At 35.8% G+C, this 72,089-nt stretch overlaps 2 long non-coding RNA genes across 5 annotated transcripts; one reads left to right on the top strand and one right to left on the bottom strand.

Annotated features, from left to right (window-relative positions):
• Nucleotides 1-13,743: 13,743 nt before the first annotated feature.
• LOC141492066 (uncharacterized) lies at nt 13,744-14,766 on the bottom strand. Its single transcript, XR_012469846.1, has 2 exons — nt 14,024-14,766; nt 13,744-13,874 (listed from the first exon to the last, which is right to left on the bottom strand). It is a non-coding gene; the product is annotated as an uncharacterized LOC141492066 (long non-coding RNA).
• Nucleotides 14,767-15,119: 353 nt separating this feature from the next.
• LOC141492064 (uncharacterized) lies at nt 15,120-56,319 on the top strand. 4 transcript variants are annotated; one of them, XR_012469844.1, is made up of 5 exons: nt 15,120-15,483; nt 16,504-16,570; nt 28,295-28,423; nt 29,142-29,336; nt 56,117-56,319. It is a non-coding gene; the product is annotated as an uncharacterized LOC141492064 (long non-coding RNA). The 4 variants fall into 4 exon arrangements; XR_012469843.1 differs by lacking the exons at nt 15,120-15,483; nt 16,504-16,570 and adding an exon at nt 23,222-23,385; XR_012469842.1 differs by lacking the exons at nt 15,120-15,483; nt 16,504-16,570 and adding an exon at nt 23,428-23,827.
• Nucleotides 56,320-72,089: the final 15,770 nt, after the last annotated feature.

Below are 72,089 nucleotides of genomic sequence, written 5' to 3'. Positions count from 1 at the left end.
GATGGCTTGTTGAATTTCTTTTTTCTGAGATAGGGTTGTTTAGGTATTTAATCTCCTCTTCATTTAACCTGGGCAACTTGTATTTTTGTAAATATTCATCTATTTCACTTAGGTTGTCAAATTTATTGGCATAGAGTTGAGCAAAGTAATTCCAAATTATTATTTTAATTTCCTCCTCATTTGGTGGTAAGTTTACCTTTTTCATTTATGATACTAGCAATTTTGTTTTCTTCTTTCTTTTTTTAATCAAATTGACCAGAGGTTTATTAGTTTTATTGGTTTTTCCATAAAACCAGCTCTTGGTTTTATTTATTAGTTCAATAGTTTTCTTGCTTTCGAGTTTTATTAATTTCTCCTTTAATTTTTAGAATTTCTAGTTTGGTATTTAATTAGGGGTTTTTAATTTGTTCTTTCCCTAATTTTTTTTAGTTGCATATTTAGTTCATTGATTTCCTCTTTCTCTAATTTATTCATGCAAGCATTTAAAGATATAATATATCCTCTGCCTTGAGTGAATCCCATAGGTTTTGGTATGTTGTTTCATTATTGTCATTATCTAGGATGAAATAATTCTTTCTATAATTTGTTGTTTGATCCACTCATTTTTTTAAAATGAGGTTATTTAGTTTCCAATTAGTTTTGGTTCTGTATCTCTTTGGTTCAGTATTGCCCATGATTTTTATTGCATTATGATCTGAGAAAGATGTATTCACTATTTATGCCTTTCTGCAGTTGATCATTAGATTTTTATGCCCCAGTACATGGTCAATTTGTGTGTAAGTGCCTTGTACTGCAGGAAAAAAAAGTATGTTCCTTTCTATCCCCATTAAGTTTCTGTTTTGTGCCTTGCCGGCTAACTTATCTGTCCCTCACAACTAATACTTGTCTCAGATGAACAATGAAGAGGAGGGAGACAAAGATGACAAGTTCTCCATTTATTTTACAAAATGCCAGAGCTTAAATATCCTCTTAATCCCTGGTTTACCCGCAATTCACATGGAGTTCTCCAATTAGCAAATCAAACAAATGATAGTGAACTGGGGGTAAAGTTTACTTCCTCAGACTAGTACTTCTCACACAATGATTCTATCACAGGCTTAGGGTTTAACAAAATGCTCCAGGAAGTGCCAAACAGGAGGAACAGAAAAGAAGATACAGAGTTGACCCAGAAAATTAGGCCAAAGGTGAACCTGGGCAAGAGGACTGCTAGGCCATTACCAGTCACACAGTGACCTCTCTGTGACCCTCAACAGTCTCTCACAAATTTCCTCCATAAATCTAACATATCTAGGTTTTCTAACAATCTATTTACCTCCTTAACTTCCTTCTTGTTTATTTTATGGTTAGATTTATCTAAATCTGAGAGTGGGAAGTTGAGGTCTTCTACTAGTAGAGTCTTGCTGCCTATATCTATCTCTTTCAATTTCTCTAAGAATTTGGATGCTATACCATTGGGTGCATACATATTTAGTATTGAAATTACTTTATTGTCTATGGTAACTTTTAGGAGGATATAGTTTCCTTCCTTATCTCTTTCAATGCTATCTATTTTTGCAGCTGCTTTGTCTGAGATAAGGATTGCTACCTCTGCTTTTTTTCATTTCAGCTGAAGCAAAATATATTTTGCTCCAACCTTTTACCTTTACTCTATATGTATCTCTCTGCTTCAAATGAGTTTCTTGTAATCCACTCTGCTATTTGCTTCCATTTTAAGGGAGAGTTTATCCCATTCACATTCAAAGTCATAATTATTAACTCTTTATTGCCCTCCATGCTATCTTCCCTCTGTTTGTATTTTCCTCCTTTCCCCCCTTTATCCATATTCCTCAGTATTTTGTTTCTGAATACCTTCCCCTTCAGTGTGTTTGCCCTCTTATATCAAGCCCCCTCCCCTTTCTTTCCCTTTTCCCCCTTTTCCCCTCCCTTCCCCCTCTTAATTCCCCTTTTTCTTCCCCTTTCCATCCCCCCCTCCCCTTTTAATACTTGAAGGGTAAGATACATTTCTTAACTTAACTGAGTGTTTGTATAAGTTAACTTTAAGCAAAGTCTGATGAGAGAAAGATTCAGGTGGTTCTCAGCTCCTCACTTCTTCCCCTCTATTATAATAAGTCTTTTGTACCTCTTAATGAGATTTACCCCATTCAATCTCCTCCAACCTCCCATCACCTTACTGTCCCCCTTTTTAAGGAGGTATTGTTTTTAATCATTCTATCTGAGTCACAGAAAGGTCATGAATGTCCATCAATTCTGGCTAAGTATATATTCTCTCATAATAGAGTTACAATTCTCAAGAGTTAAGAGAATCTTTCTCCCAGGAGGGGATATAGTCAGTATCATCTTATTGGATAGCAGAGTTTTTTCCCTTTACTTTTTTTTAACCTTTTCATGTGTCTTTTGAGCCTCCTGTTTGATGCCCAAATTTTCTATTAAGCTCTGGTCTTTTCATCAGAAAAAGTTGGAAGTCTCCCATTTCATTAAATGTCCATCTTTCCCCCTGTAATAGAAGGCTCAGCTTTGCTGGATAGTATATTCTTGGCTGCATTCCAAGCTCCTTTGCTCTTTGGAATATCTCATTCCAGGCCCTTTGATCCCTTAATGTTGATGCAGCCAGGTCCAGCATAATCCTTACTGTGGCTCCTTGGTATATATAAATTGTTTATTTCTGGCTACTTGCAGGATTTTCTCTTCATCTGGAAGATAAAGAACTTTATCTAGTTCTGGAATTTGGCCACAACATTCCTTGGTGTTTACATTTTAGGACCTCTTTCCAGAGGGGATCAATGTAATCTTTCAATAAAAATTTTGCCCTTTGGTTCCATGATATCAGGGCAGTCTTTCATCACTAAATCCTGTAATATTAAGTCCAGGATCTATTTCATCTTCAATGTTTTCATGAATTCTCGGGTTGTCCCTTCTTGAATTATTCTCGAGGTCAGTGGTTTTGCTGATGAGGTACTTTATATTTTCTTCTATTTTTTTCAATTTTTTGGTTTTGTTTAACAGACTCTTGCTATCTCATGAGGTTATTAGTTTCCACAGACTTTATTCTTTTTTTTTAGAGAAGAATATTCTTCATTTATCTTTTGTAACTCCTTTTCCAGTTGGTCAATTCTATTTTTGAAAAAGTTTTCCATTTGACCCATTGAGGTTTTGAGAGAATTATTTTCTTTTTGCATTTGTACAATTGTGTTTTCCAGTGATTTGTTAATTCTCTCCCAAATTTTCCAATTGATTTTTAAACTCCTTCCTGATTTTTTCAAGGAATTTTTTTCTGTGCTGGAGACCAGATCATATTCTCCTCAGAGGTGCTAGGTCTCTCTCTGAGTTAGGGTCTTTTCCTTCTAGGAATTTTTCTAAGGACCCTCCTTTTTGCTGACCTTTCTTCATTTTCCTAACCTTATGTTGGCAAGGAGCTGGTTCTAATTGGTACTCCTTTCTCAAGTTTCTTGCTACTCCAATCCATCCACTACTCAACTGCCAAAATGATTTTCCTTAATTACAGGTTCGACCATGTTGTTTTCTCATTCAGTAAGGTCTGGAGACTCCCTGTTGCTTTAGGGAAATATATAAAAAAACACTCTTCTTTCTTATTTTTTCTTCACAACCTGTTTCCAATATGCCTTTCCAGTTACATTGACCATTGCTCTTGTAATGCACAGAGCATCTGGCTCTGCCCTGAGACAGACAAGCTACACATCTAACACTGAGCTTTAGAAACACTTATGTGACTGGCCATTAGGAAGACTGATCCAGAGTGTAGATAGCTGCTGCTGTAGAGCCTCTTTCTCCAAACTTGCTCTATGGTTCAGACAAACTGTTCTTCTCTCTGTTTGTCACAAAACCTCTCTCTATCCTATTTTTTGTGGGTCATAACCACTTTTACTTTTTTTCAGAATTCCTTCTCTGCTCTACCACTGATTTAAAAAAAAACCACCTCTCTCCCCTCAAACATCTTAGAGCCCCTGTTTTGTATCTCTTCTTTTTTCCTCATGCTGTTATTCTTCAGTCACTCCTAGTTGTGACCAACTCTTTTCTGACCTCATGATTTTGTTGGTTTTTTTTTTTTTGATAAAGACACTGAAGTACTTTGCCATTTCCTTCTCCAGATCATTGGAGGCAAACAGGGATAAGTGGTTTGCTCAGGGTAACAGAGGGAACTCAGGAAGATAAGTGCCCAGTACTCTACTCTATCCACTCTGCCATTTACCTGCCTTTTCTCTCATATATCACAGTTATTTATGTCTCCCCTAATGGGTTCTAAGACTCTTGAAGGCAAGGACTATACTTACTTTCATCTTTTTATTCCTGGAACTTATTTTTCCTATAGTACATACTTAATGTTTATTTCTTTAAAATTATTTCTTCACTATGCCCTTGAATACTGCTGAGGAGTTAGAACAAAGCCTGGAAATTTTGGACACTTAAGTGTACTAATACCTTTGTTTGACAACTGTCAATGCTCTGAGAAAAGGTAAAGAGATAAATGGTGACACAGTAAAAGTAATTTTAATAAGCAGAGAGGAAAGAAATCACTAATGGGATGCTTCATAATGTTTAAGCCAAAAAAGTCAAAGGAAGTCAAAAGGCTATATATAAAGTGGTTTTGAAACCCTTGAATCAGAGATCATCTTCACATAAAAGGCCCAAAGATCTTTGGGAAAACTGTCTCACTTTTTTTGACTACTATATTCATATATATATATATGTATATAATATATTATATATATATAATTTATATTTCTAGTCAAGAAATATGGGAAAATCTTCATGACACACTTCTCCCCTATTCACAGTATTGTGGAAGAATGTTGAATTTTATTCAAATAACAAAGAAAATAAAAGAGAAAATCTTTCATAATCAATTTTTAATCTTAATTTTTTCCTAACCTAATTTTCTGAGTTTCATACAACAGCTACCTGGTTATTCTTTGCTGTTAAAGAAGTCTTTATTTATGTATTTTTTGTCTCTTTTGACCACTAGGATACATGACCTCCTAACAGAGGAATAGTCCCCACTTATCCAGTACCTGCCCACAGCACCTCAATTGTTCTCTGGTTACTGCAGTCTAACATGTTATATGGAATAATACAAATCATCTGAGTATTTAGTCCTAGTCCTAGTCCTATCACCAGAGGGAAGGATTGATTCTTTGGTAGTCTCCAAGGCATGACTACCTTAAGGTTAATACCATTATTCTAAGTCAGTTCAAAGGAAAGAAAGGGGATGATAGCCTAGCTCAACTGATTCATTTTGTATGGAATGTTAGAACTCTCCTCTTGCTGTGGCTCTGAAACCATCATGCCATGATCAGGCTATGTTGCAAGGCCTTATTTGTCTTCCCTGGGACTTTCTAACCCCACTGTCAGTCTTTCCAATCCAGTAGCACCCCCAACTCTGGTTCTTTTATCTTTTCTGCACATTTAGTCTCCTCTACGTTTGTGCACAGATTTTTTTTTAATTTTAGAAAGATTTTATTTTGAGTTTTACAATTTCCCCCCCCATCTTGCTTCCCTGTCCCCCCGTCCCCCCCCCGCCCAGGAAGGCAGTTTGGTAGCCTTTACTTCATTTCCATAGTATGCATTGATCTAAATTGAATGTGATGAGAGAGAAATCATATCCTTAATGAAGAAAAATAAGTATAAGAGATAGCAGAATTACATAATAAGATAACTTAAAAAAATTAAAGATAATTGTCATTGATCTTTTTCAAACTCCACAATTCTTTTTCAGGATACAGATGACATTCTCCATTGTAGATGCCCCCAAACTGCCTGATTGTTACCCTGTTGGTATGAGCAAGTATATTAAGGTTGATCATCACCTCCATGTTGCTGTTAGGGTGCACAATGTTCTTCTGGTTCTGCTCATCTTGCTCAGCATCAGTTCATGCAAATCCTTCCAGGCTTCCCTGAATCCCCATCCCTTCTGGTTTCTAATAGCAATATTGTTCCATAATGTACACATACCACAGTTTGTTAAGCCATTCCCCAACTGATGGACATTCCCTCAGTTTCCATTTCTTTGCCACTATAAATAGAGCTGCTATGAACATTTTTTGTATAGGTGATGTTTTTACCCTTCTTCATAATCTTTTCAGGGTATTGCTGGATCAAAGGGTCTGCACAATTTTGTTGCCTTTGGGGCATAATTCCAAATTGCTCTCCAGAAAGTTTGAATAAGTTCACAGCTCTACCAATGGTGTATTAGTGTCCCAGATTTCCCCACATCCCTTCCAACATTGATCATTGTCCTTTCTGGTCCTATTGGCTAGTAGTCTGAGAGGTGTGAGGTGGTACCTCAGAGATGTATTAATTTTTGTGCACAGATTTTTCAGGGAGGATAAGAAGACATTAGTTGCCCTGGTGAGAACATTGTCATCTCTCCCATGTTGGAAATTTTTCCATCCAGATATTTAAATAATTCCCATTAATATTGCTCTTTTAGAATTGATTATCTTTGAAGGTATGAAGGAGAATAAGAGAGTTAGGTGGTATCTCACTGTCAGGGGATATAGTTTTTGTGGGTAGTTTTTCCAATATGTCTTAGTTTATGTTCCTGTTAGAAAGTTTTATCCTAGATTTAAGTTTTTCAATGATCCAAGGACTTTTACACAGAGACTATAAAAGGGATTAATTGACATATATACTTGAATGTTTCTTCTGAGTCATTCCTTCTTTTAGGTGTGACTGTATGAGAAGTCATAGGACCTTGGCACTCAGAGCTCATGCGATCTAACCTACAATCTATTTATCCTCACTTTTCTCACACTACTGCCTTATCTGATAAGCATTTCCTGATTTCTGATTAGGCAGGCTCCTTTGATAGAAGTATATTTTTTTGAAGATGTCTCCAAAACTAGGAATCTGACATCTTACTTATCATTTTTCTCCCCCCCTCCATATGTAATGTAAGGATCTTAGTTAAATAATTTTTGTTATACAATAAATAGAACACATAATGGTTTAGTTTTCAGACATGCTAGTGAGTATATACTCTGCCATAAGTTTTATAAGGAATGAAAATTTCTATGACCTGTTAAGGTCATAGAAATTACCCTTTTGAAAAGGTTTCCCTTTGTATAATCAGAAAAGAATTATTTGCTTTTCACTTGCTGCTTCTCAACTTTTGGCTTTCATCTCTAAAACAAGGGAGATGAAATAAAAGATCTTGTCTCTTTCAAGTCTAAAGCTATGATCATATGACTATAAATGAAAGTGCTTTGTATACTATAAAAATGTAGCATTAGTATTTTGGGCAAGCCAACTCAACTATCTTGGTTTCTGTGGTCCTCCCTATAAAATGAGGGCTTTGAAAAAGAGGGTCTCTAAGCCACAAGAAATGTAATGCTGGCTTAAGTGATATTGCTTGTCTTCTCAGTCCATTATGATCCCAATCTCATACTCTCATTAAATGATCCAAGACTGTGTTTCACTATATTCATCTCAAAGACATAATAGAACATCCTGCCTTGAGTTTATTTCTGTGCTTTGGTTTTTAAGTGCATAAAGCAATAGACTTCAGAATGCTACTTAGCACTCCAATGTGGCTTGCCTAAAGAGCTTTGCCAATAACTAATTGTTGGCAATATGAAGTAATAAAAATAGATGGGATTAATACACCTTTTACTGACAATCCAGAATGCATAGGTTTGGTTTTGTTACACTTAAGGCAGGAGATATCATATTTGATGTAAAATATCAGCCCCACACTAGTCTTCTCTGCTCTACTATAAAGTTGGGGGAGGGGAAGAAAAGTCACTTTCTCACATATCTTGTGTGAGAAAAACTTCAATTTTGGAAGCCATGGATCACACGATCTTTGATCGACTTCATCATTTCTCTTCAAAACTGCGAATACTTTTAAAAATAAAAGCTTTTTCACACAGTTTTCCAAAATGCTAAGATTATATTAGGTTAAGCTGATCATTTGGAGTCTATAAGATTTTCATTGCATAACACTAACCATATTTGTCTTTCTCTTACACCATTCATTGCTATCTCCTTCTATTGCTCCCTTCAGTACTAGGAACCATTCAGTTTTTCTTACAAAGTGAAAGATGAAACTGAAATAAGAGGTAGAGCATATCTAAAGTCTTTGTACCTCTTGTCTCATTTATTTTAGTGAGTCTATCAATAAACATTTATTAAATATTTACTAACCCACTATGTGGCAGACATTAGGTTACTGTCTCAAGATTCAAAGTAATATAAAAACTGATCTCTACTCAGAAGAAATTCACAATTGAATCGGGGAGATAACATACAAAATCAAAATGGATCTTAGAATTACACTGGTGTGGGAATTTCCTTCTGGGAAATATATGGCAACTTATTTATGCTTGCTCATCTAATAGGATGAGGTCCTTCTACAACTTTCCCACAGAGCAACCAATATGCTCAAGGCCATCAGAGCTCATGAACTATCCTATGGTTATCTAAAAACTTCAAAAATGAAAATGGTATTTTTATAATCACCACCTATTCTGATTCTTCCAGTAATTAGGTGTGTGACCTTGGATACATTAGTTTTATCTCTCTAGATCTTTTTCTTCTGTAAAATGCTTGGGATAAATAAACTTTAGTACTTCTTCTAACTCTTAACATTCTGAGTCTATGATTTACAATGTGTCTCTTGGATGAAATCAGTCTATAATGGAATGGAGTAGGATGACCATGCAGGACTTCCTGCCTTTTGGGATTCTTGGGGATGGCAGTACTGACTGACATCACAGAACTTTTGTTTAATGGCTGGCTAGCACATGATTGTAGTTGCATAGAAAATATGAATTTATATATGAGTCCTAGATAATAAGCCATTCTAAGCTTCTCTGCAATTTCTAAATGTGGGCCTAAATTAGCCCCAGTTTTGTAAGGCAAATCAAGTCTTTTAAAGCAATATATGTATATAAAACTCATTTACTTAACAACCAGCTTAACTGCACCTTGAACAACATTGGAGAAGCATTTAGGTTCTGAGCAATAGTTCTGGCATGAAATTTTCCATTTGATTTCAGAAGAATATAATCAATTTCAGTTTTTTAATGACATTTCCTTCTTTTTTTAAGGAAGAAAAGATAAAACTCTTATTCTCTATTTTGTTCTTTAGTACTGCATTTGAAAGTTAAAAGGTTGATTTTATTCTCTCTAGAATATGTGACATTTCCCCCCCATTTCTTTTATTGAGAAAACAAAAGGAAGTAGAAATAGATGACAGCATCCAGATAACAGAGAATTAAAGTTAATTTTCCTGGAGATTTTGTTAAAATAAAGTTTTCATTTTTTACTAGGTTGGAGGAATCTTTAGAAAAACAGCAAGCAGTATGAGAGTAATTTCCTCTGGAAAATAGTGGGTTTTTTTCTTCAGATGATATCATTTAAAAACCATTTCTTTTTTTCTGGAAGTAAAGAATTTCATTCATGCAAAATGGAGGTAGGATAGTGTGTGTGTATTTATCTATGTATAAAAAGCAAATCTACTTTGTAAGGTAAGGGTCATAGGACAGGTCATAGAACGGGGTAGAATCAGAGCTAAAAGAGATTTTACTATTCATTCACAGATGAAGAAACTGAGGCACACAGAATTTAAATGACCTAACCAAAATCAAACAATTAGTGAGGTTGATTCCTGGAATTCAAACCCAGAACTTCTGTCTCCCATTCCAGTGCTCATTGAATGCTTTACTCTTAATGATCTTTCACAAAACAAAGCAAAGTCCTGCTTCTGCTAATTTTTAACACATCTTTAGGCATGATGGATGTTTTTTTTGAGGGGGAAGCATGAATAGATGGTCTTAATATGTCCTCTAAAAACATAAATGGAAAAAATACCAAACACCAACTCTCTAGAAGAAGGAAATGAAAATACCTTTAGTCAAAAAAGCTACCTTAGAAAAGCAGTTTCTAAGCAATGGGTCATTCTTTATTTGAAGTAAAGAAGAACAAAAGAAAAAAACCTGGGGAGAATGAATAGTAAAGGAGAAGGAATCTTTCTGAGAGGTGGATGATTTGTTTTTTCCTTACCTCCTATTTGGGCTAGTTTGTTCAGCTGACCAAATCAAGAGAGAATTGAATCCCTTTGTGTATCATATGGCCTCAAACAGAAGGAATTGTTTCATGAGCCTGGAATCAATTCCAAATTCTAGCCAGGTGTTTGCTGAATGTGTGCTGTTTGCCATAAGACTATGTAGATGGCTCAGTACAATTTTAAGGATGATTCAAGAATCCTCCTAATATTGGATTAAAAGCATCTTTATTCATTCATCTAATCATTCTTATGTACTTGATGGACTTGTGATTTCAGCTGGGGGAGGGGGAAGTCTCCCTTCACTCACATAGACCCTTCCATGACTTAACTTATGTGATTTATGATCTTATTTTCCCACTAATACTCCCATGAAGATCTACACTGTATCCTGGATATATATGTCTTATTCTCTTCAGATCTCAGAAGTATCTATAAATCAATCAGGCTGTCCATTTGTTGTCTCTAAATCCTCAAACCTGACTGGCCTACTTCCCTTTCAGGTCACACATATCCTTGATAAATAAGGTCTTCCAGGCCACTTCTCATTTGCTGATGACATATTGAATCTTGCTTAAACCCATCATGAATCTTTCAGTTGCTCTTTAGGCCCTTGTAAATGGCAATCCTTCTAAGACTGTGATGTTTCATGATTTATAGCCTCATAGCATCTTCAGATATTAGTTGGTGTAAATATCAAATGAGATAATATTTGAAAAGCACTTAATACATAGGAATAGCTATATAAATGTCTATTTTCTTCCCCTTGTTAAAGAGATGAGCAGAGAGCAGGTTGGAACAATTGAAAACACTGTGTAATTTTCCAAATATGATCCAGTATAATTTCTTTCTCTTACTTAAGTCAGGACCTAGTCCATTATTTGTGTTGAATGTTTTCTGGTGGTCTAAGACTTCCCAGTAAGCTGCGTGTAATAATCTGAGGAATGTATAGTTTTGGGTTCTTCTATATGGGTGATTAGACCAATCTCTTTTGCAATTGTGGATTTTACTAAGTATGTAGGCAGTCTTCTAGGGGTTGATATAATTAATATAATATGATATGTAAATAGGAATATATTTGAGACTTCACTATGAGTTTCCCTGGCTCTGCCATGGAGATGTTGCCATGGACAGGAAGGGGGGGACTGTAGTTGGGAGACACCAATGGCAAGTGTTGAATTTCTTCTAGCAAAATAGTGTGCAGTGGTATTATCTCAGTTATGACCAGCAAAGGTTTGGGTCACTGAAGGCAAAAATGTCAGTGATCATGTTGTACCATGGACAAAAGGAACATACATAGGAAATATGCCAGATTCAGAAGGAATGGACTAGCAATGGGGCAGCAATCCCAATCTAGAGTACAGAAAGGCACATTCTAGAACAAAAGAGCCATCCACTATGATTCCATAGAGATTTATGCTTATTTAAAGAATTTTATATCAAATTTGAATCACTTAAGAAGACAAGCATCTCAACATTCTTTTGACTTTTCCTTGATGGTGCTAAATAATGCCTATGGCCAGCTCTCAGACACAACTAGGGTTTTCACAGAAGGAAATAGCCTATGTCTGCCTAATTATGGGTATTATCCTTTTGGGTTTTTTTTACTTCATTTAGGGTTTTGTAATAATTATTTTATTTTCAATACATGGAACAAAACAAGCACTTCTATAACACAGTGCCATAGCTAAGGTAATTGCACATGAAACTGCAAATCTATAATGTATAACTTACTCCCTCCAAATATACAATAAAGTTGCCAGGTAAATTTCTTTTTTTCCCCTTTTTTTCTTCCCTACTTTATCTAGATGACTACCACTAGACACAAATAGATAGATATTTACAAATATATGTGTGTGCATATATATATGTACATATGTATATATGAGTGTATGTATAGTACATACATATAAATTGAATCTATACATACCTTTTTTTTAGGTTTTTTTTTTGCAAGGCAAATGGGGTTAAGTGGCTTGCCCAAGGCCACACAGCTAGGTAATTATTAAGTGTCTGAGACCAGATTTGAACCCAGGTACTCCTGACTCCAGGGCCGATGCTTTATCCACTGTGCCACCTAGCCACCCCACTTTTTTGTTTTGAATTAAAATATTTTTCTTTGAATTTTATCCATAATCTCATCCATGACATTGTTGATAATTTTAGCTAGCAAATATTTCCATGTTTAAAAGTTCACTTGTTAAACTAAAGATATCACTGAACCATGTTATTTTTGAAGTTATTTTATATAGTTGTTTTTATTATTTCACTGTACGTATGGAAGGCTCTGAGAAAAGCCTTCAAGTCTTCATTTTTTTTCTACAGAATCAAATAGGGATAGAACTGTTAACTATAATTTCACTGGTATGTGGATCTCCAAAGTGTTATCAGTGCATGTCAACATCTTTGAAACTCATTGTCTTAGAGAAACACTAAAAGCAGTGTAAAGTTGAATGACTTGCTCATGGTCTCAAAGCATATTAGATGTCAGAAATGGGACCTGAACTTAGATCTTCCTGATTCTGAAGTCAACACTAAGTCCACGATACTACACTGTCAAAGAAAATGTTATTATTATTTATTATTACTACTATTATTATTAAACAGTGGGATATTGAGAGATAATATAGCATTTCTGTAATCAGAACCAGGAAAACACAGGCTCACATTAAGTCAGAAGATCTGTGGTTGAATTCAAGGAATCCTATTCACTAATTATGTTGCCCTGGACAATTCACTTTAATTCTTTGACACCTCAGTTTTATTATTTGTGAAATGAAGGGTTACTAAAGTCCTCAAGTCTAAATCTATGAAGCTATAAATCTAATCTATTCTGGTAATGTGACCCTGACCAAGTCACTTCATTTTGCTATAGGTAATTCTCTAATAGAGAAGGTATCATCCTGTGCTAGTAGAGAGAATTTCCTCATCTGGAAATGTTCTATGCTGATGCCCTTGTCCTTGTCATTTGAATATTATGCTATCCTCAACTATGCCATTTGTGTGAACTGATACAATTGATTAATGAATTCAATCAATCAAACAGTAAATCAATCAATAAACGTTAAGTACTTACTGTATTCCAGACACTATGCTAAATGTTAAGGATACAAAGGAAAAAGGAAAAAAAACCCTTGTAATTTTTTGGATTTTTTTTTGTCTATGAGTACCTTTCTTCTCCTTTCCCACATTTTCATTGAGGATGCCCTTGATGTATTCATAAACCATTCCAATAAAGATTTTATGGAAATAAATAAGTTAGCATATTGGTTCTTAATTGTTCATGTTTTCATTTTTCCTTTTTTAAAAATTAAAAATACCTTTGCTGGTCTTTTTTATTCTCTTGGAATATACCCCTTTTTAAAATATCTGGCAAATTAATTCCTAAGCACTGAAGATGTCAAGTTCCTCTAGCCCTGAAGATTTACCCATTTTATTCATGGGTCCCACAATTAGGTACCTAGGAAGAAGTTCTTGTCCTTTTTTTTTTTTAATGGGTAACATGGATTCCTTTTTCAGTCTAGTGAAGCCTGTGTACCTCTTCTCACAATAATGTTTTTAAATATACAAAGTACAAAGGAAGTCAACAGTATTGAAATGAGATCATCAAAATATATTTTAAAAAACCCAAATTAACTAATGCCTAAGTTATTTGGGGTATTAGAAGCCTTTCCAAATCAAGACTCCAAAACTCATCCAGCCTTACTTATCAGAGGACACAGTTGACAATAAAAAGTTTTAATGAAACATCATAGTAATTAGTAGTAACTTCTTTCATTAACTTTGTGGTCATTTGACCACATTTTGGCAGGAATATTGGTCTTCCATAGAGATCACATGTGTAGACCTAAAACTGTGAAGAAAATATGTGATCAGCACATGTACATGAAAGGAAAAACATGAAGGAAAATTCCTATACCTCTAACTCTTTAAAGTTGCTATTGTCTCATTTGATGATATCATAATACTGCTTCTCATCAAGTCTTGCATCTTAGCCATTACCTGTTAACCTTTAGAGATTCTTCAGTTTTCTTCAGAATCACCCTGTGTAGTATTAGTAAGAGATGCTTTAGTGAATAAATCCCTGGAAAGTCTATATTCAGGAAAGTCTAGAGCTCTTCTCACCAGATCTTTCTTCAACTAGTCACTGGAAAATTCTGTCATTAATCATACGCTTCCCTGAAGCAATGGTTGAGAGCTCTTTCCACCTGTTTTTTGGGCCACCTCCACCTAGTCCTGTGATGCTTCCTACTGGGCTATTTGTCCCAGTGTCCTCCATCTACAGGAATATCTGTGATTTCTAAATGTCTCCCCATAAGAGAAGGCTACAAATATGTTCAGATAATGATTATGAAGCTCTCTTCAGCTTTTGTCAGTCTCCTCAGTCAAAAAATTTAAGCTTAGCCATTTCATCTGGGCTGTACCAAGACTCAAGTCTAGCCAGCTATTTGGATTCTTCTATTTTTCTTCTCTCAGTGATTCTACCAACCTACAAACATCTATAACTCAGGCTAATTGCCTAGATGTATATGTGTCTGAGTTCACATTCGAACTCAGGTTCACAAGAATCCAGGGTCTGTACTCTGTGCACTGTACCACTTAGCTGCCTCCTTGCCTAGATTATGACTCTCCTAATTGGTGGAGATAATGACAATGCTGTATGCCTTCCTGAGGGATAGAATTGGTTCTAGAACTTTGCAGAGGAGAGAACCATCTTTCTCCAGAGAGAGGGAGACAGACAGATAGACAGCCAGAGAGAGAGAGAGAGACAGAGAGACAGAGAAACAGATGAGTATGGAGAGAGAGACCAAGAGACAGAGAGAAAGAAAAAACAGACACAGAGGAAGAGATTTTGAAAGTCAGATTTTGAAAGACAAATTTGAAAAGGAGCTGATGGTCTCAACATGTTTCTGATTTCCATCTGGCCTCCATAGAAATTTTGGGGAATTTCCTTTGCTATGTAATTATTATTATTACTTTTTAGTTTTCAAGGCATTTACGAATTTTATTTTTTCCAATTATATGTAAAGATAGCTTTCAATATTCATTTTTTAAGGTTTTTGAGTTCCATATTTTTCTACCACCCTTACTTCTCTCCCTCTCCCCATGACAGTGAGTAATCTGATATAGGTTATACACATCAAATATATTTCCATTTTAGTCATGTTGTGAGGGAAGAATCAGAACAAAAGTAAAAAAATGAGAATAAAAAATAAAACAAATTTAAAGGTGAAAATAGTATGCTTTGGTCTGCATATAAACTTCATAAATTTTCTTTGGATGGTAATAGTGTAAGAAACATACAAATTATAATAAAATTATAGAATAATGTGAGATAGGAAAGTTCAAAGTGTCTTGATAAAGTGATAGTAATGATCTGAAGAAATTAAGAGCAGAATCATGAAGATGGTGGTACCTGGACTTATCTTTCAAGAAAGAGAATGATTTCAACAGAGATGAAAGTAAGTCTCTTCCAGCCATGGGAAATGTGAATTACAAAGAAGGAGAGAATGACAGTAAGTCAGAGAATAGTTTGATTGGAGTGGAGAGTTTGAAGGATGGGGTGGTGGTGGGGTAACTAGAAATAAAGTTATAAAGGAAAATGATTGCTAACTATATCATGTCAGGCTTCAGTGTCTGAAAGCTTGAATTTCATTCAATAGACAGTAAAGCAATGTAAGAATTTTGAGCAGTGATGTGATGTGATAGTATGAAGAATGAAGGCTGGAGAGATTGAAGACTAGAAGATTGATTATGAGTCTATTATAATTGTCCAGGCATGAGGTAATGAGGTCCTAAACCAGGAGAGTGGCAAAGGGAAAAGAGCAAAAATATGAAGGACATTTTGGGTTTAGAAAGGCCAGAATTTAGCAACTGATTTGTTATGGAGGTAGAGAAAGAGAAAAGACCTAAGACTTGCATGGAAATATGTTCAGCATGATTATACATGCATAACCTATATCAGATCACTTGATGTCATAAGGAGAGAAGAGAGAAAGGAGGGTGATAGAAAATTGTGGAACTCGAAATCTTACAGAAAATGAATATTGAAAAGATCTTTACATGTAATTAGAAAAAATTAAAATAAAAAAAAGACACGAGGCTTGAGTTTGATGTTTCCAAGTTCAAAGAAAAGCAATGTCCTATTTTCCAAATGGAAAGGCTAGGAGGAAGGGGTGGGTTCTGGAAGGAAGATAATGAGTTCCATTTTGGACATATTGAGTTTTAGGGGCCAGTGAGACATCCAGCAGGAGTTGTGCTGCAGACAGTTTGAAATGTGAGACTCTCCTTACAAATCCACAGTTCACAAAGCTCCAAGAAATAGGGGAAAATTTGTCTAAATCAAAGAAAGCAAAGAGAGCTTTTATCAGAACTCATAGAAAAATGCCAGGATTAAATAATGATTATTCTTTTTCCATAGACCCTTACAATCATGTGATCTCAGAATATTTTCCTCTTTTTTTTATTGCATCTCCACACAGTTCTCAAGCAGATCAACCCACCAAACTACCCACCCAGAAGATCACAAGAGAGAAGGGACTTCAAAAGGTCATATTCTTTCATTAAACCCATTTTCAATATAATGAAGTGGAATATTTATACATTTTACCTGCATTATAACTTAGATATTGGACCAGATGAAAAATGTCTTTATGCTGAAGCCTCTCACGTTCTGTAGAGCTCTGATCTCAGGCATAAGAACACAAACAAGCAGCTGTCACCTTGGAATAGGTATCCTTTAGTGACAATAGATTGGATCTGGGTAAAATCATAGTCTAACGCATTCAACTCCCAGTTGCTAGCTGTTACGCTATTACGTGCAATACCAACAATTTCCAAGGACCTATAAATATAATAAGGTACTCCAATTTTATTCAATATTCCTCTAGGCCCTGCTTTTCTTTCTAGGTCAAAAATATTATTCAAATAACCTGAGTACTTTCTACCCATTCAGGAAAGAGAGATGTCACAGAAAAGGTAACCATTTTCTCAACATTGCAACTAACTTTATTAAGAAAAATTTATAATTATATTACTATTTCACAATCTCCTTTCCTCTCATCTTTCAGACAGTTTTTAATGAATTGATCTGGACAATTAAAAAAAATAGTTACCTCCTGGTAGAAAGAGTTTCTAGAATTAGAGGACCTGAATTCAAATTTTGACTATCTCTTTTTCTTTTTGAATCACCTTGGGCTAAGTTAACTTTTTAAAATCTTACTTTTTGCATCTACAAATGAAAGTGTTAGGTGAACTCTTGAGGTCCTTTGCAGCTCTAGATCCATGATCCTATTATTCCTTATGATAAACCTCTCTGATTTGGGGCTGGTCCTCAGAATATAGACACACAAATCTGTCACTCCAGAACTTATGTTCTACTTGCACAACTTTCAAAAACCCAGGGTCACTTCCATATTCTGAGGCATCAGCATAGGAAAAAACAATAACAAAGTCAGACTCCCAACATTTTGGATATGAATTAGGAAAAGACAACTAAATACAGAAGAAAAATACCATGAGATCTTGGCTGAATACAACAAGCTGCATTCTAATTTAACTATGAAAAAATTCAAGATCATATTAGAATATATCAAAGAAGTATGATATACAAGGGAAAGGCAAACACTCTGCATTAGTCAGGACTTCATTATAGCATTGTATTCAATTTTGGTCACTACAGTTAATAAAGGATGCAAATAAATTAGAGAAAGCTCAGAAAACAAAGAATAGATGATGAAAGTTAGAGGGAAAATATGTCATAATAGAAAAGACAAAAGGAAATGGGTGGTTTTAATCAGGGAAAGGAAAGCTAAAGGTTGATTTCATTACTGGAATCAAGAGAATGGGGATGGGGGTGGGGATAAAGATTGCACATCTGGGAAGGACTGAACAAAAAGAAATGAGTTTAAAGTAAGACATATGTTTAGAAATAAGGAGGAATTTCTATCCTTCAACATCTTCACGAACAGACAACCCCTTGACTTGGATACATTTAAACAAAATTCTTTTAACAGTGATCTGGAAAAGATTTTTTTCAATGTCCTTTCCATTTCAGTGTGATTCTATGGCACATTGTCATGTGAAAAATTCATCTGCTCTAGATATAATGAAACCCTAAAACATTCTCTTCAAAATCTAAGTTTTTACCTTTCCTGGAGATTTTATGAAGTACAAATAGTTTTTTTTTTAAATTTCAAACTTGTCATCTGTTTTCTATAAACAGTACTTTCAAAATATTCAGACTAGTTTACTTTTTAATCTTAAAATATATTTTCAGAACTTTGTTTCATTTATTTCATAAGAAAGAAAATTATTACTACATGATCCACTTAAAGTAACTGAGGTATTTAACATTATATAAAGCATTTGATCTCACTTGAGGTCTTTTTTTAAAATTAGTTTATCATTTTATTGAGTAAACAATTATGTTGGATTATTTACAAGGCAATTTAATGCCCTAATAGTATATATTTGTAAGTTAATGTGAGGAAAAGTATAAAGATGTATATTCATTAAAAAAGTAGTGACTATTTCATAATATAATGATTTGCAGAACTATATACCTGTATATATCTTTAATGATTTAATAATATTATAATAATTTGCATGTTGAATTTGCTTTACTGTTGGTGATACTTTATTCCTTAAGGGAACTTTTTATGATTCTCTTGAGTTAGATCTGGTTTTGAATGAGAGAGGAACTGAATCTATTATTTCACTGATGTAAGGAACTCCCAGGCAAAGAATTTCCCTTCTAGTGGTGTGAAGGTAAACTCTTTTATGCAACTTAGAGACTGAAAGTATTGGTTAAAGCAATGAAAGTAGAAGTGATTTGCCCAGGAACTCACAGGAAACATATGTCAGAGGTGGAACGAGAACCTAAGGTCTTCCTGGCTCTAAGACCTGCTCCCTAGTCATAATACCAGTATTGCCTTTCATGGTTTTTTCCTTTTGGTTCATTTTATTCTTAATAATATATGTTGCCAGATTAAGACAACCACTAAAGGTCATTCAAAACAAAATTAAATGTCAACAACTTTGGAAGATTTGTTATCTCTGCAAATTCCAAATGACCAGCATCTCTGATAAGCCTAGGAAATTAAATAATCAACACTCTTGAGGATACTTGGCAAGTTAGTCAGAATGTAAGAACTTGGCTTCAGATGGCTACTTCACTGTTTTTCAGATATTTAGCTCTCAGTAAATATTTGTTTGTTGAAATATTTTAATGTGTTAGATTAAATTCCTACAGGTCAAAGTTTTATTATGCTTCATTTGATTTAATTCACTAAATATCCATTAAGGACCTATTATAATGTGCATGAGCATTTATACTTTGAAGAATCAGCAAATGCTACTTACACATCAGGAATGATTTGTTGTTTGTGGACTGTCTAGACTTTTTTGAAAGAGATATGAAGAAAGCATTAATAATGAAAATTAAATTTAAAAGTGTGTTCTGGGGTGGCTAGGTGCCGCAGTGGATGGAGCACTGGTCTTGGAGTCAGGAGTACCTGGGTTCAAATCTGGCCTCAGACACTTAATAATTACCTAGCTGTGTGGCCTTGGGCAAGCCACTTAACCCCATTGCCTTGAAAAATCTTAAAAAGAAAAAGTGTGTTCTATATATCTTCCCCCCTAGAGAACTAGTTTTAAAATATTTACTACCACACTATTGGTACTAGCCCTCAAGTGGTTTACAGTTTAGTAAGGTGATAAGACTTGTTAATTAATCAGTAAACATTTATTAAGCCTCTACTCTATGAAAGGAACAAATACAAAAAAAGAAAGGCAGTTCTCATAGTTTACAATTGAAATCGGGCTGGGGGGGGGAACAACACAAAAAAGAAGCTAAAAAAATTTTCAGAGAAGTGGAAGGAAAATACTATGTAAAGTCTTAGAGAAAAGAAAGTTGAAAAGCTTTTGCACAAACAAAATCAGCATAGAATTATAAGGAAAATGGTTAAACTGAAAGAATATAGCAACCTTTGTAACACAGATTCTTTCATATCCAAGATATATTAGGAATTCATTGAGATGAATAGGAACAAGAGCCATTTCCCAATTGATTAAATGTCAAAGGAGACAATCAGTTTTTAAAAGAATAAATGCAAGCAATCAACGACCACATGACAAAATTATTGAAATGACTAACAATAAGAGAAATGTTGAGTTCTACCATCTGCCCATCATATGGAAAAGGATGATAAAAGAGAAAATTGACAATTGCTATGAGTGTAGGCACACTAATATAATCTTGGTCAAGGTATGAATTATTCCAATGAAACTGCTGCAAAGCATTGGGTACCAAAAAGGTAATTAAATTGTATATCTATTTTGACCTAGAATACCATTGAAGCAGGGCACAGAACAAGTGCTTTAATCTTTTTTGAGGATTCCCTGTACTCTGGAGGGAGTTCTCCATTCTCTCTATTTGTGAAGTCAAGTTGGACTCTTGATCATCCTCTTTGGGACAGAAAAAGTCTTAGCACTTAGTACTAGTACATAAGCCACAGAAACCTATATCTGGTGAGTATTCTTAGCCACTTCTTGGAGAACTCTCCTACAGTAAAGGTATTAGAGAATACCTGGAGTCAGGTACTAAACCACTCCTCAAGCACCACTCTTGTCCCACCACTAGAAAGGTAGTTGAGATTTCTTCTGACATTGGGTCTCTTCCCTTTTTGCTTTTTTCCCCTTCTGCTTTCTCTCTCTCTCTCTCTGCTAGACCCACATGGTTGGAACAATATGTGGCTAGATTTATCTTGATCTAAGCTTTTCTTTTCTCTTTCTCTGTTTCAACTTGGCTATTCCTTTACCAGCCTGTAACTACCAGTAAGGCCCCCTGCTCCATGTGGCTAGATCTATATTTAATTAAGCTACTTTCCTTCCTTTTTCCTGTTAAACTCTTTAGTCTTTTCTAACATCAACTTCTCTCCTTTAAGTAGTTCACCATCTTAGTACTTCACTAGAGAGTTCAAACTGTGAACTACTTGTGGTCACCTGTGAAGTTTATGTAGTTACCTGAGAACTTTCCATAACTTGTGAGCTTTGTAAGAACCAGTGAATTTAAATCTAAGTCTTTCTCACCCTCCTGAATCAGTTTTGATGACTTTTTCACCCTCCCCCAACATACCCAATCTTTCAACCTCCCTAAAGGGGGTATTTTCCCATCATCATCACTACTAGGCTTATACCCCAAGGAACTTACAGACACAGAGAGAAAGGACCCAAGTTTTTTTTTAATTTTGGTGACATTATTTATTATATTAAAAAACTGGAAACTGAAGGAATTGGCTAAACAAATTATGGTATTTGAATATAATGGAATGTTACTGATTTCCAGAAGTAATGAATGTAATGAACTCGAAAATCCTTGGGAAATCTTGTTATGAACTGATGCAGAATAAAGCAAACAGAAGCAGAGTAACAATAATGAAAAGGAAAATAGCATCTAAAGATTTATTAACTTTGATCAATGCATTGTGCAATTATGACTTCAGCAGACTGACAGTAAAACATGCCTTTTTACCGCTTGACAAAGAAGACATGCATTGAATCAAGTAAACATTTTAAAACAGAGAATTGATGTTCTTGTTTAACTATACTTGTTATAAGGAAGATTTGGGGAGGCAGGATTAGTCATTGGAGTATGACAACTCTGTGAATAAAATGAAAACAGCTTCAATAAAACATTTAAAAGGAAAGAGAATGTTTTCTCTTTGAAGTTGAGAGAATATTTAGAAAGAGGTCATAGTCAACATTTCCAAATGCTGCAGAGAATTCAAAGAGGAAGAAAACTTTAAAAAGACCATGAAATTTGAGGATTCGGAGAGCAGAACAATTTCAGTAGAGTAGTATAGATTCAAATGAGTCTATGAAGGATCTATGAATAGTTGGGATGAGGGGACATAAAAAGTCTAGCTCATAACCTCTAGATGCTAAGAAGATGACATGTCGAGAGGCAGTTAAGTGGTGCAATGGAAAGAGCATTGGCTCTGGAGTGAAAGGACCTGAGTTCAAATCCAGACCTCAGACACTTCATAAGTACCTAGCTATGTGACTTTGGGCAAGTCACTTAATCCCACTGCCTTGCAAAAAAAAAATATGTTGAAGTGAACTAATATGATTTGGGTGACTGGTCCCTCTTATCTTGGAGATTTACACAATGCTGAGATTTCACACTCCTTGATCATGGAAAGAATATAATGCATTCAATTATATGTCCTTAATTCCACTTTTCTTCAGTTATTCTGAACAATTTGATTCCATCCAAAAATGCATTTAATAAGTGGCTGCTACAAGTCAGATACCACATGGGATTCAAAAGCAAGAATGAAACCATTATGCTCTTAGGGAATTTACTTTCTTCTAAGGGAAAGTTACACAAAGAAATAAATAGAAAAATAAACATAATATATCAAGTAATGTTGGTGGAAGGAGTAAACATTAACAAATAAGGGACTCAGAAAAGAGTCTCTAGTCCTATAGGAGTGGCATTTGAACTGAGATTTGAAGGAAAATAGGGGTTTCAAAAGGCAGAGATCAGGATGGAGAGCATTCCAGGTATTAAGAAAGATAATTTGTGTGAAATCAAGGAAATGGAAGATAGGAGATGTGATACTGGGAATAAGTTGCTTCTACAACTAACTAGTACTAGTGAGGGTGAGATATAATTGTTTTATCATACACATCACTCAGTCTTTGTTTTTTAGTAATCTCTAGGGGTACCTCTTGGACCTTTGTATTCATATGCTGCTGGTATAGTGGTATCATGCAAGATTCCCATTCTTGTGACCCAGGTTCAATTTCTGGGTGACATATTCCCTTTTGGGTAGCTAGGTGGTACAGTGGATATAGTATTGGCCTTGCAGTCAGGACAGGAGTTTGAATCCGGCCTTAGACACTTAACACTTACTAGCTGTGTGAGCTTGGGCAAGTCACTTAACCTGAAATACCTTGTATCCAGGGTCATCTGTCATCATCCTGATTCATATCTGACCATTGGACCCAGATTGCTCTGGAGGAAAAAGTGAGACTAGTGACTTAGCATACTACCCCCTCATTCAAATCCAATTCACATGTTTGTCATGGCATCACCTCTCTGATGTCATAGTCCTCTTTGAGAACGAAGGACAAAGCATCATCATCATCATCACCAACAAAACAAGAACAATCTTTGGGCAGAAGTAGTATAATCATGTATAAATATATATTTTCCTGGCATGCTATCTTTGTTCCTGCTTTTTGATCTATAGTTTGAGTTTCTCTGTTTTGATTATTGAGGAGGAATGGTGGCACCTCATTTTCCACTTCTAGATCTTCATTTTATGATTTCTCACTGGCCATGAACTTGCCTGCAGGTTGGATTAATAGTTTTCAGTCTATGCTTACTTGAACTTAGTTGGGATATTCATGGAGAACATGCATCTCTAATATGAGGGCTTGTAAAGCCCTTTTCAGGGCTATTGATTCACCTTGGGGTTTACTGGTCCCTCTCCTCTCAACTGTGGGTCTAAAAAGCTGTAGCATGCACATCAGTTACATCAAGGTAAAATCATCTTGGTAGATGTGCTAAACCAGACTGAGGGTAACTCACAGACATCAAAGCCAGAGCTTGGTCAGCATCAAAGTTGCCATGGTCATCTACTGCATCTTAGACCATCACAGGACTATGGTGTCTCAGGAAGAGATAATGACAGTGAAGACTGTGCAATTCTGCCTCACTTCAATTCATATGTAAGCCAAGATATCACCATGTGATATCACTGGCTCACTTTATAAATAAAGGATGAACTTGGAAGGGTGAGTTTTGTGAAATACATCAGGAATGTTGTCAATTAAGTCAAACAAATCTTTAATGATAGATTTTACCTAATATATACAGATTTATTTTCTGGGGTTATATGAAAATGGAGAAGAGAGACATGCCAATAGGTAAGTGGAAAATTTCTTTGTGGTTGTATTAGTTTTTGTTGGGTACACATGCAAGTGTTCCTAAGAATCATAAAATAGACTTATAACCATAGATCATTTTTGCAAACCTTCTACAATTCCAGCAAAATTAAAAGATATATTTTGGTCCATAACACATAATTTTGAGTAGATATTGATCAAATGGAAGTGGTCTAATCAGTTCATCAAGTTTGGCAATGAAAGAGAGACAGAAAAACAGAGAGAGAGGCAGAGAAACAGAGACAGAGAGAAGAGAATGGCAATTTGATGCTATAGGAAGATTCAAAGATCACTTGCTTAGGAATAATAAAACCTTCTGACCAAAAGGAAAAAAAAAACATGGAGGAGATTATGAAAATGCATAAGAAATAAGGGATGATTAATGAAGCAAGGACAGGGAAAAAATAGGACATGATGAGATCAAGGACGGTGTATCTTCTTCTGAGACAAGATGGAAAGAGATAAAAATAGGTGAAGTGGAAAAGTTTTGGAGAGTGGAGGAGCAGTGTTGAATGAGCTCCAGTTGGATGACCTCAATCTTCTCAGTGAAGTAGGAGGCTAAGTCATTTGGTATAAGTGTCATAGATTTTTAAAAAAAACTGATTTTAAGTGTTTCTCCACATTTGGTAGACCAATTGGCTCATTTCCACAGACATATGGACCATAACATATATCTAAAATTTTACCTAACTAACCATCACACATGTTGATCTGAACTGAAAATTGTATTCCTCTTCTGCCAAAAGATTTGTTAGTAAAAACATGGTCTATGTTCTTGGAGGAAAAAAGCCACTACCCAACTGAGCTTTCCCTATATATCTGTTGAGAGGCAGAATTGTGGAAAGAGTGCTAAAATTAGAGCTGGGAGAGAACTGGTCCTGCAGCCCATCTTTTAAGACTTCTAAGTTCATGACCATAAGTATCTACTTAAATTTTTAGAGCCTCAGTTTTCTCATTTGTAAAATAGAGGTAAGCATACCTTTAATCTCTATTTCTTTTTTCTAAAATGAAAGTCCTTCCTTTTAACAATAATATTCTAGTGGTAGTATGGTATGACTTTATGTCCAAAGAATCACAAATGAATATTGCTCAGAGGACAATAACGAGACATCTGGTGAATGTGAGTAAACTGTAATACATAATGAATAAGGAAATAGGGAGAAGCAGATTCAAGTATACCATCAAAGAAAAGTGTGATTGAAAATGAACATAAGGGCGGCTAGGTGGCGCAGTGGATAAAGCACTGGCCCTGGAGTCAGGAGTACTTGGGTTCAAATCTAGCCTCAGACACTTAATGATTACCTAGCTGTGTGGCCTTGGGCAAGCCACTTAACCCCATTTGTCTTGCAAAAACCTAAGAACAAAAACAAAAACAAAACAAAACAAAAAGAAAATGAACATGGGATGGTCATGCAGCAAGAGCAAGGGATACCCAACAGACAACCCCTTTGCTCTGTGATCATCAAAAGAAAGTAAGGAAGATTTCCATTATATTAGTGGTCTTCCTGTGATGAACTTCTCAAAGGACATGGACAAAAGTTACACAGGAGAGGGAAGATATGAATTAGTTGCAATTTGTATCATGGGAAGAAATATCTACCTTGTTATGATTCCAGATCCATATGAGTATTTATTTCCTAGAGCTGTCATAAAGCTCAGATAAAGTATTTTGTAATCTAAAAGTACCATATCAAGGCATTCCATGTACTCTTTTCACATTAACATTTGTTTATGTTTTTACATTTTAAATTTAATATTTATTTTTAACATTCTTTTCTTTTTTAAATTTTGTTTTAAATTCTTTTCCTCCCTCCCACAATTCTTCCACCCACTGAGAAAAGGCAAATGGAATATCCATTATTTATGTGAAATCATGTAAAACATTTCCATATTAGACATTTCACAAAAAAGAAAAAATTATCCTTCAGATTAGTTCTCTGAAGGTGAATAGCCTTTTTTCATGATAAGCCTTTTGGAATCATTTGACCATTTATTATTTGGGGAAGTTTTTTTTTATAAATTTGTCTCAGTCCTATATATGTATATATGTGTGTGTGTGTATACACACACATACACACACACAGAAGAGATGTGAGACCTATATCAGAGAAACATACTATAAAATTTTTTCATATTACTTCATTATCTTTGGTACCTTTTAGCAAGATATAGTTTCCCTGATTATCTTTTATTTTGTTTGTTTTTTTTGCAGGGCAGTGAGGTTAAATGACTTGCCCAAGGTCACACAGTTAGGTAGTTATTAAGTGTCTGAGGCCAAATTTGAACTCAGTTCCTCCTGTCTCCAGGGCTATCCACTGCACCACCTAGTTGCCCCTTGATTATCTCTTTTAACAAGGTCTAGTTTTGCTTTTGCTTTATTTGCAGTCATGATTGTTACTCCTACCTTTTTTATTTTAGCTAAAATACAATAGATTCTGTCTCAGCTTTTTATTTTAGCTCTGTATTTGTCTTTTTGTTTCAAGTGTATGTATTGTAAATAATATATTGTTGGATTCTGATTTCTAGTTCATTCTTCTGAAAGATCATACTAGTTTGGCTGTATAAATTATTCTTGATTGTAACCATAGCTCTTTTGCCTTCTAGAATATCATATTCCAAGTCCTCCACTCTTTTAACATAGATGTTGCTAAAATTTTATGTGATCCTGGCTGTGTCTCTATGAGATATGAATTGTTTCTTTCTGGATGCTTGTAATATTTTTCCTTGACCTGAGAGCTCTAGAAATGGCTATAAAATTCCTGAGAATTTCATTTTGGGAATCTTTTTCAGGAGGTGATAGTAGGATTCCATCCATATTTTTTTCCCTCTGAATCTAAGTCGTTGGGTCAGTTTTCCTTTATAATTTCTTGAAATAAGTTAGGCTCTTTTTCTGATAGTAGTCTTATAGTTGTTAAATTATCTCTCCTTGATTTATTTTCCAGGTGAGTTGTGTTTCTGATGAGAGATTTCACTTTTCTTCTATTTTTTCTATTTTTTTTGATTTGTTTTATTGTCTCTTAATATCTCATGAATTCATTAGTTTCCACTTGCCTACTTCTAATTTTTAAGCAATTATTTTCTTCCATGAACTTTTGTATCTCTTTTTTTTCCCATTTGGTCAGTTCTGCTTTTTAAGGAATTCTTTTCTTTTTTCTTTTTTTTTTTGTAAGACAATGGGGTTAAGTGACTTGCCCTTGATGAGTCCTCCTGACTCCAGGGCCTGTGCTCTATTCACTGTGTCACCTAGCTGCCCTTAGGAATTGTTCATTCTATTTTTTAAGATTTTTTTCTTCCGTGTTTTTGTACCTTTTTTTAAGGCAAACAATTCTGTTTTCATAATTTTCCTTCATTAGTCTCATTTCCTTCCTAATTATTCTCTATTCCTTTTCTCTTTAACTTCTTGTTGTGTTTGAACCTAATTTGTATTTTTCTTTGCTTACAACTGTTTTCATATTATTGTCTTTTGCATAGTCTTTTCTGTCACCATATTAGCTTTTTTCAGTTCCTTTTGTTGCTGTTGTTGTTTGTTCATTTTCCCAATCTGTTTCTTGACTTTGAACTTTATGTTAATGTTGGTTTCGACTCACCTGGAGGTGAGGAGGCACTGTACCAAGCTTCAGACTTTTTCATGCCCCTATTTCTAGAGGTTTTTCTGGAGTCTGCAAATTTTTGCTTTAAAGGTGGTATGATCTGGGAAGAGGTGTGATCACTGTTCTCCTGGACTGAGCTTTGGTCTTTATCCAGGAAGGGCACCTGGTCCCCTGTAGTCACAAGCTCTATTGCTCCTTTACAACTTAGAACTTGTGACCAGGGCCCCTGCTCCCTTGTGACCCATCACAAATGCTCCTCTCTACCCTAGAACTCTATCAGAACTGTTTATTGTAATTGAATTTCCAGTGAGCCTCAGTTGCACTTAATACTAGCAAAAGGTCTGTTTTTTCTGACCAGTTGTCCAATCCCTTACTGTTTCTGGGTTGAGAGCTTCTGAAACTGCTGTTGCTATCAGGACTGACCCCTGCCTTGCCCTGTCCTATCACTGGCCTCTTTCCAAGTTGTTTTAGGCTGGAAAAATGTCTTAGTCTGATTTTTTGTTGACTTTGCCACACCAAAACTTGATTTGAGTTATTTTAAAATTGTTTGGAAGGCAATGTTGGGAGAGTTCATCTGGGTTACTACCTGTATTCTTCTATCTTGTCTCCTTCTTCCATATTAACATTTATTCATAGGTTTTAAAATATAGATTAGACATAGAATCCTAGGATCTAGTCTAGAAGGGACTTGTAAAGTCATGTAATCCACTCCCCTCTTTTTTTACAGAAGAGGAAACTGTGGTCCAGAGAACTGTTGGCAATCAATACCCAGATGAAAGACTATTCCAAATCACTAAAGATAAAAGAAATGTGAACTAAAACAGTCCTGAGTTTTTACCTCTTGACTATCATATTGGTAAGTGTGACAAAAAAATATCAAAATGGTAAAGTGACTTGGTGCCAAGGTCACAGATATTTTAGTACCAGAGTTGTGGTCTAAGTCTAGATCTTCTAACTTTAGATTCAGTGTTCTTTCTATTGAAAGGACACTTTACAATTCTGGAAAGTCTTTAAGGAGATGGTTGCTAGTTTTATTTCGCAGTTACAAAATAATTTCTAATATGGAACTTCAAGCATTTTATGTTAATTGTTCAATTTGGTAGCCACTCTTAAATAGAAAGGAGGTGAATTTTCTTTTATTTATTTAGAAGAAGCTGGTATGCTGCATTGAGCACATTACATTATCTTCAACACAGGATAATTTTAATTATAATTAGTTGAAAATGCTAAATAAGCCAGAGGGTTAGCAACAGAACCAGAAGTCATATTTCCTAACTCCTAGATTAGTAAACCTTCCATAAATCCAGATAGCCTTCTTGCTGGGTAGGCCAGCCTATGAATCTCTAGTCATTTCTAAGAAAATGTCCCCATTAATAATTTAGGAAAGATAAAACTGCTTTCCTTGCAATCATTGTATCCTCAAATCACTCAAAGCACATGATCTCTTAGGCATATCTGGTTTCTAAGTAGCTGAAGAGTGAAATATGACTGGCCCCTCAGCATTGATTCTGACTCTCCTGCCTCCCATGCTCTTCTTTTTTAGCTAGTGTTTTTTTTTTTTTCTTTTTCACAAGGTATAATCATTCTTCTTCTGAAAGGGCTCAGGAACAGAACTACTTCTTTTTACTCCCGGGAAATCTCCAGTTATTTTGGCATTCTTCTGCCATGGATGAAGACTTGGATGGAGGAGAGAGCTGGCAGAGCTTCTCCATTCCCTGGGGCAATGTCAAGGAGACAGAAGAGGATCAGGAGGGAGAACATATTTGTCAGTAAGTAAGGCCATCAGAGAGGACAACCGGGGTCTTTTTCTCATGATGGTGACAGTCACGTTATCACTCTGTGAAATGAAAGTTCTGAGCAGATACTAAAAATCATTTTCAGGATTGGAAAGGAGAGCTACCTTTGATGGGAAGGGCTGTTGGTCCTTTGCAATGTTTGTGTTGCATGTTTTGTTCCTTAGTATACAAGATGTCCTCAAGTGCACTTTTAGAAAAAAGAAAAACAAAGTTTGATGTTACTCATTGTATATAGTCTGATCATCTGCCAAGAATTATAGTAAAGCTATTTACTTTCTGTCGCAAGAGAAATTGGATGACATATGTGACTAGCTTTAACAAATTTATCTACTAACATTCAAAAGGGTATTTTATATTGGAGCATCTTTTAGAGTAATGAGTTTTGATTTTTAACTCAATCATGTGGTTTTGGCTTTACAGGCTAGTTTATTTTATTCATTTATTAAGGAGATAGAAATTTTTGTTCAATAATATTTCATCAGTTTAACTAAAATCCTTTCCCCTTCTGCTTATTTCTTATCTGGAGAAAGTTCATGTACATCATTATGATGACTAGGGTTCATTTAAATATTTGATAGAGGAAAACCTTTTTTAAGTTACTTTAATTTGCTTATGGGTTTCAGATCGACACCTAAATAGTGATTGTTTGAAATTGGATGTTCCGGACACGTTAGTGACTTGAAAGCTATGGGTCAATTGAATATTCTCAAGGTGATGTCTACATTTCTCTGTTTTTTTACAAGCCACTTTTGTATTTGCTTAACAGATGTCCCTTCAAAAGCTTTTATGGCTATTAAATTTATAAGTTTAGCAATAAGACTATTATATTAATGCCTAGGAATAGGTGAAGCCCCAAAGGTTAAGAGTTAATTTAAAAATTCATAAACCTCATTGACCTTGAATTTTATGACCCCATCTTCCCTTCTGGTTTCCTATAATTGTCTGATTTATTTTATGACAAGATTTGTCTAAACTGCATTGTTGACATTTGAAAACAGAATTGAGATGTTTACTGAAAATATCTTTATCCTGTCATGTGGACTTTTATATTGAAAATTTGAAAATGTTGGCTATCAATTTATGAAACTGATAAAATACTTAAGAAGTGGAAAATATTAGTCTTTGCATTTCCAAAGAGCATTTGTCTTAGTATGAGAGAATTTAATGGATCTGCTAGCTTTTTATTTCCTCTAAATATTTTTTCCTTTTCACATTTCTACTGAGATTCTGAAGATTAAGGTAAGGAAATCTTTGGAATGGGACTAGGTATTCACAAAGATCATCTGCCTTGGGATTAAAACCCAGTAAAGTACTTGAGGGAGAGGATTAATTTCAGCAGACCTTGTTTGACTTATACTCAGTTATATATTCACTAAGAATTTATCCATTTAGGGTTTAAGAAGAATCTAAGTAATGGATGGGAAGCAAAGAGTTCATGTTTTTCTTTTTTCTTTTTCTCTTTTCTTTTTCTTTCAACTAAAACTGTTAAACTAAAATTTGAATGAATTAAAATGTTTGAGGTCAGGTAGGAAAATGTTTGCATTTTATTTTCATTAGGATTGGTGTTTAGGTCCTTTCTTATGATAGAATCATGTTGTTTTTTACCAGAGTAGGTTTATTTAATTAAATACATTGAATTATTTAAAGTAAACTGTTATTTTTAATCTCTTGTTTAATTTTTTTGATGTTTCAAAAGAAATTGTTGCAAATTTACCTGTGGGTCATTTTTTTTAAATGTAAGGAAAAATGTCAGTTTAGAGCATTATGAATTTTGTTTGGGGAATCAAGTAATTAAAGTATTTCTTGTATAAAGATTTTTTCCCTTGTGTTCACTTTATTTTTCTTGCTGTAGAATCTTATCATGGAGCAACATTTAAAACTCTTAACTTTATTTGCCAATCTAACAGTGAGATTCATTGTCTCTATCTTGCCTTTTCATATGCATCCTTGTTATTGTGGAAGATATATTCTAATATAGAAATTCCTAAACCTATAGTGAAGAGGAGCTGCTTGTAATTTCCTAGAATGGAGACTAGTTTATAAAAGGTGAAGGCTTAGGTGGAAATTATATTGAGTAGGGATCATAGATTAAGATCTGAAAGGTCTTTAATTTTGTTTCACAGATGTGAGAAAATGTTCAGAGTCAAGGGACTTGCCCAATGCCATACATGAAGAAGATAAACCCATGCCAGTTATTTGCCATTTCTCATTTGGAGTCTTGGCAAACTATTCAAAGAGGTAGAGGAAGTTTGAATTTAATGCTAGAAAGAACCTTAGAAATTGTGCATACTTCATTTTGCAGAAATAGAAACTGAAACATAGAGGGGAAAAGAATTTGAATAAATTCATATACTAAGTGAAAGAGTAAGGATTTTAATCCACAGCCACTAACCCCCAATCAACTACCCTTTTTAGTATGATAGGTTGATTATTGTGTCAGCAACTACTGTTTATGACATCAACAAATTTGCAATAATGGTTCAAAGTTAGTGACTTTACCTCTAGAAATGATGTAGAAAATTGACTGTAGTAGAAACAAAATCTATAATCTTAAATGCTGTTAAATCTTATTAAATGGGTGGAAGTTCCCTGCTCTGCAGATGTAGACTGACCCTCTGTTGATTGTATCCTGCTTTCCTGGACACTGTTGTTTGTATCTTGTCCCCCATTTTCCTTTTCACTTAACCTTGGCCTAGGTAGAAATGATATGTTGAACTTGGGGTGTCGAGCACCTTGGGGCAGGCAGGACCAGTATATAGCTTGCCATTGGAAGATACCTGGACCAAGGTGTAAGACCACTCCCCAAGCACCACCCTCTGTGGTGTTGAAGGGTGTTTAAAAGATTATCATCGCCTTCAGGGACTTTGCTTCTTCCAGAAGGATGGGGTTTTCTCATGCTCTTCCTTAACTCGTGGAGCACCATGGGTCTTTCACTGTGGCCTGGTTAAGCCAAGCCTGGCTGCCTGTCTCTCTCTCTCTCTCTCTCTCTCTCTCTCTCTCTCTCTCTCTCTCTCTCTCTCTCTCCCCTCTGGTCTCTGTCTCTGTCTCTCCTATTCTCTCTCTTTCTCTCTCTCTCCCTCTCTCGGTCTCTCTCTTATTCACTCTCTCTCTGTCTCTCTGTCTCTGTCTCTCTTATTCTCCCTCTTCCTCTCCCTCTCCCTCCTCCCTTTCTGTGTCTCCGTCTCCGTCTCTCTCTCTCTCTCTCTCTCTCTCTCTCTCTCTCTCTCTGTCTCTTTGTCTCTCCCCCCTCCCCTTGTCTCTGTCCCTCTCTCTCTTTCTTATGCCCCCTCTCTCTCAGACTTCATTTGGCTTGTTCTCAGGCTACTTACTGCTTTTCTTACTAACTTTGGCCTGTGTATTTTATAACAATATTTTGCCATAATAAAATCCTGAGCAGTTTTAACATCCCAGAGAGCTGCAAATTCCTTCATCTTCAGTGGTCTTAAATCTTCTGTCTTCAATCTCTAAATCTTTCTTTAATAATCGGCAACAGTAGCAGGTCTTCCCCCCTTATCCAATTAAAATTAATTAAGATTTTTTTTTCTGCTATTTTGGGCTACACTTAAAATGACAATAACTCTGGTCCTAAAGTACCAAAATTATTGATAAGAGCCGTGAAACAATTTCAGGTCATTTGATATGAATAATTAAAGGAATTTGTAAGCTTTTTGAATTCAGTTTTAGTTAAGATAAACACAGTATTGGGTTCCAATTCCAGCAGAACACCATACCACAAAGGGGAGGAGGCAGGGAAGAATCAATATTGATAGTTCTATGCCAACTCTGCATAAATTCTATTATTTGAACTTCACAGTAGGGTCAGCATTGTAGAATTTGTCTCCATTTTATAGATGAAGAAAGCTTAGAGAGCTTAAGTAATTTGACCAAGGTCAACCATTGTAGGAAAATGGTGTGTTTTGAGAAAAATAATGGATTTGAATCGATGGTTCTAGTTACTGAGAGACACCTTAGAGGCTGAATCTATCTCTACCTTTTTACAGATGAAAAACTTGAGGCTCAGAGAGGTTGTGTATCCAAACTCACACAATCATTGTAGGTATGTAATAGAATAGAAAGACTATTAGATCTGATTCAATTGACCTGAGTTCAAATCCTGAATCTGCTGTTTATGACTTGTATGCCTTTGAGCAAGTCATATGACTTTTAGAGGCCTCAGTTTCCTCATCTGTAAAATGGTGAAATTGGTCTAGATGACCTCTAAGTTACCTTTCAGCTGTAAAGTCATAATTCTAAGTGGTAGCAGAACTGGGGTTTCTTATGAAAGAGCTTCATTGCAAGTAGAATGTTCTTCCCACTGTCCTAGGCATCATCTATGTGGTAAAACTTTTTTTTAAACACACACACACACACACACACACACCCAACTAGAAGTGTTATGAAAACAAGATCAGCCAATACATTAAGAGAAAGAATAATGATTCAAGCAAAGATAGTCATTTAAACTCCAGTCTCTTTAATATTTCACAGGGAATATGGAATTTACCTTCTTGAGGGTGGTCTAGCCCAAATTGGCAATTAGCTATGCTTGTAGAACTCTTAGATGCTATGGAGAATACCAAAGTAACAGAACACTTGGGCCCTGCTTACTTTTTCTTGGAGGAGAGGAAGAACAAATATACAGACCCTTGGCATGTATTGATTTGGCCTTGTGACTGAGGTCAACTTCAAACAAAGTATATGAATGCTAGGAGTATGGACTATTCCTGTAGATGCAAACAAGTAGAATCAGATTTGTTTAGTCTGTGAAAGATTCCTGGAAAAGTTGAGTTTGAAACCAGGTATTATAAAAAAATGGTGGTGCAGTGGACAGAGTACAGGATGACCTGACTTTGTATTTGGCCTCAAACACTTAAAAGTTATGTGACCATGAGCAAGTCATTTAACCCTGTTTGCTTCAGTTTCCTCATCTGTAAATTGAGCTGGAGAAGTTAATGACAAACCACTCTAGTATCTTTGCCAAGAAAACTTCAAATGGGTTCACAGGGTCAGCCATGACTGAAAATGATTGAACAAAAAGTGAAAGAAATAGAGATAGATAGATGGACAGACAAACATTATTAAATGCTATTTGCTAGGCAGTGTGCAAAGCACTGGAAATACAAATGCAAGGAAAAAACACAATTCCTGTCCTCAAGGAGTTTGCATTCTAACTGGGGAAGACAGCGTAAAAAGAATGAGCTGCAAAGCCACAGGGTATAGCATGAAGATGCTTTTAAGTAGGGTTTTTTTTTTTTGATCTTTGGAAAAGCCATTTTACTCTCTAGGTTTTAATTCTCTTGCATGAAAAATAGGGATAATAATCCCCCTCATATTTGTGGTGAGAATAAAATGAGATAACATGTATGTAAACATTTTATACAGCATTAAGTGATATAGAAATATAATATATTATTACTAATTACCTTAAATAAATCTTTTTCAATTCACCATTGGCAAATACTGTTATTTTAGTCTAGATTAATAAAGCACAATCTTAAGGGGAAGCAGTATGTTTGATGGAGCAAGCATTGGAACTGGTGTCAGAGGACCTAGGTTCAAATTTGAGTCTGCCCTTACTTACCTATGCAAACTTGAGAAAATCATTTTCTTTTTTGACAGCTTTTTATTTGCTAGTCTGTAAAATAAAAGAATTGAATAAATGAAACTTAAGGTCTCTTCTAACTCCACAGTGGCTATGACCTTAGACTATTATTTACTCAGCACATGCCAAGGGGGAATGTTTTATGACCAAAAGATCTTACAAAACCAATTAGTATTGGGGGAGTTCTGCCTTTGAGATTATCAATACTGAACCTGACTGAGTTGGATGTCTCTTTTTCTCCATAGCAAATAAGAAGATTCATTGTGTAGCCAAAGTTAGTTGACTTTACATGAAGACAGTTATCTTTTCTATTCAGTTTCCATCACACAGTCTGTCCCCTGCTAACTTCTGTATCTCTATTTCTCTGAAGCTTTTCATTAGAACCAGTGAGAGGTCTTTTCCATGGTCCTAATGAAGCAGGAACCTAGAGAGAGACAATTTAACACCTTGAAGCCCTAGCCATAAGGATAGATGATTTATATGGGGAGACCTTGTTTTGTCTCACTTTAGAGATCTGTGTTCCAAAAAGGCAATGATCAATGGCAAATGGTCTTTCACCAGCTAACTTGATACATACCTAAAGAGACCTTTTTCTGACAGCAATTGTGCCTTGACCTTTTCAAGGCTCACTTTCAGGATTTAAAGATTTTTATCCTGTATTACAGGTAATTGCTGATAGAATTGAATACAATCCTCCCAGTATGCCACATTGAAGGGTTGGGGTTTCCATATTTTAATAGATTTTCCTGGGAAGTGGGGAAAAAAATCAACAATCCACGACCACCCTTATCCAAGTAATTGGAGCTTTCTCACTGGTTAAGTGTCAAGTTTCTGGCCTAGATCCTGCTGGGCTTTTGGGAGTACCTTAACCTTAGCTCTCCTTGAGGGTATGGCTGTTTCCGAGCTATGTGCTTAAGGGCAAGTTTGTATCTTGGGCCAGGAAGTTGGTTGGCTCAAGGAAAAAAAAATGCATTTTATCTTAAAGCAAGGGTTGAGGAAAAATAAGAAGGTGAAAAAGAATGGTTAACCTTTTAATCTTTTGTGAATATTCATTCTTTCTCTTGGTGTTTTTAATCTAAGATAGATTCCTATGTAAGTGTTTAGAAGGACTGGCTTAAAACAAAAACACACACAAAAAAAGGTGTTTGTAAGCAGTGTCTATAATATTGATATTCTGATCAAAAGATAAGGTTTATTATACAAATTCTTTAAAAAGTTGATGATGGCAATGGTGATGCTGGTGATAATGATGATGATAGTAATAAGCAAGGCCATAGAAAATAGCTTAAATACAAATACAGCCATATCATTTGCAAAAAATAAAAATAAACCCCCCAGACATTTTGTCTTTCGTCAAAATAGTCCCTGCCAAAAATATAAAAGAACAATAGTAGATTAGTAAATTGTTCCAGGACAGTTTGTAGTGCAACTATTTTGAATATAAGATAAGATCAAGATTAAGAATTATTATAAACAATTCTATAGTTCTCAAAAATTGACAAAACCTTTTCCCTGAATTCTTTCATTTGATCCTCAGAATAAACCAGAGAAGTCAGCACTACAAGTAATATTATTCCCATTTTATAGATGAGGTAACTATAGCAAAGAGAATTCAAGCAACTTTCTCAGAGTTACATAGCTAGCAAGTATCTGAGATGGAATTCAAAGTCCTCTTGACGTTAAGTCCAGTGTTCTATCCACTCCATTACATGGGTAGAACACTGAACTTAGTAAGAGTAAACATTTTCTTAATTCACACTTTGAATATTGCCCAGTAAGTGCTCTTGTTTGAATTTCACCTCACATATTGACTGGGAAGACTCAAATTGTGAATTAAGAAAATGTTCTCTCTTATTGAGATATATCATAAGAAGTATAAATAAGGTTTTTTAACTATCTTACCCAAACTTGACATATTTGGATTAATTGCATTTTGTGATCAATTTTCATTTTCAGGACCCTCTTTTATCTTTTCTATTTCATTTGAAGCATATGCAGTCTTAAAAAAAATACACTCTAGCACACTGGTGGTTGTGAAGTTAGTCAGTTAAGCATCAGGTTTTCACATGACACCCCCACAACTTTCATCCTCATTACATCTCTGAAATTCTGCCATCTTTATTCCTGTGACAAATCTACTAGGATACACTTGTCAATTTGTGACAAATTAATTTAACAGTATTGTTGCGTACATATGCCATATGAAGTCATGTTGTTAAAGGTTTCTTTTAAAATTTTTTATCTACTGTGAACAGGTCACTGGAGTGTGATTATACTAAGCATCGCTAGACTAAGCTTTCAACTTTAAATGGGTCTGCCTTCTCACCATGCCATAAATATTCCAGATTTATTCCTGTCTCTGAAACTTCATTTATGCTGTTTCCTCATCCCTATTCCTCCTGTACAATGTCTTCCATCTTTCCTTCTTTCTTTTCTTCCTTCTTTTACTATTTTCTTCCCTTCCTCTCTTTATTTCCTTCCCTCCCTTCCTCTCTTCCTTCTTTCCTCTGTTTCTCCTGTTCTCTTCTTTCCTTCCTTTTTTATCCTTCTCATCCTTAAGACTAATCTCAAAGACCTCCATGGTCTTTCCTAAAAAGTTTAGTTCAAATGTATCTTTATGCTAATTGATCTTTCATAGAATTAGTCTATCATTCAATTAAGTTCAATAATTATGTTTTCAGCACCTGTTGTGAGTAGACTTTAGTGCTAAAAGCAGAGGAAGATGCAAAATTTAGACAAGACAAGATCTTGGGCAAATGAAGACTGGAATGAAAGCCATATGTACAAATAATGCCTGACATTTATATAGTGTTTTAAAGTTTATAACTTTCATTTATACACTTTTAAAGTTTGCAAAATATTTTGCATACCATCTTAGTTGATGCTTAAGGCAGCCCTATGAGAACTATGGTTAGTTAATTCAAGTAATTTCCTCACAACAACGTTATGAAGGAAGTGTTAATACAGTCTAGTCCTCACAATCCAGAAAACACTTCACTAAGTTCCCCCCCTTTTATTTTTTTCAATTCATCTTTTCTATAAAGTTGTTTCAATTAGCAACTCTTCTTTTTTGATAGTCACTCTGGCATTCCTTTGATCCTTAATATAGTTGACATAATGGGTAAAGGTACATTTAAAATGCTACTTGTTTCTGAAGATTGGTCATAAAATGATTTTTTAAGTGACTAATGCATTCAAGTTGACTTGTTAATAGTTTCAGAGATGTGTTCTCAAGGAAAATGTTTTCAGTCAGTTTTCTGTTCTCCTTTTCCAGAATCTTGATAGACAGTGGGAAAGATCTGAAATTTAATAGACCTTTAAAAAGACATCATTCATATTTGTAGCCAAATCCTCTAATTTAAAAAAAAGTATCATTCTCTGTTCTAATCAATTTATCTAAACCTTCTCCTTTGTTGGACTATTGCTTAAATAAAACCTTACTTAGGTATCATTTCAGGGGAGAGAATTACTAGGTAAGAACCATCTCTAATATTCTCTTTTCTGAAATTATTATTTGACCTATTTGAAAAACACTACCACTATGAATAATAAAAATAACTAGCATTTCTATAGTGCTTAAGGTCTTCAAAGCACTTTATTTTTTCTCATTCTACTACTACTTGTTTGACCTTGTCAAATTATTTTATCTTTTTGACCATCAATTTCTTCATCTATAAATGAGGAAGACAGAATAGATAATCTTTAAAGTCCCTTTCACCTCTAAATCTTTGATACTGTGTGGAAGTAACCCCTAGTTAGAAAAAAAGGAGGAAAGACTGAGGAGGGAGAGGAAGAAAAGAAGGGAAAGACAGAGGAGGAAACAGTTACTCTAGGAGGAGACTTGTATATGGTACTTACTTCTAGAGACATGATTGTCACAGAAAAGAAAACACAACCAAAACCTGAAAATTTCTGAAAGAAATTGGTCAGATTTTGTGAAAATATAGAGCATTTCTGATTGTTTTAGAATAAAGGTACTCAGCCCTCTTCATCAGACAGTCTTTGAATCTGAGATGTTATAAGAATAACAGTTGGGTTATAGTATTAAATCTCAGTTAATAAACATCACTCAGGAATCAAACACATAGTTCTCAGTGGGACCAAATCAGAGATATTTTTGTTTCTCCTTTCCCTCCAGCTTGAGGAGACACAGGTTAATCCTCTCCAGAGTCCCTTCCCCACACTTTTTGGACAAGGAGGCAGCATATTCTTGCTTCATACTCATTCTTCATCTTCTTCTTTCTCCTTCCTTGAAAGGGATCAGCAGGGATGGAAATGGTCTTTCCATCCCACGCACAGCTGTTGGAAGGAAGCTCTGGCAAGCACCAGCCTTAACTAAAAGAGGAAACCCAGGAGCAGCATCTTTCCCTGCCCTGCTTCTCTTGGTTCACACATGCTTGGAGAAGATACTTCCACATGCTGCCTGATGCATGTGTGTGTCCCAGGCAGTCATAGGAGTGTCTCTTGGATTAGGTTTCATTCTAGCAAGAGCCAAAAGAAGGTTCTTTACAAATGGATCCTGTAACAAAAACTCCAAGTAGGGGTTCCAAGGAACAAAGAGAAGATCACAGTTTTATGGTCACTTGTCTCAAACATCTACCTTAAAGGGAAGGCGAAGCAAACCCATTGAGCTGTTCTCTTGCCCATAGCAATTGGAGATACCCCAAGAGCTATCTGCCTGGCTGGCCATGGATATGTCCAACAGCTGTGTGCCCAGTGTTGTAGGTACAGCTGTTCAGATGGCAGTGCTGTGCAGATCCATCTGTTACATACCCAATGCCAGCTTCCTTATTTCAGGCAAATTGAGCATGGGAGTCATTAGAAAGAAAAGCAATGGTCCAATAAAGTAATATTCAGTGTTTCACTGTCTTCCTTCAATGCCCCCTCCCCTTTACTCTAACCTTTATTTGTGTTAGGGAGCAGTCAAGTCAAAAGAAAAGGAAAGGAAAAAAGAAAAGGAAAAAAAAAAGCTTTGTTCTCAGATTAGCTAGGTGAGTTGGCAGACCCATGATGTGGGGACACATTGTTAATAGGGAGGAAGATATCATGAGAAAGAGTAGGACAATGGAAAGTTCTGGGCAGTAAGGATACCAAGATTCTTTAATTTTGAAGCTTTTATGAGCTTATTGCATGACCAAGGCAAATCATTGTTTTTTTTTAAAATAAAAAGTCAATCAACAGAGATAATGTTTTCACTTTCTCTTCCCTCCCCCCCCCAAAATTGGGGTAAAAAGAAGATCAAAATTATTGTAAAATGTGCATAATCAAGTAAAACAAATTCATTAGATTTTTTTCCCCAAAAACTATATGTCTCATTCTGTACTACATCTCTGCCCTTTCTGTCATGCTTCATTCTAGTTCTTCTAGAATTATAATAGGTCATTCTTGGAAAAAATATTTCAATTCTCTGTGCCTTATTTTCTTCACACAAATGAATTAGAATCATTTATTAATGTGCTAGCACATTAATAGTAAAGATTCAAACACACTAGTATTCAGTCCTATAGGAGCTTATATTATTTTAGGAGGAGATAACATATATTGGGGAATGGTAGCCAAGGAGAGATACTTTGGCTTGTAAAGTTACATGACTAGTAAGTAGAGCTATATAGGATGTATCTGATACATCTTTTCTAGGTGTAAATAGAGGTGATTATAGGTCTAGATACAAAAGGGTGTAGTGGAGTGTATATAGGATCATGGCAGCTGGCAAGAGATAACCCAGAAATAAAATCATTCTAGAGATACCTATAGTTATGGTGTGTGCTTGAGGCAACCATCAATCAAGACATCATGACTTCAGGGAAGGAGTTGTGGGGATGAAATTCAACATTATACTGCATCATTTGATATTTAATATAAATCTATAAAATATCTTTTTCTGACAAGCTTAAAGAAGCTTCTCCTATTCTAGCTGAGGATTGTAATTACTCCCAGGACCCAAGGCATCTACCTGAGCAGGGATCTTTACAATTGTTTAACCTACAAACAAAAACCAGCTGAGCTAGGTCTTCTCCCAGAGACATGTCACTTTGCTTTTTCAATTCCCCTCATCAAAGTTGGGGGGGTGACCTGGTCTACAAAGGAGAAAACTAAGCCAGGGTGATCTTGATTGGAGTAGTTTATTCTAGATAAAGATTGTTAGAGATAGTTTGGCCTCATAACCAGCTTATTTTTCCCAACTGCAACCTCCATGATGATGAAGTAATAGGGAGGAGTTGAGAATTCTTAGCCTACTTCCTCATTAAAATGTCTATCGCCTTGTCTTTGTCGGGGAGGTCCCAAGGATGAACTGACAGGGAGGCAGATTTGAGTTTAAAGAGCTGAGACACTCTGGGTCTTTGAGATCAAAAACCTCAATTTTTTGGTTATTGCTAGACTAACTAATAGATTTAATAATCATACCTGGAATTTTGTCTCTTGGAATTTCATTTGACACAAGTTACATCATAAAGAAGGAACCCTGTAAACCTTCAAGCTTACTATCAGTGTGAACTATGATTAACAGTCTGAAATCTTAATAAAAGGAAGAATGTGGGCAGGTAGGTGGCACAGTGGATAGAGCACTGGCCCTGGAGTCAAGGACCTGAGTTCAGATCCAACTTCAGACACTTAATAATTACCTAGCTGTGTGACCTTGGGCAAGCCACTTAACCTCATTGCCTTGCAAAAAAAAAACCCCAACCCTTAAAATAAAAAAAAAATAAAAGGAAGAATGAACTTATACTGCTAGTAAAAGTCTAAAATATGCTCAGATCAAAGATGACAAACTAATGAAGAATCATGTCAATTAGCTAATTGGTAGAATAAATAAAATCTGGAAATATTTTGTTTAATCCATACAGTTTTTGATTTAGGTCTTTTTTTTCTTTATTTGAATTCATTTCTGTCAGTATACATTAGGCCCTGAGACTAAGTAGAAGACCCTCTTCTACTGTATGAAAGTAGCAGTAACATTAGAGAATTCAAATACATGAAAAATATAGAATTTAAACCCTCAACATCCTAAAGGAAGCCTTACTTATCCTTAATTTATGTTGGACCATGGCTCTATTTGGGATTTTGGTAAGACCTAGGGAACCCTTCTCTGAATAAGCCAAAATATATTATTAAGAAACAGTTATCAAACTATTTTTAAGATCTGCTCTAGATATTTAGATTTATAGCAAAGCATTTATTAAGAATTTACTATCTAGGGGCAGTCAGGTGTCGCAGTAGATATAGCACTGGCCCTGGAGTCAGGAGGACCTGGGTTCAAATCCGACCTCAGACACTTAATAATTACCTAGCTGTGTGACCCTGGGCAAGTCACTTAACCCTGAATGACAATATATTTCCAATGTACCATGCTGCTCATCTTGAGATAATGTCTATAAAGTTCTTAGAATAGTGTTTGCCACTTAGTCAGACAATACTTAATAAATGATTGCTTCCTTCCTTTGTAATTGAAGAAGACCTTAAACCAATACCCAAAATTGTGGGTACCAACACCCAGAAATGTGCATACAATCCAACAGGGTACTGTGGAAAGAAAACTGGAGATGGTGATAGAATGCTTTGGATTCAAATCCCAGCTCTGTCACCTAGAACCTGTGTAACCTTGGACAAGGTCCTCTCTGTAGGCCTCATTTTCCAGTGATAATAACAACAATATATCACATAAAGCATTTATATGCTACTTTCACATTTGTGAAGGGTTTTACGGTTACTGCCTCATTTTAACCTCACAATAACCTTGGGAAATAGGTACTATTACAGATGAGGAAACTAAGGTTGTGGGTAAATGATCTTCCAGGTGCCAGAGACTGAATATGAACTGAAGTCTTCCTGGCTTCAGGTTCAGTTTTCTATCCACTACACTACTTGATAGCTTCATTGATAAAATAATTGGATTGGGTGAGACGCTCTTGATTATAAATCTATGATCCTAAAGAAAACTGAAAATTTATCAGAGAAGCTTGTTCTAAATATTACTTGAGGAAGATGATTCTTTTTGCTATATGAAAGAAGGATCAAAGGTAAAGAGTTTGTTTCAGAAATATAGTTAGTTCAAAGGTGGTCACATTATAATAGACTGGAGCCATAATAATGATGAGGGAGAGGGGGACACAAGGAACATTATATAGATAAAATGGGAAAGGCATGTTGGCATTTGGGGAACCAAGGATAGGGTGAGGAGGGAGGCACAATTAGCTACCTGGCTTCTCACAATCACTGAATGATTTTTTTTATACTTCAGCAATAAAAAAAGGAAGAAAAAAAAAGAATAAATTCATCTGATAGTCAGATTGCATGGCTTATGGATAAACGGAGGGCAGGACCGTGAGGTGGATAGAGCAGCACACCTGGAGTCAGGAGGACTTGAGTTCAAAGCTGTGTGACCTTGGGCAAGTCCCTTTACTCCACTGCCTTGGAAAAAACAAAGAAAAAATAAACAGGTGCAAGACTGGAAGGATGAAATCCTCACCCACTGGTATATCTTATATTGGAGTAGCAAGAAGACAGCTTCTGTATTTTTGTCTTCTATGAGCCTATATCCTCAAGTAATGTGTTTTGTTGTTCCAGAAATTGCTCAGGCATGTAATAGATAGAGTTCTACTTCAGATAAGTTGTTTTTTTCCAGCAGTTGGGTCAATTTTTATGGTTTTGACAGGATACTTTAAATATCCTGAGTTTTTATAACCATTTTTAAAGTCAGCATTCAGGCTTGTACCTAGATTCTTTATCAAGAAGAATTTGTTAGTCTTTTTTCTAATCAAGCTACCCTTTCTTCTCTTGGGAATATATTATCCTTTAAAAAATACTATTTCATGTGATTGCTCAGTTGTGGACTTTCTGAGATTGATTTCTCCATGATTTACCCTATATACCTGCCTAAATACAATTCTTGATTTGTTCAGACTATTGATGATTCGGCAAGTAGCCCCATTAGACACTCCCATTAGTACTCTCTGTGGTATGTTTGATTTTTATTTTGAAAAAAAACTGCAATTCTAACAGTATAATTTAGTTGCATCCTCCTATAGTGTTAATTAGTCTGTATACTGGTCCCAAACAGTATTTTTAAGGAGGTCCCAATAATTTGCTTCTGATCTCTACTTATCTGCCTCTAAAACCATTAATGAGAACAAAAAATGGTTGAAGATGGGATTATCTATAAGGATTAAGCTAATTATAGGGCTCTATGAACCTGAGTAACTAGGACAAAAGGAATTTAAACCAATCTGTGGGTCTGAGTTTAAGAAGATACTAGACCTAAACTATTTATTCGGAACAACATCTGTATCTCCTTGCATTGACCTGGCCTTAACAGTTACAAAATTACACAAAAAAAGACCTTTGTCACATTACTTTCTCTTTGGGGACTGCAGTTTTCCTCATCTGTGAAATGAGGACATCAGACTAGATGATCACCAAGTTTCCTTTCAACTCTTGCTAGGGTAATAAGCTATAGATTAAAGAGTTACCAAGTTTTATTGGTTTAAACTTAACAAATACTTTCTACTGACTCATGAACCCCAATTCAAATAGCAGAGATATTCATTATCACCTATCTGGACTATTGCAATAACCATTGTTATTGTTCTACCCTCAGTTATCTCCATTTTTCAGTCAAATCTTCATATCACTGTCAAACTAATCTTAATGCACAGGCCTTGCCATGTTACTCACAAACTATAGAATGAGAATATACATAAGTCAATTAGTCAACTCTTTCATTTTACACATGTGAAAATTAAAGCAAAGGGAGGTTGAGACTTGTCTAAAATATCACATTTTCAGTAAAGCCAGGATTTGACTCCAGGTCCTCTGATTTTAAAATCAACCTGCCTCAGAATAAAGTTAAAAAAACTTAGCCTAGTGTTTGACATTCCATCATCTAATGTCATTGTGATTTTTCAGGTGTTCTTTCCTTCAGTCAAATGGGACTATGCAACTCTTTGTCCTCCAAAAACACCTTGTACTTTTTTTCCCCCTCCTTTGATGATTTAATTCCTACTGATCCTTAAAGCCTAACTCAAATTTCCCCTCCTCCATGAAGACTTTCTTGATTTTTCCCATTGGTTGGGACCCTTCTTATCACAATATCCTTTGTTTATACCTCTTTTATGCATTCATCATGATTTCCTTAGTAAGGGGATCTTTTACAGAACTCTAATAAAGCAGATCTAGCTACTTACTCAGAGCCTCAAAGCAAAGGAATGATTTGAACTGACTCTGAATCTGGTCCTCTAGTCACTACTAGATACCACAATGTCTCCTATATAACATAGCCACCTACTAAACTCTATTGAATTAATAATAAATTTATGAAACTATGAAATGGGGACCAGCATGCTTTGAAAACTCTGGCATTTTGTTTGTGGTGGTTTTTTCTTTGTTCTAGACAAGGCACCAAAGACATCAGGAGGGTAATATCTTGATGTGCAAATGAACTGGATTTAAGAGAGGCAGGGCTGTGCAAAGTCATCAACTACTCACTCTCCAGAGTCATCTGAGTCCAGAGGTAAGACATAAGCCAGGACAACTGAAGATGGTCCCAGATGTAATGGGAGACCTTGATCTTTTTAAGCTAAGGTCTAAAACCCACAATGGCAGTAGGAAATGGGGCTGCAATCATATTTTAATAAGGTACAGAGGCTACAGAGCCAAATAGCAAAAAAGAACATAGAGAAACACATGGGAAGAGATGTAATGATGGAGAAAGGTAGCATGAGGAAGAAGATGGGAAGGGGTAAAGGCAGAGATCATCATTCATGTAATCATGGACTAGAATTGGGAGCACAGGCAACATGGTCCTGTTGGAGATGAAAGAAGGTTGGGGGAGGGGAGGTTGCAGAATTTGCAATCTTGTTTTATGGGGTTTTGGTGGAGCAGACTAACTCTTATCTGTGCCATATTTGGGGTCCATTCATTAACATATTGAAACTGACTCAAACTTGGCAAAATTATGAAGTCAAACTGTCTACATCATCTCAAAATTATCAGTACTTTTTGGTGTTCTGCTGATGTGTGGAATTTGTCTGTTTTACATATTAAAGGATCAAAAACCTAAATAGCAAAGTCCAGATTTCCTCCCCTGATTCCACTCATATTACCAGAATGTGATTTTTAGTTAACAATTGATAAATTATGCTTTGATCTTTAGGATGGTTTTAGGAGATTTCCAGATTGCTCTTTGAAGTTTTTTTTCCTGCTATTACCCCTTTATACTGTCTACTTATAAACTTACTATATGACTAGGGTGGTGGTGGTGGTGTTGGAGACCCAAATAAGATATAATTTTAACACACCTATGAAGTTAAGGACCTAGACTTTGTCTCACCCTTACCTAATAGAACCATTGTGTTCCCCATACAATTTGTTGAGTTGAATTGAATCTTGCTATTACTCTACCTTAGAGATGAATAATCACTAGAACAGTTAAGAAGCTATTGATGATTTTAATAAGAAGCTAATAAGGCAAGTATATCGAGTGCAAAGCAGGCTTGACTCAAGAGATTATAATAGTTCATTGTTGGTTATATTACTGATACAATTGGTTCCAAGCACCAAGTGTGTGTTTTGCTTGGTCAGAGATATTAGAGCTAGGAACAATGGTTGGAATTTGGAAGATGTTGATTTAGATCTGATTTGAGTGTCAAGTACTAGAGCCCTTTTCATGTAGAGCAGTTTAGAGCTGAAAAGGATATCAAAAGTATTTTTGTGTAGAGTTATAACAACAAATAAAGGATGCAAGATATTACCACTGTCATAAATCAACATTTCAATGCATACAAGGAGTAGGGAAAGAATAGCCTTGGTTTGATAAAAAAAAATTTGAAATGCACATTTAAAAATATTTTCAGAAGGGATTTGAATAGTTTTGGAAAGAAAATGAACTGTGGCATAAATGTAGGGACAAAGCACTTTGTAAAATGAAAATTTTGATGGTTTAGAAGGTCAATTTTTATTAAAAAGCTGGAAAAACTAAAAGGACTTAAATGTATTGGGAACTTGGACTGAAAAACAAAAACAATAACAATAACAAAAGATAAACAAAACTCTTTTAATAAATATGGATAGTCAAGTCAAACAAATGCCTACATTGTCCATGTCCCAAAACTGGAAGTCTCATTCCATATCGTAAATCTATTAAGTATGTGAGGAGGTAGCTAGAATAATTCATCAGTCTTCTGGAATCATAGTTGATCATATGTAGATTAGAGTTCTTAAGTCTTTCAAAATTATTTGTCTTTAAAAAGTTACTATTATTAGAAATTATTCTATTAATTATGTTATTAATTAATTCTATTATGCTATTAATATGTTTTCACATGTTCTTTGAACCATCTCCTTTTTATGGCACAATAGTATCCTATTATATTGCTATCATTTGTACTTCTATTCCTCCAGTTGATGGGTAGCCCTTTTAGTTTCCAGTTCTTTGCCACTACAAAAAGAGCTGTTATTAATATTTTTGTGCACATAGTCCCTTTTGCTCTTTCTTTGATTTCCTCAGAGTATAAACTGAATAGTGTTATTATTGGCCCAGAGATTAGCGACTTTGGGGGCATAGCAACATTCTTTCAAAGTTCTTTGAACAGAAGTTGAAAGTACTTATAAAGTCCACAGAGAAAAGATTTGCTTAGAGAGCAGTGAGGACCAGAAGAGAAGCCAGTAACAGAGAGGTATCTAAGGGTACAGCAGATCTTCCTGAATGGAGCAATAACATTAAAGATTCTCTCTTATGTGCTTCCCACCAGATTCCTGTGTATTCTCACTCTTCTCCCACAATTTTTTTTAGAGTTTTTGCAAGGCAATGGGGTTAAGTGACTTGCCCAAGGTCACACAGCTAGGTAATTATTAAATATCTGAAGTAGGATTTGAACTCAAGTCCTCCTGACTCCAGGGATGGTACTCTTTTCACTGTGCCACCTAGCTGCCTCCTTCCACAAATTTTGAGGGCATTGTTAGTAAATGGAATATGACTGAAGTTTATGTGTGAATTTTAATAGATATTATTCATCACATTTAGGTATTTGTTATTATTAAGTTGTTTCAATTGTGTCCAACTCCTTGTGACCCAATTTGATTTTTCTTGGCAAAGCTACTGAAGTAGTTTGCCATTTCCTTCTCCAGCTCATTTTACTGATGAGGAAACTGAGGCAAACCGAACTAAGTGACTTTCCGGGGTCACATAACTAGTAAATGTCTGAGACCAGATTTGAACTTTGGAAGATGAGTCTTCCTAACTTCACTTCTGCCATTTTATTCACTGTGTTACTTAGCTGCCCTGAATATTTGTCCTTGCTTAATACATGAGTCTTTGTATTTGCTTAATACATGTTATTATTATTATTATTATTTTGTCTTATTGCTACATAAATGATTATGTTCCATATCTAAAGCTCCCATTATTGTGAATAGTTGATTTGTGTAAATAGAAATCATTGATTGGGGCTGAAGGGCTAAAGTAATGAATACATTCCTACCCCAGAGCAATTTCCCCTTAAATGTTGAGAGAATTTGAACTTAATCATGACTGAGTGATCTTTCTTTGGGCTCACAAAACCTACTAGTATAAGAGCAGGCTCTAGTGAGTCAGTATCCAACTATCTAGGTGAGATATGTGAGATCCTAGTGAGGCATTGTTTTGTGGATGATCATTACTCCACTCTTGTAATATAGGTAAAATTTTCCTAACAGTGAGAGTTATCTAAAAGTGGGATGAGCTAATTTAAAAAGTTTCTTCTTCAACCGTGTAGGTATTTGTATAGAGGTGTGGTGCAACTTGTGGGATTGTTATAAAAAGTTGAATTTGGAATAGTCTTTGGGGTCCCATCCAATTCTGAGATTCTCTAAATCTGATGAAAGCTGATTTTCAAATTGTATTTTCAAGGCAGAATGTAGAATTACCCCCACACAAAAATGACCCTGAAGATTGGTCTAGAAGAACACTTATCTTTGATATGAAAATAGAGACAACAGTGTGAAATAGGTTTCAGCATTTAGTGTTCAATAATGTAGTCAATGTATCCTTTTTTCCAGGGACCCAGACTGAATGTTGCTTGGCAACAGTTATTTTAATTGACCAATTTCTGCCAATCAGTCATATCATAATGGAACATCTATTGGAGAGCATGAAGAGAAAGGTTAATTTTTTTGGGAAAAAACCCCCAAACAACCTTAAGGCTGGCATTACATCAAAATCTTAGGGTTGAAAGAGACCTTCCTGGGTAGTTAGAGGGAGAATGTTAGACTTGGAGTCAGGAAGAATTGATTTCATTTACTGCCTTAGACACTTAGTAGTTATGTGACCTTGAAGCAGTACCTGATTCATTTTTTTAAATGTGCATTTCAAATATTTTTTTATCATCCATTCTCAACACTAGCTTCTTCATCTACAAAATGGGAATAATAAAAATTCACTAACTTTTCATGATTATTAAATGAGATAATAAATAGGAAGACCTTTCTAAATGTCAGAGTGATATATAACTGTTAGTTCATCTTATTTATTAGCTGCTGCTGCATTTATTAAATTCAGTAGGATTAGGGATTAAACCTATGATATCATTAGTACAGAGAACTCAGAGATAAGAAAGTTCCCTTTCCTGATGTAGGTTGGCACTTCTGCAAATTGAGCACTTAGACTTACCCAGGGTCACATAACTAGTTTATATTAGGAGAGAGACTTGAACCCATGACTTTAAGACTGGCTCTCTGTCTGTGATACCATACTGCCTCTCATATCAAGTTCAATTCAGATCTAATCCATGAATGTCTTCTGTGTGGTCTGACAATTAATAATTCAACTTCTGCTTGAATTTGTCTAGGAAGAAGGAATTCATTACTTCACTCCATTGAGGGTAGTTTGCATTAGAGGAAGTTCTACCTTAAAGTGAGCTAAAAATCTTCCTCTTATCGTCTTCTACTTTTTGTTCCCGATTCTTGCTTCTGGGGCCAAACAAAACTAAATTAATCAGTCCTGCTTTCACAGAACAGCCCTTGCCATATTTGAGGATAGCCATCATAATCCCCTAAACAAATGTATTTTTGTGTGATCACTTCATTCACAGTACTTTCCCACCTATAAAATTCAGAAGTATTGTTTTTGATTTTTGAAATGGGAAGACTGCACTCTTTTATTCATGTATGAATAAAAAACTTTTACAAATCAGTTTTCTAAACTGTTAGAAACTACATGGTTTATGAAGGAAACTATCTCCAGATAATTTCTTTGAAGTAGCTTCCTGACTAGGATATGTGTCTCTTCTCTCTTTCTCTGTTCTTTCCCTTTCCATCTGAAGTGTTTAGTACAGAGCCATCTCAGACTTTTCTGGAGTTACACCAGCCTGGTCTATTCCTGAAATATAAGCTTTATTCCCCCTGTAGTCAAATAGAAAGGAAGAAGTCCAAATTATTAGTGACTGCAGCAATCTTGCTAGAGATGCACTAAGGTTTCCGAAATCCCTATGTGGAATAGATTTAGTCTTGGCTGCTAATTGCTAGTTGTCATGGAGCAGTTGTCCAAGGGTGACATCTAGAGGTTACTTTAACAGGGTTAATAATGATAATGAGATTTCTGGGTTTAAGGACCTCTTCCTAGCTACATAGCAAATCTCTTGAGGTCATGCTGATTATCCTCTACATCCTCTACAGTAGAAATGTCAAACAAAAAACAGGTACTGCTTTAAGTCCTCCAATATGCAGGAGGAACCAGATTAAAGTTTAGATGGGAAATGGTTAACAAAATATCTAAGAATTCAGAAAAATTTAGATAATGTTAATATGTGGTTTTCTAAGTCCATGTGGGACAACAGAGAGATCCTTTATATTTACCTTTGACTGATATTTACCGTATCACCATAACCTAATATGAGTGAGGCATTGGGGCAGCTAGGTGGCGCAGTAGATAGAGCACCGGCCCTGGAGTCAGGAGTACCTGAGTTCAAATCCGGCCTCAGACACTTAATTACCTACCTGTGTGGCCTTGGGCAAGCCACTTAACCCCACTGTATTGCAAAAAAAAAAAAAAACCAACAACAAAAAAACCTAAAAAATAAAAGAAATCAGGTGGATGGGAGTTTGAATTCAACTGCAGACACTTGACATTTGACAATTACCAGCTGTGTGACCTTGGGCAAGTCATTTAACCCTGATTGCCTAGCATCCAGGACCACCTCCAGTTGTCCTAATTCATATCTGACCACTGGACCTAGATGGCTCTAGAGAAGAAAGTGAGCACAGCATCCTCCTCACTCCACACACCTCCCAATGTCATGGTCTTCTTTGAGAATGAAGGACCCTCATCATCATCATCAATATGAGTAAGGCACTTTGATAGGTGCCTCACAAATGATAGATGTTTCACAAATATTCTCTCATTTGATGTTCACCACAACCCTATAGGGCAGGTGTTATCATTCCCATTGAGGCAAACAGAGATTAAGTGGTTTGATCAGGGTCAGAGAGCTCAGTAGCATCTAAAACCATATTTGAACTCAGGTGTTCTTGATTTCAGGTCTAATGCTTAATTCCATGTACCATCTTGCTGCCCCATCATTTTCTTTTCTCTCCTCATTTTCTTTTAAGTTTACTTTTTTAAGTGTTTCTTTCTTCTTTGTACTATCCTTTTTTAATGTTCTTCAAAGATGAAGTCTTTATTAATGTAATAATATAGAATTCAGTTGTTTTTCAGTCATGTCCCATTCTTCATGACCCCATTTGGAGTTTTCTTGACAAACATATTGATGGTTTGTCATTTCCTTCTCCACTTCACTTTATAGATGAGAAAACAGACAAACACGATTAAGTTACTTCACTAGAGTCTCACAGCTAGATGATGAGACCATATTTTATTCATAAACGTCTTCCTGACTCCAAGCTCAGCACTCTATTCATTGTGCAAATAATAATATAATAAATATAAAAATAAATAATATGTATAAATGTATAGAAAATAGTAAGATATAATATATGATACCTTTTTTTTAGGTTTTTTTTTGCAAGGCAAATGGGGTTAAGTGGCTTGCCCAAGGCCACACAACTAGGTAATTATTAAGTGTCTGAGGCCGGATTTGAACTCAGGTACTCCTGACTCCAGGGCTGGTGCTTTATCCACTGCGCCACCTAGCTGCCCCAATATATGATACCTTAATAGTAATAAATTCTAGGTTCTTAGCATTTTATTTTGCAAAATACTTATAACAACTTTATGAGGTAGGTAGTAAAAGTATTATGCACATTTTCTTTTTTTTTTTTTTGTTTGTTTTGCAAGGCAAAGGGGTTAAGTGACTTGCCCAAGGTCAAAAACTAGGTAATTCTTAAGTGTCTGAGGACAGATTTGAACTCAGGTACTCCTGACTCCAGGGAGGTGCTCTATCCACTGTGCCACCTAGCTGCCCCTAAACTACTTTTCAAAGTAAAATCTTCAAAAATCAGCTTTGCTTATTCCTTCTCATATGTTATAATAATAACAATAGAACTCATTTCTATAGATTAAAAAAAGAACTTTTTCTCACAAAACTCCAGTGAGGGAGATACTTCAAATACTATTTTCTCTGCTTTACAAGTGATAAAATTAGAGGGTTATAGAGATGAAATTATTTCCTTGGAGTCTCTGAGATGACACTCAAACTCAGGTTACCTGACTCTCAAATCCAGAACTCTTTCTCCCTATAGCACATCCTGTTAAAAGGCCATTGGGGATTTTTTTATTTTTTGCAATTGAACCAATGTTGGATCAGAATGCTATGTTGCTATTAAAGTATTTGATAATAGCTCCCATTTACCTAGTTGAAAATGTACTTTTCTATATACAGTTGCTATATACTTTGCTATATACCAAAGTAAAGCTTAAATAAAGCTTCAGTAAGACCTTTGGAACACCCAGTACATCCTCTTACTTGAAATCCATGATTGTGAGGGGTAAGTAGTACAATTTATTACTATCCCCATTTTACTGATAAGGAAACAGTTAAGGGAACCAGAATTCAAACCTAGGTCCAATATGTCCTGCTAGGTAAAGCAAAGAGATTGTTTGCTAGCCCTTTCACTTTTTAACACTTTCATTTCCTTAAGACTAGTTATTGTGGCTGTGCAACAGCTTCAAAAATACTCCAAAATCATTTTTTTCTGTCCAAGCAGATTTGGGAAAGAATACAGGAATGTGGTAAAACATAGCCATAAATTTATGGTTTTTTTATGTGAGGTGAGCAGCAAATGGTGCTACATCTCACATACCCATGTCACCAGCATCCTAATTTTTCACAAGCCCCCGATGATGGAGAAAATGTTGCCTTCTCTTCATTTCAGGATCTCCCAGGTAGGTGACTTGAGCAGGCAATGTTCCAGAATAATTTATTATATTACAGGCAAAAAAGATGAAGGAAATACATCAGGGGAGAATCTTGACACCATATTAATCTTATTTCATACTACAAATGCTGAAACTTAGAAATAATAGTATCTTTTCAACATCAAATTTTACACACACACACACACACACAAACACAAACACAATCCCTCCTCTGTTTTTTTCTCTTTCTTTTTCTTTTTCTCCTAGATGGAACTAGAGGTTGTAATTTAAATGCTGAGGGAAAAAGGGATCTGGTCTGATGAAAAGACCACTAAAATTTGTAATCAGAAGAGCAGATGAAACAATGGATAGAATGTTAAACTTGAAGACCCAACTTAAATCCTGCCTCAGATACTTAGTAGCTGGGTGATGGGGCAATTCATTTAACCCCTATCTGCCAGTATGCCCACAGGTAAAAGATAATAATAACACTTACCTCCTAGGGTTGCTCTGAAGATAAAACGAGACAATAGTTCTTTGTAAATCTTAAAGCACTATAATAGTAGCTATTATTATTACTAGCTCTGCCTCTAGATTCTAACCCTCCCACCCACCCACCCCTGCAAAATTTGGGCAAATTACTTAAATTTCTTCAGTCTCACTTTTTTCATAATAATCAGGGCTAATAATCAGGTGCTAAAATTTTAGTGTGAGCATTTTATACCTCTGAAATGGGAAACGTATAAAGCAAGGCTTGATTTCTTGTTTTGTTGTTTTGATATAGGAATGTGTTAATAATGTAGATTAATTTTGAAAGTATGTGTGCATATTTTTTCCCATAAAGCTCAATTGTCAAAACTTTACCAGCTCATATATACTTATCCCCTACTCATCTGCCCACCCATTGAATGACCAGCTATCATTTATCCAAATTTTACCTGTGACTCAAAAGCTGTAGGATGCTCAGTGGCCACACCCTAGTAAAACCTTCCTGACAGAAGAGCTATTGGATCAGAAATTGTAGCAGGCACTTAGCACTGGTGTCCAAACTTGGGAGAACACAAAGTTAGGTAGGGAAGGTGAAATGGAATCGGCAGAGAGCAGACTGCATTAAAAGGGTGCATTAGGAGTCTACAGATGGAAAGTTGTATTGAGAAAAGATGTTAATAGTCTTCAGGGAAGAGACTGCATTAATAGAGACAAAATGACTAGAACACAGGAGGTAGTAATCTCTCTGTTCTCTACCCTACTCAGAATGGAGTACTATTTTAGGAAGGTCATTGACAAGCTATCAAGCATATAGAGGAAGGTATTCAGAATGTTGAGATGAGCATAAACCAGGAGATAAGTGGAACAAACTGGGCATGTGTAATCTAGAGATGAAAAGTCTTGGGGAGAGACAGAATAAACTTTAGAATCATAAATTGAGATTTGTTAGGAACATCAAGAACCTTTTAAGTTTATGAAGGGTTGTCATATGGAAGAAGAATTAGTTTATTTTGTTTAGACCACCAGAAGGCAGAATTAGGAATAGTACATTAAGGCTGCAGAGAGATATTTTCATGTTTAGGTCTGAGAAAAATCTTTCCAAGATGGGTTGCCATAGAAGTATTGTATCTTCATTGGAATTCTTCAAATGGAGTCCAGATAACCACTTGCTAAGAATATTTTAGAGGGGATCTATTTTCAGGTATCTGTGATGCTAGCTGTCCTTTTAAGATCCTTCTTATTCTCTGATTCTTCCCATTTTCCCCCTTTTCCTGGCTAAGAATTTAAAGGGTGCTTCTTATTCCCTTCCATTGGAAGGTCCTCCACATACTTTCCAGTAAAATAAAGGTGTTAAGGAAAGTGATATAGGAAGGAGGCCAGTCTGAAGGAAAAAGAGTGATGGCATGTGTATGTGCACTTTCAGCAAGGACTTGAATCCCAAACTGGAAATTTGCTAGATGCAGAACTAAATTCTGTTATTTACATGTTTACTAAATTGTTCCCATCAAACACCAAAATATCTCAACAATCTCTTCAAACAAAATCTCAATTTGTAATTCTTTAAACATTTTGAACTGGAACATGACTTTTTTTTTCTTGAACCAAGAAAAGCGTAAGAGGTAGGTAGGGGTAAGTCAGGGGGTGGGACAGGGGTGATTGGAATGGAATTTTGGTGCATGTTTGGTTTATTGAATTTGAGATATGAACTGAAAATAATGGTGCTTTCAGGAGTCATGTGACAAAATCATCCTTATTACTTTATAGTTTTCCTTTTTTACTTTAATAGTGTTATCAGACAATTTACTTTTAGAGGTCCATTATCTAAGCAGAGTCATAAATTGAGACCATACATTCACAGCCAAAATTATCATAGAATTCCGTAATCTCAGACCTTAAACATCATCTAATCTAACCTGAATATTTTACAGACCAAGAAAACCACCACTGGAAAAGTGATTTCTTTAAAGAATGAAATTCAAAGCTAGGAATTCAGGTTTCCTAACTCCTCTTGTAAGGCTCTTTCCACTTCATTTACAGATGAGCCCTTTACTCCTATCACTCTTTTGCAAAAGAAAGTTTTCCAATTGAGTTGGAGGGACTCTTTGTTTTTATGCCCATATTCTGTTCCAGTCACTGCTGGATCTCTTGTGCATTAGCTAGCTGTGAGTTCCACTTCCCTTTCTTTCTTATTTGATTCTGAAATAAACTTCAGGGTTCTGATAGAAATATCATATATATATAGTATTATTGACAAACCTAGGCAGAATTTAAAAGTACTAAGTTTGAGTATGAATTAAGAGATGTTAACTTCAAGATGCTACAGAAGGAAAAACTTTAAAAAGGCTAATATTGAGTGCTTTCTCAATTCTATTTTTTCAGTGAAATAGTTCTGGTTGGACATTTCAATGAAGAACAAACCGACTTTTGCTTCCTTCAATGTCTGCATCAAAGTAAGGAAGATGGGTCTCAAGGTCCAGTTGCACTTTAGGATAAATAATAGAATATTCATTAATTATAGGCAACCAATCAAGAGGAGGTCACCACTGATATTATTGTTACTAAAGAGTGCATCTGATTCTTTATTTCAAAGTCTTTTTTAAGGATCCTATTCTTTTTTTTCAGTATTATAAAGGTGAAGAGTAGTTATAGACCACAAAGAACTAGGGACTTGACTAAGGTTTAAAATCCATTACCAAGAAAGAGTAGTCTAATCCAATACCTGTTATTCACATTGGATTGCTCCTATAATTAGCTAAGAAAGGGTGGCTATTGAGCCCCAGGTCCCATTATTCACCCTTGACTGCATCCTGTAAACAAGTTCAAATTGGTTTCTTGCTCTAATCATTACTGAAATTCAAAACCACAACATGGAGTACTTTGAAGACACTATTGATTACTTCCTCATTAGGGACATCTCTAATGACTAGAGTTATGGCAGAAACCTTAGAGGGAAAAAAATGAGACTTGAATGTAGAAAGAATATGTAAAAGGACATTGGAGTTTAGCTGAGTATAGCATAATTTGTAAATAGATTTGAAGATGGAAATCAAAAGAATTAACTTAAAGCTAATCATCATCATCACGTTTATAGAAAGCTTTAAGGTTTGTAAAGCACTGTACGTATATTTTCTTATTTAATCCTCACAACAGTTCTTTAAGATAGCTGCTATTATTATCTCAGTTTTCAAGATGAGAAACTGAGGCTGAGGGGTTAATTGATTCACTCAGCTTCACAAAAAGTGTTTAAGGCAAGACTAACCCTCATCTTCTGACTCCAAATCCAGAACCCTATTCATTATACCACCTATTTTACATTGTTGTCTGGGAAAACACAATGTGACTTGTGATATTCCCATGGTATATTAGAAGCTTCCAACACACATACACACATGTATGCATGTGTGTATATATATTATATAAAAATAAAAATATACATAAAGATATATAGGTATGTATATGGACTAGATATGAGGGCAACTTGATGGCCCAGTGGGTAGAGCATCAGACCTGGAGTTAGGAAGACTCACCTTAATGATTATAAATCCAACCTCAAACATGATCTTGGGCATCACTTAACCCTGTTCACCTCAGTTTCCTCATCTATAAAAAGAGCCAGGGAAAGAAATGGAAAATCATTCTGGTATTTCCTCCAAGAAACCCTGAATGATGTCATGAAGAGATGGGGACAACCGAAAAGCAATAGAACAGAATGAATGATAGATTAATAAATGCTTTTTGGCTTTATATGATAATTCTAAAAAATAAGAAAGTTGATAATTATAGGGAAAATATTTATGTGTATATGCATACACATATACAATGCATTTATATAATTATCAATTTTATACCTACATATGCATGCATATATGTATACACTCTGTGTGTTTGTATATTATATTTAAATATACATGTATATATGTATAAACTTGTGATTTCATTGTTATTTAGAACTTCCAGTAAAGAAATGGTCTCTACCAATTCAGATCAGCACTGTTATGGATCATAATTATAGAGTTGCCTTGAAGATATCCAAGTCCATTTATAGGCATTATCTCATTTGAGCATCACAACAACCTGTGAAACAGATATAGCAGGCATTATTATCTTCATTTTGCAGTTTGGTATACTACATTTTAGGAAAAACAAACAAGAACAACAAAGAATGATCAGTGGGAGAACATTTAAAAGGAAGGCTACCATATTGGAGGAGTGTTGTGTCATATGTATTCCAGGCTAAGAGCTATGAAGGGTTAACACAGAAATAGTTATGTACTTTAACCAGCAAGATGTACTTCAGAGCTTAGATAAGGGAGTAGCTGCATGCCTGAGCTAAGGAGGTATATTCCCAGGCTCAGATAGATAGCGCATTCTGAGATAATTACCTTCTTCACTTTGTTTATCAAATCACTGTTTGGTTCTCAAAACAGTCTTCTCTCTGTTTAGCAGAACACTGGTTCTCAAAACAATCACCTAAGACATACACAAGGTATGCATGTGAAAAAAATGCTTGCTAAAACACTTATGTAATTGGTTACGTAAATGTAGAGTATAAAAGTATGTATCCTGTGATCAATAAACGAACCAGCTTATGCATCATATTGATGTCGGCCTGGGTTCCCTCCTCCAGACTCAACAGAGGAGGGTCTTGAGTCCAGGTCATGGGAAAATTACTTGAAAGAATTGAGGTTGTTTAGCCTTGAAAAATGAAAGTTCAGGGGGAACATACTGGTGGACTTCAAATGTTTGAAAGGCTGTCATGAACCAAAAACCCACCAAAACCAGTCTTGTTCTGTTTGGTCCCAGAAGGAAGAACTTTGAAGAGCAATTGTTAGTAGTTGTAAAGTGGGGTGTCTAGGTGACTCAGTGAATAGAGCACCCGACCCTGGAGTCAGGAGTTCCTGAGTTCAAATCCGACCTCAGACACTTAATAATTATCTAGCTGTGAGGCCTTGGGCAAGCCACTTTACCCCATTGCCTTGCAAAAACCTAAAAAAAAAAGAAGTTGTAAAGTAACAGTGACATATTTAGTCTTTATATCAGTAAAAACTTCCTAATGGTAATAGTTCAAAAGTAGAATGGACTGATTAAGAAAACAGTAGGCTGTTCCTCACTGTAGGTCTTTTTTTTTTTGCAAGGCAAATGGGGTTAAGTGGTTTGCCCAAGGCCACACAGCTAGATAATTATTAAGTGTCTGAGGTCAGATTTGAACTCAGGTCCTCCTGACTCCAGGGCCAGTGCTCTGTCCACTGCACCATCTAGCCACCCTCTCACTGTAGGTCTTTAAGCAGAAGCTGGCTGAATACTTCTTTAGGTATACTGCTGGGGGTGGGGTGGGGTGGGGTGTGTAGTTTCTTTTTTGGATTTGTTTGGACAAGATGTCCACTCTAGCCCCTTCCAGCTCTAAAATTTTATTATCCTATCAAATTTAGGCTTAGAAAGTTTAAGTGATTTGCCTATAATTGTGGAACTAGTAGTGTTAGAATTTGAATTTGTACCCTGGTATTATCTTCCATATCATTATTTCTAATAGCAAAACAGAATTTCCAGAACAGCATTATTATCCCATGCAACACATTGGAAAAATTACTGTTTTGTTTTTATATGAGTAATTCATCTATCTCATTAAAACTATGTCATAGTTTTTATAGCTACTATTTTTTATTTTATTTTATTTTATTTTTTTAGATTTTTGCTAGGCAATGGGGTTAAGTGGTTTGCCGAAGGCCACACAGCTAGGTAATTATTAAATGTCTGAGGCTGGGTTTGAACTCAGGTAGTCCTACCTCCAGGGCTGGTGCTCTATACACTGTGCCAACCTATAGCTACTATTTTTAGTTCATAAGCATTTATTAAACATCTTCCATATTCTAGGTACCATGCTAAATGATGGGGATACCAAAAAAAGGCAAAAAAAAAGTGGTTACACTCACAGTCTAATAGAAGAGACAACATGCAATAACTATGTTCCAACAAGATCTAGACAGGATTAAATAGAAGTAAACAGAAAGAAGATACTAGTATTAAAGGAAGGTTGGAAAAGGATGCTTATGTAGAGTGGGATTTTAGCTGAGACTGGAAGTCAGGGATTAGGCTTCTGAAGGTCTTAAAGAAGACACAGCTCTAGATTTAGCTTTGTCCCCTGGGCTTGGCAGACTTGTTTCCCTCAGCATCCTTCATGTTATTCAGAGAAAGGAGGAAGGGAAGAGGACAGACAACTATATTGTCTGATTCCAGAAGACATTTATGAAAAACTCCTCATGGCTTGAGACCCACAGACACACTAGAGAAAGCAGCTCCCTCACTTTCTGTCCCCTTTTTCCTCTTAATAGTATTCATGACCATTAAAATGGGATCTTTCTTCCAGAGGACCACCACCCAGCTATTGGATGAGTGTACCGTCTATGTTTTTATCCAAAATGTTGTTTAAAAGATGAAAAAATCCAGGACCAAGTACATAACCCTCTGATCTCTCCATTGGAGACTATCTGGCATGTTGTTGTCAAACCATTGACAATGATTTTTTCACTTGACCATCCAGCTAGATCTGAATCTATGGATTGTGACAATGAACCTGTCAAAAAGGAGATGCTGGCATGACTTGTTCTAAGTGAAATCAGGCTGAGTGACTTTTTGTCAATGTTCTTCCCCTTTTAAGTTATTCACCAATCATCTCCTTAATGTGCCATTGTAGAGTTTCTTTAGATTTAAATTAATAATCAAGATGTTCATCCTAAAAAAAAAAAGAAACTTTTAGGACAAATTTAATTACAGACTTAGCCATGGCACCTAACTGGCTGCAGAAACACAACTAGCAATTTTTGAGTCTTGATTAGGTGACATGAAGCAGATCAATACTAGTTGGGATACTGCTACCAACGCCGGAACTTTGTTTTAAAATCAACTAATTATTCTTCCTAATCAGGTGTTGAGTTGTTTACGTGCTTCTATGGGAATGCAAATGTTATTTGTGCTCTAGAATAAAGGCACATTAACCCTATCCTAGTTATAATGTCATCATGTCTCTTCAATGATAAATTATGCTATTTCTCAATAGTTTCAGTATGTAATTGGTATTTATAGTTCTCTTTGTAGAAAGGTCTAGCTAATAATTTTTCACATTTATAGGAAATGTACCAAAAAAACCCTAACAAACCATAAAAGATATTTGGTAGGGTATTAAACATATAGCTTGTAGGCTTAATATGAAACAGGATTGAATCCATAACTCCCAAGCAGGGAATATAAGTTTCATCCTGTTATTGAAGAGGAGTTATTTTTCTTGCTTGGGAGAGGGGGAAGGTGGCACAAAAGGCCATTCCCTGTTAATCTCCATCACAGTGATTGATCAATCTCCTCCAGCTTTGGTGGGGACTGAAGCAGCAATTGACTTAGTCCCTGGACTTGGGAGCCTGGTTTCTCCCATTGTTCTTTATATTATCAGAGCAAGAAGGAAGGAAGGGAGGAGAAAGGAGGAGCGATTTACTACATTGTCTATAACTCAAGGAGACATTTCTGAATAACTCCTAATGACCTGGGACCCACAGACACATGGAGAAAGTCAGCAGAAACCATCTGTTCCCTTTGTCCTCTCAAACACATGCATATCCACTAGGGTTGCATCTCCCTTCCAGTGAATCCTCCTCACTCCGTCATTTCTCTCCCTCTCTAGAGAGACACCCACGGTTTAAAAGCTCAAATATAACAGGATTGGACTCCTTTCATGACAACTCAGACTTGAAATGTTGCCCTTGGTAACTGAAGCTTTTGTTCACCTATGACTTAAATTTTATTTTCCTTTGCCAGTGCTTTCCCAGAGTATGAGGATGCACTTGAGATTATTTTCTTCCCTGCTCTTTCCTCTCCTGGATCGTCACTTAATGAGGAGATGAAGGGTTTCTACTTACTCTTATGGAAGTCTAACTAGCAACCAGCTCATGAGGTGACAAGCGTGCAAAAAGAAATCAAAATAGCCTGGGCTCTTCAAAAGAACAAAATAGTCTCCCTAATGAATCCCTCCCATTGATCTTTTCCCAGTCTCTTGGGGGGGGGGGAAAGGAGGAAATGTATGAACATCCTCTTTGATGAAGAAGATAACTTGAAAAGATAAGTCAATGTGGTTGATAACCACCTATTGTTGGTTCACCTGATGTCAGAGTAGTTTGACCACATGCCCAAGAATGTGGGGCAAAACGATGGAATAGGGAGGTAAAGAAAAGTGGTTTTGGTAGATTGCAAAAATGGTAGATTTGGCCTCATGGAAAAGCACAAAGAAGCTGTTATGAGTTTTCCAGTGAATATTCTAAATAAGTTTATATGGTTTTCTCTCAGTTAATGAAGATAATAATCACTAATCATAAAGTGGTTACTGAACTTGCTTTAGCATAAAGAAGATCTATTTTCAAGTCCCATTTCTAACTCATATTGATGATATGTCTATGGACAAATTACCTAACCTCTTAGTGCCTTAAGCAACTCTCTAAGACTATATAAGTTTCAGACTGGTGGTTGTTATTCAGTAGCATCCAACTCTTTGTGACCCCATTTGGGATTTTCTTGGCAGAGATACTAGAGTGACTTGTCATTTCCTTCTCCAGCTCACTTTACAAATGAGGAAACTGATGCAGACAGTTAAGTGACTTAGTCAGGGTCATACAACTAGTAAGGGTCTATGATCAGATTTGAACTCATGAAGATAAGTCTTCTTGATTTCAAACCCAGTGCTCTATCCACTGTACCACTAATTGGTTGCTAAGATACAACTGATAAAATTATAGTTATTGACCAAAAGGAAAAAAAATAGAACTTTACATTTCTTCACAACTATTTGAGGCATATGGGGGGTAGAAGTGTTATAGAGGAGAAAACAGAGACTTAGGAAGGCAAAGTCACTACTCCCAAGTCAAATAGTAACCAATGAGTGTTAGAGATTAGAAGCCCTGTTTTATAATTCCACATTTGTTGTGCCTTCTACTATACCCTATCTCTTATTAATTAACCAAATTTAATGTAGAAAAACCTTTTTAAAGCTCCATTTTGAGCCAAATATATTTTAGTTTTTTGTATTACTTTCTTCCTTTTGTAAATAAGAGAATTTGAATAATGAATCTCCTGTCCTCCTAAGAGTCATTCAATTAATCAAACTCTTGTTCTGTTAATATGGAAATGAAATTGATTGGGGGGGAAGGAATGTTTATGAAATAAATCAAAATTTTAGTTGTTTCATGGAGCTTCCAAATATTTTTGTTTATCCTCCCCTGAGGCTTGAGATCAATATCTGAATGTGTGTTGGGGGTGGGGAGTGAATGTGAATATATGAGTGTATGTGTGTGTGTATGTATATATGTATGAATGTGCTTTCTGAATACAGATTGAGGCAGTCTGGTCCATTGGAACTGTAATAAAATTATATACTCATCAATTATCCAATTTTTTTAGATTCAAAGTAGTTTTTAAATTTTTTTTACATTTTAATAGTACATTTAATAGTACTTTATTTTTTTCCAGTGACATGAAAAGATAATTTTCAACAATCATTTTTATAACATTTTGAATTCTAACTTTTTCTCCCTCCTTTCCTTATCATCTACTTCCCCAAGACAGCAAGCAATCTGATTATATATATTATATATATATAATATATATATATACACACACACAAAATCACATTAAACATATTTCCATATTAATTATGGTGCTTTTGTATCACTTTAAATTTATTTTTTAATGACTCTAAATGTTTTTCCCCCAATTACATGCAAAGATATTTGTCAACATTTATCCTTTTGAAAGCTTTTGAGTTTCTACCATCCTCTCTTCCAACCACCCTCCCCATGGCAGCATATCCTATATGGTAGATAGTTATCTGATATAGGATATACTTTTATTGCATTTTTTTAGTTTTTTTTTGCAAGGCAAATGAGGTTAAGTGGCTTGCCCAAGGCCACACAGCTAGGTAATTATTAAGTGTCTGAGACTGGATTTGAACCCAGGTACTCTGGACTCCAGGGCTGGTGCTTTATCCACTGCGCCACCTAGCCGCCCCAGGATATACTTTTACAATCATGTTTAATATATTTCCATATTAGTCAACTTGTGAAAGAAGATTTAGAACTAAGGGGAAAAAAAACTTGAAAAATAAAATAGAAACAAAAGAAGTTTTAAAAAGTGAATAAAATGTACTTTACTCTGCATTCAGAATCCATAGATTTTTCTCTGGATTTGGATGGCATTTTCCTTAACAGATCTCCCAGGAGTGTCCTTGATCACTGGACTGATGAGAGGAGCTGCACCTATCATAGTTGATGATCAGTGTTGCTGTAAGCATGTTCAGTGTTTTCCTGGTTCCACTTACTCAGCATCAGTTCATGCAAGCATTTCTATATTTTTCTGAGGTCTGATTGCTCATTTTTTCTTTTTTTTTTTACTTTTTTGTTTTTTGTAAGGCAATGAGGTTAAATACATATCAAGTTTCTGAGGTCATATTTGAACTCAGGTCCTCCTGACTCCAGGGCTGGTGCTTTATCCACTAAGCCACCTAAGCTGTCCCTTTTGTTTTGGTTTTTGTTTTTTGATTTTCTCATTATTTTTAAAACAACAATAGTATTCCATAACTTTCAAATGCCATAGCTTGTTCTATTACCACTACAAAAAGAACTGCTATAAATATTTTTGTTCATGTGGGTCTTTCCCCCCTTTTTAGTGATCTCTTTGGTCTATAGACCTAGTTAGATCAAAGGATATACAGTTCCAAATTGTTCTCCAGAATGTCAACTATCCAACATTTAATAACAGCAAAACCCAATCCATTTACCAATAACATGGAAAGGATACCTAGTGAGAATACAGTGAGGATACAAACTCATATCTTCTCATCTCCAAACAGAACCTCAGAAGAGTTTGGTCAGCAGAGGGGATTGGCTAAAAAGGGGAATTTGCCTCTCATAGTAATGGGACAAGACTGCTAGGATGTATTGACTTCTCTTCAATTGATAAGAAAAAAAATGGCTAGTAGAAGATTACCTGGCAAGAACTATAGTATGTGATATTCCTACTATAGTGTGCATATATAAGTGTGGTTATGTGAATGTGTAAGTGTGGATATATGAGTGTATATGATGTTCCCACTATAGTGTGCATGTATAAGTGTGGTAATCTGAATGTGTGTGTGTGTGTGTGTGTGTGTGTGTGTGTGTGTGTGTTTTCTGAATCCAGAGTGACTCATGATCATCTAATGATTTAACCTCAAGACTGGAATAAGATAAAGAATTTGTAAACCATATATTTAACAAAAATTAAAAGGTTATTTAACAGTAGAGTGGAAAGGATATCCAATGAGGATACAGCACTGGTTTAGGAAGAGACACATCTCATTACCATAAAGAAACTTATTTGATCAGTAGAGGATATTAGGTAAGAAGAGGATATTACCTTCCACAGCACTAGGACATTCTTTGAGGATGTGAGTGTGCTGACCTTTCTTGGTCATCCTCTTTATCCTCTAGATGACTATAAAGCCAGGTTAAAAAAAAAGCTCTAGTCTTCTGCATCAGTCAAGTCCTATCTAGGGAAGAAAAAAAAATTAACCTTTGTGTGACTTGAACCACGGTAGATATTGTTTTTACTATATTCTTGGGTACTGTGTGTGTGTGTGTGTGTGTGTGTGTGTGTGTTGAAAATCACTAAGTTTAAGGAGTGAACAGTCAGGATATTACAAAGGAATGCTAAGTTGTAACTACCTCTTCCAATTATGACTCAGAAAACGTCTTTGTCGGAAAGTATTTAAGTACTTTCAGTTCTTCAGAAAGAAGGCCATCTGAATTTCAAGTATTTGTTACTACTATATTTTCAAGCCCACAGAGGATTCTCTTTATAGCAATCATCACTTTAATTAGCCAAGTCCTTCTTTGCAATTTATATTTTGGAGCTGCCACCTGTTTCTTCCCTTCCGTCTTTCTTTCTGCTCCTACCCTAAAACCAGTTTTATAATAGTTACAGTCCTGAGGATTTTACCTGCAACTGCTATTTTCATGGACTACAGGGAACATTCTACATTCCTCTTCTCCCACATTTCTTGTGATGGAGGGGCAACAACTTTTTTTCTTGTATGTACTAAATTATAGGGTATAGACACAACATATGTTACTTTTGTCACTTACAGGTTTTCACAATGCAACTTGAATGACTTTCAGAAATTTAAAATGAGTAACTTTTCTGAGACAGAAGCGTGCCAAGGTTTTCTAGGCACAAATTCCTACAGGTCTTATAATTTTTAGGAGGAAAATCTTGTAGGATGAAAGACATAAATTATAGCAACTTTGTCTTTTATTCTAGACTCCTCTGATATTATGTACTGACCTGATAAATATTGGGAGATGTTGACTGTGTATGTAACATTTATTAATTGGTATAATTCTACTTGTAAACACTTAGAACTCAGATTTTCGGTAAGCATCAAGATGTTATTATGCAGGTGTTTGATGACAAAAGCAAAGTAAAGAAAAACATGCAAAGCATTTATAATTAAAGTGTGGAATCAAATTTTTCTCAAATAAAAATCACTCAAAAGATGTTGCAATCTACTGACTCAGCAAAATAATCTTTTCCTTAATTAGAATGGGGAGTGGAAGAGAATGTCAGAAAATTTTTGTTTTTCCCTTTGTATGGCAGCAATGGGAGACCTCATACTCTTTTGTTTTTTCCCTCTCTTCCCTTTATTTTTTTGCTAAAAGGTCAATCTCCCCTCCCAAATATCTGACCTATTGACCAAATCCTTCTTTTAGGTTAAAGTGCTGTTTACTAAATCCTTTTTGAAATGCAAATATTCACCTCAAAATAATGTTGAACACATAATAGAGGACTCAAAATATACCAGCTGAACTCAATTAGAGGATAGTATATTTATTTACACCTTTGAACTTAGAATCTTGTGGCAGATTTGTCCTATCAGAATAATTAATATGATCACCAATTTGAGGGGAATAGAGATCTAAAAGGCAACATGGGCTGCAAAGAACTTCTTGGAAAGGGTTCTAAAAAAGCAGGTTGATTGAGTGGGGTGGGGAGGGAAGAGGTCTTGGGGAGCGTGTGAACAAAGGCAAATTTTTGCCATCTCTCAATTTTTCTGGGACTAGTTCCACTTTTTGACAAGAGGAAGATAAAAGCCTCAATTTTGCATGCTTAACCACCAATGGGGTGCTACTAGCAAGTTAGCAGATTCTAGTTTCATCTCTAGTTGTCTCCCATTAAACCTTAGAATGTAGTCAAACATTTGTATTTTAGTGATCTATACATACCATGGCCCTTCTTGTTTAAATGTCTATTGTATGTGGATTTATCAAGTTTTTTGGCTCATCTTGTCCCTACTTTGTGGACCTGCCTCTCTTCCTGCCCTGATGCTTTTCAGTAGAATTTACTCACAAAAGCATGATGTAATTGTAAGAGAACAAACACATCAAGCACCCGGTGCACCGCTCAAGACCAAGTAGCTCAAATAATTTATCTTTAGGTAAGAGAAAAACACAGACAGAATCAAACTTTCTTTTTGTTTCCCATCGAACTAAAACCAAGAATTTACTCCAGTCCCACAACCAGTTCCATAAGGAGCTAGGAAACGTTCCATCAATTCTGTTCTATTCACAGACAGACCTCCTACAGGGGGTAATACCCAGTCAATTGGAATGGCTCATAACCAAGATTCCAGCTGGTTTCTATCTTCTCTTCAAGACCGGTGGGCATTGAACTGGGAGGATGGAGCCAAGCTGACTGAATTCCCTTTCTTTGTCTTTGTTCTCCTTATCAAATAGTGTGAATGGAGGAAATCTTCAGAGGGCATGACTAACTTAGGTTTCTTAGTCCTCTAACAGGCTGTAGGAAATTCTAACCATACTCTGAATATCTTGCCAATGACCCTTCTATTTTTTTTTTTTTTTAGGTTTTTGCAAGGCAAATGGGGTTAAGTGGCTTGCCCAAGGCCACACAGCTAGGTAATTATTAAGTGTCTGAGACCAGATTTGAACCCAGGTACTTCTGACTCCAAGGCCAGTGCTTTATCCACTGCACCACCTAGCTGCCCCAGACCCTTCTATTTCTCCTTTCTTTCTCACTCTCTCCTCTTCATTTCTCCCTCCTTTTCAAAAAAAAAAAAACAAAGACAAACTACACCTCTTTTTTTGCCTTCTTTCTTTCAATGCTTTGGCAGATAAATATTCTGATGGTAAACCCTCCTGAGAGACCTATTACACATAGAACTTTTTTTTTTTTGCAAAAGTTAGGGTAAATACTATTACCTTCATTTTATAGAAAAGAGTGGTACAGTGAATGAAGTGCTGGGTCTGGAATTAGGAAGACTTATCTTCCTGAGTACAAATCCAATCTCAGACACTTCCTAATGGTTTGACACTGGACAAGACACTTAACTCTGGTTGCCTTAGTTTTCTCATCTGTAAAATGAATTGGAGAAGAAAACTTCAAAAGAGGTCATAATGAGTAGGACACAACTAAACAAACTGAGGCTTGCCTATTAAAGACTTAAACAATTGAGGCTTAAACCCAGGTCATCAGACTTCAAGTCCAGGTTCTCTCAGGTAATAGAGTAATATTTCTTCCTCCAGTGGAAGTTTAGGGGAGCATGGGATTGGAGAATCACAAAATGAGAAAAGAGACCATCTATTCCAAATCATACCTATGCAATAATGCCTTCTGAGATATCAGTGACAGATGGTCATTTGGACTTGAAGACCTTTAATAATGGAAAACACACTGCCTGGCTCATCCCACTTTGTCAGGGTTAATTATAAGGAAATTCTTTATGGGAGGCTGAAATCTCTCAAACTTGTAACGTCTATCCATGATTCTAGAATTTTGCTTAGCCTATTAGAGGTTCAGCTGCCTACTCGTACTCATGGTGTCAGAACATTAGGAATATAGATTTTAGCATCTTAATTCTCCCCCCACCCCAATTCCCTGCTTTCCTGCAGATGTCATTTTATAATTGGTAAAAAGCTTGGGAACTCTGACAGCAAAGCACACTCTCTGCTGGGTAACTGTTAAGTTATTCTTGAATTAGTTCAGAATTACTAAAAGACAATATGGCAATAAGGAATAAAAGGAGGGATATTTATTAGAGGATAAATTTCTTTTGGCAGAATAATTCCTCAATTAAAAACAACACAGCTGGCAACTTTTTATGAAATGTATTCTCCTCCCTCTCTCCCCCAAACAACCCCTACCCCAATTTTAAGATACCCCTTTTTTGTTTCTAATAAAATTTGAGTGATTTTATTCTAAACCCTTGCTGATATTTAGAACTAGGGCTGCTGAGAACCAATGAAAGACCCAGGAGGAAGAAAAATGCCATGATCGCTTTCATCTAGCATAATGGCTGTGGACTTTAATCGCAACTGATGATTAATGTGGATGTCTTTATTTAAATGCCAGGGTTATTATGACAAGAAAACTCTAGTCAGCTGCACAGTGTGCAATACTAAATAGAAAAGCAGGGAACCATTCTCCTTGTCAGCAGGCTTGGCCAAACAGAACTCTCTTTCTCCCCTTTTCTCCCTCACTAATCCCCAAGTTCACAGTTAGTCATTTCTTTCTCTGTATAATGATTACTTGGGGTGGGAGGGTACTTGTAGGGGGGAAGAAGAAGTGTGGGGGAGGGTCTGGCTTCTAGCTTGCAATCATAGAATCATAGATTTAGAGCTGAGAGGAGTCTTAGTAATCATCTGATTCAACCCTCTCATATTCTAGATGAAGAAAATGGAATGTGTTGTTGTTTGGTCATTTAGTCTTGTGGAACTCTTTGTCACCATACTGTTCATGGGGTTTTTCTTGGCAAAGATAGCAGAGTGGTTTTCCATATCCTCCTCCAGTGGATTGAGGCAAATAGAGTAAGTTTCTGAGATTTTATTTAAACTCAAATCTTCCTGACTGTAATGGGGCAGCTAGGTGGTGTAATGGAAAAATGTTAGACCTGGCAGGAAGACTCATCTTTCTGAATTCAAATATGCCCTGAGACACTTCCTAGCTGTGTGACCCTGGGAAATCCAATTAACTCTGTTTGCCTCAGTTTTCCCATCTATAAAAAGGGCTGGAGAAGGAAATGGCAAACCACTGCAGTATCTTTGCCAGGAAAATCCCAAATGAGATCACAAGGAGTTGGACATGACTGAAATGACTGAACAACTTTCTGATTCGAGGCCCAGCACTCTATTTACATAGCCACTTAGTTGCCTCCAACTAGGATGCTGAGAGGGTATTTTTTTGCAGAGCTGCAATTTGAAACTAACTTAGCTGACTAAATCCATTGTTCTTTCTACTATTGGGTTTGAGTTTAGACTTGTGATTTCATTGGTATCAGGTATATGCTAGGATCAGCAAAGCTGAGGAGCAAATTTTGTAAATCAGATCTTTATCATTTTGTTGATTGTCTAGACTTAAAGTGGATATATATATATATAAAAGATATTTATACAAATAATATAAGATGGACTTTAAAATGTTTCTTTTTCTTAGAACTGAAAGAGGACTTAAGTCATCGTGATGTTGGGGTCCATGGCTAATCAGACCAATATGAGCTCAGGAAGTCTTACCCAGGTCAGGAAGAAATAGTCAATTTAAACATTTGTGATGGAGGTATTTCTAGATTTGGACATCTCATTTGTGCTCCTATAATACTGTTTTATCTTTTTTCAATTGATGCTGAGTGGTCCTCTCATGTCTTTAAAGAGACTTTAAGAGTGGCCTTGTATCACTTCTGTTGAACTCCATATGGATGTTTTCTTTGTGTGAATTCTCCATAAGATAGTCATTTAGGTGGATATATATATATTTGACATTTGGGCTGGGTGGTCAGCCTATTGGAGTTACATTCTATGCAATGCTTGGCAGTTCAGTTCAGGATAGGACCTCAGGGTCCTCTATTTATCTTGCCAAGTGTTCTTCACAATCTTCCTGTCAATTTTCTAGAATGGCACTGTTTTCACAGGCATACAACTAACAAGTCAGCACAAGAGCTCTGTATACCTTCAGATTGGCGTACATCCTAATACTTCTTCTCTCCTATACTTTCTTATAAGGAAAGTACAAAAGAAGTGTTCAAAGAAGGACCCTATTTGCCTCAGTTTCCTCACCTGTAAAACAAGGTAGAGAGAAGGAAATGTCAAATCATTCTGGTATCTTTGCCAGAAAATTCAAATAGGGTCACAAAGAAGTCAGATACAATTAGAAAAAAAATGTTTGTGCATGTCTGCATTTATGTGTACATGTATAACACATTGTACAATACACACACACATTCATATATATGTATATTTGTATGAATGACTTAATTTTGTTTTTCTTGAGTCATTTGTATTGATGGTAGGGATCACCCACTGCCCCAAATCATAAAGTCTAAATTTAACTTTTGTATTCACCATAATTATTCTTACTCCTGGAGTCAGGTATTATTCATGGAGATTCTATATTCTCTTTGGCAGGATGGCACCAAGGCTAGTGCTTTATCCACTATGCCACCTAGCCACCCCTTGTTTAATTCTCTTTTAAAAAAGTATTAGGGGGTGGCTAGGTGGCACAGTGGATAGAGTACTGGCTCTGAAGTCAGGAATACCTGAGTTCAAATCTTGCCTCAGACACTTAATAATTACCTAGCTGTGTGGCCTTGGGCAAGCCACTTAACCCCAAAAACCTAAAAAATAAAAAAAAGGAAATTAAAAAGTATTAGGCAATTAAAGTAGTATGGAGAAAGCACATAATTGGCCATTTTGCTAGTCCTATGACCCAGAAGTCTCTATGAAGTTTGACAGCTCTTCTATATCTTATTGTCTAAGACAGTTGCCAATTGTCATTAGAAGTTAGATGACTTGCCAAGAGTCACACAACCAATTCATGGCAAAGTGAAATTTGTACCCCAGCTCTTCCTGAGTCTAAGACTACCCATTTTTCTACAATAATACTATACCACATTGAAAAGGAGGATTTGTGCAGAAAATGACTGGGAGTTTTGTTTTCCTTCTGAGACTTGTCTTTTTTTTTTCCTCCGGCACTTTTCCTATATCCATTTCCAAAGGGCTGTTGTTCTCTGTCACCTGACATAACAGCATTTCCCAGAACTGATAGTGCTCCTAAAAATCAGAAAGACTTTAAGTTCCAAAGGAATGAGTTTCTAATGGCAGAGCTGAGAAAGGTCAGACAAGAAGACCCTGGAGATACATTATGTGACAAGTGACAAATTACTTATACAGGTTACCCTCACTAAGTATTTTGAAGTTAAGAAGACTCAAAGAAGAGAAGACTTGGGGGTGGGTGATATGAAATACTTCAAGTATTTAAAGGATGTTATACAGAAAAG

This window comes from Macrotis lagotis, chromosome 6 (genome assembly GCF_037893015.1).
Source record: "Macrotis lagotis isolate mMagLag1 chromosome 6, bilby.v1.9.chrom.fasta, whole genome shotgun sequence".
In the NCBI taxonomy this organism is placed as follows: domain Eukaryota; kingdom Metazoa; phylum Chordata; class Mammalia; order Peramelemorphia; family Peramelidae; genus Macrotis; species Macrotis lagotis.
This window is presented reverse-complemented; position numbering and strand designations above follow the sequence as displayed.